The sequence below is a fragment of the Uloborus diversus genome, chromosome 4 (assembly GCF_026930045.1).
Source record: "Uloborus diversus isolate 005 chromosome 4, Udiv.v.3.1, whole genome shotgun sequence".
Classification (NCBI taxonomy): Eukaryota; Metazoa; Arthropoda; class Arachnida; order Araneae; family Uloboridae; genus Uloborus; species Uloborus diversus.
The window spans coordinates 169,947,561-170,019,649 of NC_072734.1; the positions used below are offsets into that span (position 1 = coordinate 169,947,561).

General features: G+C 32.9%; 2 protein-coding genes across 2 annotated transcripts; both read left to right on the top strand.

Annotated features, from left to right (window-relative positions):
* The first annotated feature begins 4,856 nt into the window (after positions 1–4,856).
* Positions 4,857–15,530, top strand: LOC129220470 (proton-coupled folate transporter-like). The gene is made up of 6 exons (XM_054854889.1): positions 4,857–4,907; positions 8,644–9,857; positions 11,063–11,308; positions 12,496–12,579; positions 13,492–13,648; positions 14,994–15,530. Exons 2-6 carry the CDS (start codon positions 8,897–8,899, stop codon positions 15,073–15,075), a joined length of 1,530 nt encoding a protein of 509 aa, XP_054710864.1. The 5' UTR covers positions 4,857–4,907; positions 8,644–8,896; the 3' UTR covers positions 15,076–15,530.
* Positions 15,531–27,645: 12,115 nt separating this feature from the next.
* On the top strand, positions 27,646–54,393 carry LOC129220988 (solute carrier family 46 member 3-like). Its single transcript, XM_054855424.1, has 5 exons — positions 27,646–27,674; positions 47,188–48,462; positions 50,531–50,776; positions 52,562–52,645; positions 54,230–54,393. The coding sequence occupies exons 2-5, from the start codon at positions 47,487–47,489 to the stop codon at positions 54,391–54,393; spliced, it is 1,470 nt and encodes a 489-aa protein (XP_054711399.1). The 5' UTR covers positions 27,646–27,674; positions 47,188–47,486.
* Positions 54,394–72,089: the final 17,696 nt, after the last annotated feature.

Here is a 72,089-nt window from a genome sequence, read left to right on the forward strand (position 1 = left end):
GGCACCCCTGATTTAACAATTATACTTCATACAATATCTTATTTTTCTATTGAATAGTATATTTATTGCATATTGATCTATCACTTTATAATGAAATCTCCTTATAAACAAACCAGAAAACTCTAATGTTTGAAAGATGTTTCATAGCAAAACAGCAGCAGACGAATTCTAAATATTACGTCAAGTCAAAATGTATTGCTAAAATCATTATTTTTGAATGCTTATAAAATGAAAATTACTCTTTATCGTTAGTGTTCTATCGAAATATGTATTGTTTCATGCATTAAAAAAAAGTAAGAAAGAAAGAGTAAGATTTTTTTATTTCCCAAAACTGGAAACTACATTTTCATTTTCTGTGAAATACTTCCTCATTTTGGTGCCAAGTTTCGGAAATCTGATTTCATAGCACTGCTGCAGACCTTGAGCACTAGCAAAAGCCTTAAGTTTTCCAACCAAATGGGAACAATCGAAATACCGGCAGGATAAAGTTTCGCCGCGAACAAAAACTTTTCAATCATAACTCCAGAAATATTTTTTGCGGTTGTAACATGACCTGATTTCACAGACACAATATAAACAATTATCCACTTTTCTTTTCCTTTGAAGCAGATGAATCCAAGATTTATCTTCAACAGTTTTAAATTTCGTCATTGTGTGATCTATTTTTCTTCGAGAAAATACGTAAAGAAGCCTCTCCAAATCTGAAGATCAAATGAAACAGTTCAGATAAGTACGGGTTTGTGAAATACGTAATCACAATTGCGCTTTTCGCTGATTTTCAGTTTTTAGTTATTCAGTGCGATTTATTGGAGGTTTTGGCTTAAAATAGTTTGTAAGTATATTTTCAGAAAACTAAATTGCTGGTTATATAATATTTAACGAAATATCTATTATTATACATAAATGTTATAGATTTTACTGTTTCTTAAAATTGTATGTAAATTGCTGGCTGATTTTATCCTCATTTGCTCTAAGTTGTAATTAGTTTAATTGAATAAACAATGGAAAAGAGGAATTTCACTTAGAAATTTTAAGTACGAACTCTTCATTTTCAATCATCTATAAACCTCATCAAAAAGCTCTCATAAAAAACGCTTGGAAATTTTTTTTATAGGATGCAAAAAGATTTATCGTTCGCAAAAAATAAATAAATAAAACAAGAAAAAAGCGAAAAAATCAATTAGAAGAGAAAAAACGTATTGATTGTGACGAATAAAAGAAAGCAAAACAAAAAGAGATCCAACGGGGTGCAAAATTATATACCGTCTACCAAAGGGAGAAAAATATAAGATGCGAAAAGATTTAACGTTTGGAAAAAAAAATGAGTAGTATTAAATAGCGCATTTTCATATCTTCTGTAAATTTTAACAAAATGCCTGTAAAAACCTTACCGAAGAAACAGAATTAACAGTAACACGCCCATGCAATTAAATAAACTAAAATAAAGTAAAATCAGCAATGTGTAGTATGAAATAGCGCCTTTTCCGTTCTTCTGTAAACTTCAACAAATCGCCCACAAACAACGTTTGAGAAAATAAAGAATCAAAAATAAAATGTAGAAATAATAATAATAATAATATCAATTTTCTTGATAAAATATAAAATCAATTGCATTTAATAACCCTTTTTTCAATCGTCTGTAAACTTCATTAAAATACTCACAAAAAATGCTTGTGAAAAAAAAAGAAAAGAAAAAAGAATCAACTCTAAGATGAGAAAAGAGAATTGATGAGGAGGATGTGAAAATCTGCTAAAATATTAATAACAACAATTATAATTAAAGCAAACGGAAAAAGAAAGAGAATCAATAAAGTTGAGAAAAGACTTATCGTTTGCAAAGAAAAAATGAATAAATATATACATTGCATACCCGCTTTGTAAAAACACACAGGAATGGAAATATATTTCTAAAGTCTAAAGAAACTTAAAAAGTTTCATTTGAAATCAAAATTTGACTTATTCGTTCACTGCTAAAACTTGTGCTGTTTACTGGTTAGATTTGGTCGTTTATTGGTTGGCTGAGTAACTTTTCCCTTTTCCCTTAAACACTCCAAAAACCCAGAAGCGGTACCATTTAAGTTCCCTATTTTTTCAGACATTTTTGTAAATAATATAAATGTTTTAACTATCACGAATTGATCACTATAGTAATTAAAAATGCTAGGATTTTCTAAAAATGAAATTGTGCTTGAAAGTGTGTATTACTGGTCGGTCTACACTATATTGAAATAACTTATCGTTGAACTAGTGGTCCCCTCACGGCTTTGCCCGTTGTAGAAAATTAAAAGGTCTTTTGGTTCGCCTGTGTATTTACAAATAATGTATGGTGAATTTCTCGCCAATTGGCTTTTCCATGTTACGGTTCCACGTTATGATAACTTGGTAATTTACTCGTCCATCTTATGATAATTTTGCTCGGGAAAATGTTTTTAAAATTAGAATAGAAAAGGAACAAAATTGAATTTTCGAAAAATCACTTCGAGGCGCACACCCCCATGCTGCAAACTAACTTAGTGCCAAATTTCATGAAAATCGGCCTAACGGTTTAGGCGCTATGCCCGTCACAGAGATCCAGACATCCAGACAGACAGAGATCCAGACAGACTTTCAGCTTTATTATTAGTAAAGAAGATTATACTTGCTCTTAGCCATAGTTCAAAATGATTTTAAAGCTATATTCACGTGTTTCAAAAATACTTTTAGAAAAACGGTGGACGAAAAACATATTCCCACTTTATCAAAATTGAGAACAAGAACTTTTGATTCCTTAGGGAGGGGGGGGGGGTGGCAGGGGGCATCTCTATCTCTGTTATCTCTCCTGTAAAACCGCTCTTTAAGAATAACATTAAGTCCAACATTGGTATCAATCACTTTATCATTTTGTAATGATGTAGCATGCTTGATGTCTCATAATCTTAGGTTAATCTTAGGTCCTCCTTTTTTTTTCATTCAACGAAAATTAAATCATCGAACTGATTTCTTTATGCCTTTTATTTTTGAAATAACAATCTACAGAAAATCTTAACCAAAGCACTTCTTTTGTGGGAATCAATTGTCATTTGTGGTATGTTTACTTTCTCTTCATTACTTAAAAGTTGCAAACTATAGCTGTGAAGTTTGCGGAAATAAATTTAAAGTTATTTTAAAAATCAGGTGTCAATATATAACGCAATTGCATTTAAAGTTATTCATTTGATGAAAATCATAAGACTAGGTAGTTTTCCAAATGATTTCAGTTTTTAAAAATGATTTGAACTAATTTTTATGTGATTTTTGATCAATTATTTAAAAAAATGACTTATTCTCAAAACTAAATATTAAGTTTAGTACAAATTCTAAAAATTATTCATGGATGTGTCAAAAATAAATAAATACTTTAGTTTTCCTATCATTAAAATTTCCTTAACATAAAAAGTTTTTAAAAAAAAAAAGTGTTGATTTTTATTTTGTTCTTCTTTACTAATAATAAAGCTGAAAGTCTCTCTGTCTGGATGTCCAGAGGATGTCTTGATATCTGGATCTCTGTGACGTGCATGACGCCTAGACCATTTGGCCGATTTTCATGAAATTTGGCACAAAGTTAGTTTGTAGCATGGGGGTGTGCACCTCAAAGCGATTTTTCGAAACTTCGATGTGGTTCTTTTTCTATTCCAATTTTAAGAACAAAACTATCATAAGATTTGCGAGTAAATTACGAAATTATCATAACGTGGAACCGTAACATGGGCACAAGCCAATTGGCGAGATACGAATTTATCATAACGTGGAACCGTAACATGGGTGCAAGCTAATTAGTGAGAAAATTCACCATACATTATTTGTAAATATACAGGCGAACCAAAAGACCTTTTAATTTTTGTATTACGAGCAAAGCCGTGAGAGTACCACTAGTTACATAATGAAATGTGAAATGACTCTTTGTTCCATAATTTAAAGTTAAAAGCTGCATAGTTAATTTCACTTTTGCTTTCTAAATACAAACTGCACAATAAATCCACTTTTGCTTTTTGAGAATTTTTTTTATTTAAATTTTTGAAGCAAAACAATATATTAACATTTTGTTTCTTGTATTTTTTATGCAACACAATTCTTTAACAAATTTAATATAAGCTGAAAATTAAAGTTTATAAAATCATCAAACACCTTTACAATGATCTTTTATTTTAAGGTGAAAAATTACATCCAATTACGTTTAAAATCTTCTCTTGTGTAAAACGTATGATGTTAAGTTGTGTGTATAAAATTTCGCACATTCTAGAATCCACGGGGGAGGGACAATCCTTGACCTTGTGATATCTTCCCTATTCTATAAGAGCAATACATGTAAAGATTCATTCATTATTATAAATACCACGATTTACAAATTACTATTCCTATCCTTATATTTATTTTCAATGCTCCTCCCCCAAAAAGTTTCTCCAGTTGCACTACTGTGCGACAACTTTTGAACTGTTTGACTTTTTGAAAGCAATAGTGAAATTTGAATCTAAAAATTGTAGGGCAATTAGATATGTCCAAATTTCTTAGATTTTTCAAAAAAGTAAATAAATAAATAAATAAATAACAATAATAATAATATTGAGTAAAAATTAACAAAAATAATGTACTTATTAATGTTAGTTAACTAAGTAAATTAATAATATTGACGGAGAAACCTTTCCTTTTACCGAATAAACAGATCAATAGTTATTAATAACACTGTAGAATAGAAACGTTAGTATTTTATCCTTTCTGAAGCAAGAACGCTCCGGGACTAAGTTCAATAACAGCGCTATCAACCACGTGCAGATATCTAGCGATATGATCTGACGCATTAAAAAACATCTAAATATGTAAAATAAAATGAAAAAAGTCAAAAGAAGTTGAGCAATGGCTGTCAAAAGAGAATAAGGAGTTGCAGCGGAGAGGTATGTTTTGACTTTTCTGAACAGTATTAATGCTAGTTAAGCTTCTGACTATTTGACAAATTTATATGGTTAAACAGTTTTACAAATAATACGTTAATGAATTGAACTTCCTAAAGAATGACTTTGTTGTTTTTCATACCTTCTGGAATACATTGAGAACAGTGTTGCTTCGGCAAAAGTCAAAAATTGTGACCCAATTTCTTTTTCAAAAGGTTTTTTACTAAAATCCAATTTTTATACTTTTAATTTTATTATTATTAGTTTTCAAATCTTCAGTGCTATAAACCGTTTTTAAATTAAATATTTTATAAAGAGTTTTCTGCGTCATTTTTTTGCGTTAAATAGTTAATAAATATTTTAAAGCTGCATAGTTGTAGATTTCATTTTTGTTGTTATTTTTTTATTAACTATTTTACTGAAGATGTTACAATGAAAGACCGAAATTGGAGAATGTTAACATTCATCGGTGATTCACCGGAAACATTAGGTCTTTCATTGATATCTTTACTAGGAGAATGTTGACATTCACCGACGAGTGTCTACATTTACGAAGCTTCGGCTTTTGCTAATTCCAATAGTTCTTCAGAAATGCAAGTACAAGAATGTCCGCTAACATTGTCATTTCAGGAACAGTTAGCTTACTGGTTATTATTATAATTTTTTCATAATTTAATGGTGTTTTCCAAATGCTTTGTCACAAGCTTTAATGCTAAAAAATGTACATATTTACTTATCTGTAACTTTTAGGTCTATCAAATATCTTTTTATTGGATAGATTGACTTTGGTTTAGCAGCCTTCATAAATAATTTGATAAACTTTTTTAGCAAACAAGATTTTAATTAGCGTATTTCATTGCAAATTTGTTTAACTGTGACATTCTTAAGTGAAAAAATGTATATTGTCATGCTACAAACTATTCCTAGTTCAAAATAAAGTCATACTTTTTTTTCTTCTCTTTCCTAAGTTCTAGGAATATTAGAGACACATAGTCATAGTGTTTAAGAAAAAATGGAAAAGGCAACAATGTCAACATTTTCATCTGCATTGATTAAAACATTTGTATTAAACTTTTTTTTCTTAATAAAGTAAAAACTTGTCTACAACGATACTGTTAGGGCCTAAAAAAATATTGTTATATACAGATTATCGTTATAGGCAGTTTGATTATTTATGCTAAAATTTTGCTGAGACCAAGTAAAATATCGTTATAGACAGGTTTATTGTTATAAACAGTATTATTATACACAGGTTTCACTGTACAAGTTAGAATTTTATACAGTCAAAGAGAAAGCAGAACGTTGAGCAATTGAATGCAATTACTGTTTTGCAATAATTTTGAATTCAAATGCTAACTAACATTTAAACAACTTTGTACAATTTAACATTATTCAAAACTTTTTTCAAGACAAACAAAAATCATCGTTGGCAGTATTAATGATTTTCTTACGCCTCTTAGTAATCAGAGTAATGTAAAACTGGGTAGGTTCCTTAGTCGTTAGTAACCGGTAGTAACTACATTAAGAAAGAAAAAACAGAAAGTAGCCACTTTTCTTTACTTAAAATCCTAAACGAACTATATTTTCGATTTGCTAAAATTAATAATTTTAAATAGGGTCAACTAGGATGAAAGGAAACATAATTTCAATGTTTTAACTTGAGATCCTTCCTTTCTTTTGTTAGTTAATAATCCTAAACAGGGTCAATTAGGGTAAAAAGAAACATAATTTCAATGTTTCAACTTGAGATCCTTCCGTTCTTTTGTTAATAATCCTAAACAGGGTCAATTAGGGTAAAAGGAAACACAATTTCAATGTTTCAACTGTAGATCTTTCCTTTTTTTTTTTTTTTTTTTTTGATGAACTAAGAGATACAGTTTTGTGCTCTGTGTTCAAGACTAAACTCATTGAGAGTAACTGGGCACTTAAAGTTTGACTTAATGACTGTTTGTTAGCGAACGAAATCATGTCTCCTTTTGCCTCAGCGTGTTTCCTTTTATCTCAGAGACTAGGGGGTATAGATGGTGACACGCCATTCATTTCCCATGAGGTAGATGTAGGTTGATAACGCACTATACACAATCAGTTTAGAAGCTTCAGAAGTTCTTCACCAACAGTACTCAATCTGTAGTCTCTAGGTTGCATGCGATCTGCTGAATCCTTCAAATGTGACCTGAAATCATTGTAATAAAAAATGAATGCAAAAATATAAATTATGAATCTCTTCCGAATATCATTTAAAATAACTTTAAAAGCAAAATCGCATAACATTTTTAATTACACCCTAAATTTATGCAGAATACACACAAATGTGTTATTAAATCAAAACAAAATCTTCCAAAAAAATAAGAAGACTGAAAAACTGAGTTACTTTCATTTACCTCAGAGTATAATATTTGCGGAAAAAATGGAAACACCAAAATTGCACATCAAAAATAGCCGGGAAGGTTAAATTCATAAATAAATATTTTTAGTATTCTTTCGCATGACAGATAAAAGTATTTGGAACTTTGCATTTGTAGAGCTGCTGAGGAGGAAAATGCTGGATCGCTAAACTTTAAAAAATAGCTTTTTCAGTGTCGTCTTCCAACAATCATAACGCCAGCACAACTGTTTGGAAACTCGTGGAATTCTCGGAATATCTTCTGCATGTTACCTAACTCTTCACTCATCAAGAGTTTAGTTTCGAAATTTACCACAAATGTGGCAATAGAGAGTGTTTTCATTCACCTTATCTTTTCTTTTATCCCAACTGAACTTATGTTTTTTTAAAACCTATTCAATATCCTCACATGAATAATAGTCAAATTACTGATCGAGTAACGCTCTGACGTTTCCCACAATGAAATTCGCTCCACAGCATGATAATTTGATAATATTTTTTGGCAATGTTTGACATGCAGTGAAATGCTTTATTTTGACAAGGCTGAACTGGATCCGGTAACTTAACTGTTTTACACGTAAGACTCATTTTAGGAAAGTGAGGAAACGAAAAAGGGGTCAACAAAGGGGACGCTATCTACTGGAGTTTAGGATCCACTGGAGTTAGGGTTAAAATTTCAACTATCAAAATATCACCAGGTAATTGCTTCGTTCAAATTTAGTAGCAATTTTCACCAAATACTAATCATTCCTATAAAGAATTTGTGAAAAATAATGGTATCCAAAGACAGTTTATTGAATGTTAATAAACATCGCCCGCAAGAATTTCCTCATCGACTGTGCATTAATCATTGACTATGTTTAATAATTTTTGTTATTGATGAAATTTTTCTGTTGTTTAATCACATTATAACCAAATTTTAACTGAATAGCCCCTTATTGCAAACTTTCGTCACTTATAGCACAAATAATGAAAGTATTTAACTAACCAAACACCATAATTATGGAAATACATTTGAATATAGTACCTAACAGAAAGATAAAATACGTTTTTAAAGGAATACAGTTAAAATGTTCTATCATACAATCCTTGAAATACCGACAAGCATTCGAAATATGATTCTGTGTACCAAAAGAATTTATCCTAAAAAGATAACAGAATAACATTAGTTAGTTTGGTTCTCATTGCAGATGAAGTAAATATTTTAAGCACGAAATAAATAAATTCAATGCTTTATATTTTTCGAGATCTTTATAATTTCTCACTAGGATTGAAACATTAAGTTGAACTTTTGACAATCTTTTGGAAAAAAGTGTCTATTTTTCAAAGTTTAAGTGAGATATATATTTCTTTTAGGTGTCAAATGAAAATGGTAAGAAGTCAATAATTTGCATAATTTAAGAATCAGAAGAAAGAAAAATGGAAGTTTGATTAAGGCATTTTATTTTTGATGAACTTTCTCGCGTAGTACCAGATGCATTTCTCTAGATAAGATTAGATTTAACAACAGGTTGACTGGTGCTAAATATTCAAATATTTCTGCAAAACTGTTTGTCTCTTCCTAATCTCGTTTTCTACCTATATCCTAGTAATTGAAAATAAGGCTGTGATGGATGAAACCAAAACGAAAATTCCTAAATCCAGCACTCCTCTAAAGAAAAATGACACCACCATTCAGTATGGAGGATTGTCAACTGGTGATGACGTTCCTCTTCTCACAGACGCTTTTACAACTCAAAGCAGATTTTCAAAAATTTATGAAACTGTTTGCAGTTTGACAATAGAACCCGTTATGTTCAGTTTCATGTTCGCTTTTGTCATGAACATGATCATTGTATCCAACATGATCATGGACAAAGGTTGCCTCTATTACTATAACTATTCACGGGAAGTGTGCCAGAACCTAAGCGGCCATCCTGATGTAAAAGAAACTGTAGAAATATTGGCCAACAATTATTCCGTGTATTGTAGCTTGACGAGTTTTTTAGGTGCTTTGGGAATGGTATTCATAGCACCGTGGAGTGACAAATACGGAAGAAAGCCTCCTGTCATTGTGGCAATGTTTGGTGTGCTTCTGACAGACGTCGGCATGATGCTGTGTGCCTACTATTTCGATTCGAAACTAGAGTATTTAGTACTTGCGCGTGTACCGGGAGAACTGTTTGGTGGACTTATCTGCGTCCTGACGGTTGTCTTCAGCCATGCCTCAGAAGTGTCCACAGAAAAGAACAGGACAGTGAAGTACACTTGCGTCGAAGTTGCTTTGGGTCTTGGAGTGGCTTCTGGGATGCTAACGGCGGGATTGCTCTACAAGTACTATGGCTATATATACGTGTACATTACGTCTGCGGCGTTACATTTTTTCAGTGTTCCGTGGACAATTTTCTGTGTCAAAGAAACTGTAGGTTTGGATAGCAAAGCATCTTGGAAACAGAAGATGCGAGATTTTTTCAACTTTGAAAGTCTTAGAAAGAATATTTCCGTTGCATTTAGGAAGAGGGAAGGACACACCCGCGCCCTGCTGTTCCTCAGTTTTGCTTCAATGTGCTGCTGTATATTGACTTACGAAGGTAAAAGTTTACGATTGTTTCATAGATTATTACATTTTTATTTATTTGCATTATATTATTCATACCGTTACGTAAAAAAAGATAAAAAATGAAATAACCTCATTAAAATAAACTGATCAATGCCGAAGTTTTCCGATTTTGATCTAATCTTGGCTCATATTGTACATTTATGAGTTTTTGTTAAATATTATAAATATACCAAGCCTATATGATGTCTTTTTACCAAGTCTTAAAAATTTATAAGTTAAGTTTAAGTTTGCTACCAGAAAGTTTTTTTTTTTTTTGTGACAGTTTTAAGAGGTGTTTCTAAGAAACTGTAATATAAACAACAGAGCAACAAGTTATTTTCTCCGTCCACTTTTTAGAACATTGTTTTTTAAAAGTGCATTTTTAATTATTCTTGCACTCATTCACAAATAGTTTCGTCTTCGGTCGGAAACTCGTCGCTTAGGTGGGTATAATTTAGGATTAGAAATTATGGGAGGTAGCGCTGTGCGAGAAATTTAGTCAGCTAGAATACTTCAAATATAATGCCAATACATAATAATAATTATTATTATTAATTTGAACTAAGCCAATCAAAGAAACTTTAAAACATGTGAATCAGAAAACGAAAAATGCAAAAAGATGAGTTACCTTTATCAAAGATAATTTTTTTCTTAAAACAGGGGAAAAAAAGTTACCCCCCATATAACGAAGAAAAATTCACTTTTTTGCTTGGTATAAAGAGTATAATTTTCACCAAGTTTGCGAAAGTTTTTTTTTTTTTTTTTTTGAAGCAGCATTATTGTTAGTTGAAAACCAACAAAGATAAAATCGGGTAAAACGGATTCCTTGAAAAACTCCGAATTTATTTTGTATCTTACTACGTCTCTCTCAGCCGTTTTCGTGGAGATAGTGTGACAGATACATACAAATGTGTACACGTATGGTTAAAGGGCAGTTTCAAAAAAAAGCTGTGCAAAGAAAACAAAAAAAGAAAGAAACTAAATAATAAAGACTTTTCTTCGTTGAAAGTTATGAAAAATAATAAATGAAATCACATTTATTCTGAAGATCAAATGCAATTTAAAATATGTTAGTCGTTTGCTTTACAAACATATAACACTTTGGTGTTGAATACTGTAGATAAATGTTTTTACCTTTATCGGATATTCTATTATATTTTTCAAAAACAAACCATGCTTCTCTTTGTTATTTACCAGCCTATGCAAGCATTGGGTTTATTTATGTTCATCAAATTTTCAACTGGGATCCGAGCAGATACAGCACCGTCAGCACTACCGCACAGATAGCTCAGATGGCTTGTACCCTCGCCCTCGTACCAATCTTCGTTGGATTCTTTAAAATGAGAGACAGCACCCTGGGAATCATAGGCACCGTGTCAATGCTATTGAAAAATCTTTTCTATGCATTTGCAAAAGAGGGTTATGTGTTTATTTACTATATAGGTAACATTCTTTTTACTTATAGCTATGTAAATACTTATATGTTCATTCATACATAACTGTAACTATTCGCAAATATGTAATTTAATACGAGTTGATGTGTGCCTCACATACCTTCCTTTTACTCCAATTTAATGTCATTTCCAAATTATTGGCAATTTTAATGTCATTCAATAGTTAACTCTCTAAATATCACCAACAGTGGCCAAATTGAAACCAGATTAAGAAAATAATTAAAAAAAAAAAAAACACGCCAAATTTGTTGCCAAGTTGGCGATAAAACTTGGCGACCAAAAGACTGGCGATATATCGCCAAGTGTCCGCCAAAAATAACACCACTTAAGTTTACATAGAAATTAACAATGATTCCCCCCCAAAAAAGGGGCAAAAGACCATTTTAGAAACACCCGAATTCAACCAAAAGGGAGGTACACAACTAACCCCCCTAGGAGTTTACGTACCAAATTTCAACTTTCTAGGACATACCGTTCTTCAGTTATGCGACATACATACGCACATACGTACATACGAGAATATTCATTATAATTAACTCGGGAATCGTCATTACGGATATTTCACGTGTCTATACGTTCTTAGGCACTTATCCACGTCTAAACAAGTCGAAAAAAAACTCAATATTCATTCGGGGGTGAGTAAAATGGAAATTAAGGTACATTTTTGAGTGAAAATTTTTTCGCGAATACAATACTTCCTTTTTTGTAAAAGGAAGTAAAAAACTGTAGACGATATAAATTAATAGAATCATTTAATTTCGATACAATTAATTAGCTTTAGATATCCTATATGTTTAGACATGTTATAAAAAAAAATAATACCAATGAACCAAATTAAACATACTTTAAATAGAAATTAGTTTTTTGAAGTAGCCAAAATAAAAACTTGTTACTTGTTCAATAATTTTTGACAAATAGGTATCATAAAATAATACCCTTTCGTTCTTTAAATATTCAAATTGGATAATTTTCTGCAAAAGAAAAAAAAAACATATATGTCAGTAATCAAGTCAATTCAGAGAAAACAAATTAATTTGTTTGAAACCCAATATCACTTTTTAAATGATTTGCACAAAATCTACATATTCGTTGAACATTACAGATATTTTTGTTAAAAAAAAACTTCTGCCTGAAAACTATTCCATACTTATATTTATGTCTTATTTACTTATTTAGGAATATTATCTGGTATCTTCAGTTCTCTATCCACCTTAGCAATTCGTTCCTTTATATCGAAACTTATTGATAAAGAAGAACTTGGTAAGCTTGTTACAAAGTTTGTTTTATTCACTAAGAAACATTCTGAAGCATTATCGAACGCGTATATAAATACTGAGGTGAATTCGCAAATTTTTCAATATTAGAACGCCAATGAGAAACATTGGACTCTTTACAGCCATGGAGTAACAAACTGCGGCCCCAAATTTGTAGCTTTATATCGGTGCTTTGGACTTCATTTTTTCCGATATAGATCCGCATCAAATTTACGAATCTCTCACTGGTTTTCTAAAATATTTTGAGCAACCAGTGTGAAGACATACTCCGCTTCTATATGAGGTTATTTGCTTGCAGCTCGGTTATGGCTATTACAGACTGTTGTTCTCAAAATTTGGGTGGAACTTGCAGTTTCTGAATGCTGTAGTCGAGCTGCATTGCTTTCAATTGTGTCATCTCTGGGTGTAGGGCGGTAATTTGAAATGTTGAACCCTTTGCTTTATTCTTTCACGAAGAGGGCTTGCAATTCCTTTTTATTTTCAGCATCTCCTCCAACGGTTTTGTTGCTCATTAAAGAGAATTAAAGTTTTCAAAATAGTCCCAAAGTATTGTTTTTTAACTTTAAATCATCTATCCTTTAAGCCCGTTCGCATGATGTGTGTGTGTGTGTGTGTGTGTGTGTGTTTTTTTTTTTTTTTTTTTTTTACCGGAGGAAAATTTTTTCTTTCATTATCTTTTGAAACTTGTCTCTAAACTTACCTAAACCCGTGTTAAAATTTAGCAGCGTTGTATGGCATTCTTTGATAGATATGATTAACAAGAAAAAAAATGTTTTTTTTTTTTTTCATATTTTGCGTAATTATGTAGTAGAGATTTTTGCGTAATATCTTCCACACACACATATATTTGTATTTTATGTCGCGTCAAATAATAATGCTTTTTGTCCCCAAAATACAGGTCGTGTGTTTTCATTTCTGGCAACATGTGAAGCCATTGTGCCCACACTTGGGACCATAGCAGTGACAAAAGTGTTCAATGCAACTATTGAGATTTATCCCAGTGTCAGCTATTTGATGACAGTGGGCATCCTAGCACTGCCGCTGCTGACTTTCATGTGAGTAATCAAATGTCTTTTGTTTTGCTTTTTCAAAAAAAATTAAGTAATTATGTCGACAAATTTTTTTTTGCGCCGGCGCACTGGTATAGCAGTTAGGCGTTGGCCGCTCAAAGGCGCAGGTTCGAATCTGGGTACAAGGGCGCCAATATGCAATATTTTAAGGGGGGGGGCAGATATTTTCCCCGTGGTTTAACAGGATATTTTCCCCATAGAAACCGATTTCAATACAGATTAGAGTTATTAAAATTTGACATTTTTAATAACTTATTCATTAATTGCTGGAGAAGAAATGTTTTTACATTTTTGCAAAGAAAAAAGTACTACTAAAAGCAGGGAAATTCTAATTTCAAGGGGAGGGCATTGAGCCCCCCCCCCCTTTTGAAATTCGAATTTCCTTGCAAGCAATAATTTTTTTTTATTGTTTCATCATTTTTGAGGTACTATAACCCCTTAAGTAAAATAGGGGGTGTCCTGGACTCATCTGAAAAAAAAAAAAAAAAAAAATTCTTGACCACCCTAATACTCACGCAACAAACAGACCCTTGTGGCATGTGTGTACTGTGAAAGTTGGTCTTACACCAAATTAAGGTACAGTTGAAAAAGTGAAGCAGCGCACCTCCAAATTGCTAACCTGGCTGGCACACGACAACATCACTGTAATCATTCAGTTTGTTCGTAAAATTCATTAATCATTAAAAAGTAAAACACTAAAGAGAGAATATCTCGATTTCTGTAGCAAAAATTCCAAATGTGTGTGTTTGTACTGTTTGACCATCGATTACACGGAAAGGCTAATATTCGGTTTAGAGGCGGAAATGGACGTATCTATTAGTTTACAGGGCTGTTAGTTGGTTTGCTTCAGATGTGCACTTTTGCCTCTCTATTATTTAGCCTTAGTTTTGTAAAAATGAAAATTTGCTCACAGCAGCATTTTTTAAATCTATAAAGAATATTCGATCCATATTCTCACGGCAAAAATTAATTGATTTTTTTATTCACAACAAAGTTTTGAGCTTACCATTTTGGTTTTACGTTCCTGAACGAAATTAAGATATTTTATTTTATTTTTGTTGTTTCCATGGTAACTATTTTTGTTTCCCCTTATTTTATTTTCGAGAATGCAATAAATGAATAAGGCACTAGTGACATTATAAAACGCGTGCATAAAAATCCCATCGTTATTTTCCCTTCTCCCCTGCTAGATTCATTCAGATGGAATCGTCGTTACTTGGCAGATTGCCGAATTACATACAATCCGTGGTCAAACAGTATCAGCTTCTAAAGATTCTCTCTCTCTCTCTCTCTGTCTCCCTCTCTAATTGAGTTATTCACTTATTTTCAGATTGGCATCCAAGCTTACATCGTTTTCATCAAAGCAAGATACTTTTCATGCTAGTCCTATAAACGAAAAAGGTACAAAATAATGGAGGAGAAATTTTTAAAGAGCGTTTGCAACTACTTCATTTGCATTTATAAATATGGATTTCAAAGTTGTGAACTGAAGCTTCGTCATGTGCAATGTAGAATCAGAAGAAAAAAGAAGATGATTGTTTCATAAATTATAAAAATCATCAAATATAAAATCAATGTTTATAAAATTGCACTATTATTTATGTTACATTTATTAGAACTATATTTGTAATTGAATGACTTTTTAAAAGGCTACTGATTTCATATGTTTTGGAAATAGAAGAAAATGCCATTGAATTGGTTTATGTATGTAAATACACATTTTCATTATTTTTTAATTACATATTTGTAATTCGTTCTTTACAACTGGGACGTATTTAACATTATCGAAGTTTTAGTGTTTTTTATTTTAATATTTTGTATATTTTAGTAATGTTTCATAAGAAAAATGATTGATGGTGGCAATAAAAGTTTTTAAAACCTTTTGTGGTAGTTATATTAAATACGTTTTTATTCAAAGAACTAATCTCTTATACCATGAGAGGAGACTTCCTCGGGATATAGAACTCACAATATAGTAGCAAAAAAAGACATTTTCCTTGAGCAACTTGCAGTGCTATGGCGCTGGAATAACTTGTCTGAGCGCCATTGCAAAAATTAAATTTGAAAAAAAAAAAAAAAGAAGAAAGGATCCCCGCAAAACATTGATGCATGTAATGCAATGTACTGAATGAAAAAGTACATTTTATGTATCATATAAAGTTATTTCTTGTAGAAGAAATGCTTCTTTGATTCTTTATTTATTTCTTACTATCGGAAATTACTTCTTTTGAATAATCATTCTGTAACCACAATGGGGTCGTTTCCGAAATTTTAAAAGTTTTTTTTTTTTTTTTTTTCGAAAGAGCATGTTTACAAACATGCTCTAGGAACAATAGGAACTGACCATTTTTTGAATAATTTAACAAAGTTTAGTATTTTTTAACAGCTATTTTAACCGTTGGGCAGATTCAATTTAATTTTTTACGCTTCTGCACATGACTCACAAGTGATGAAATGCCGTTTACTGATGCCATTAGCGCAGAGCGCAATATTTAATTCGCTTCTGAATTATCGTAACCTGAAAACGTGGTAGAGAGCAAGCGTAAACATTCAGCTCACCAGTGGAGTGCGCGTCTAAGTACATCACTTGGGACGGTATCAAGACCTCGCATTGTTTGAAAACTCGGACATTTAAAAAATTAGTTAAAAATTAAATGTTGGGAAAATGAAAGTATTTTCTGGATCCTTTTTTTTTTTTTTTTTGCTCATTCTGTCAACTTCAGTGACTAAAAATAGTACTTTTAACTGAAGGAAACAACCTTATTCAATAACCACTCTGATTCAACAATTTTGAAATTCTCAGCTTGTCAAACGTTTTAAAGCTAAAATTTTAAAGAAAACTTAACGATAGTATACTAAAAAAAAAAAAAAAAAATTGTACTACTAGAATTTTTAGAGCTCTGAAACAAGCATATGTAATTTCTACAGCTACAGCTCAAACCACTGTTTCCAGTCATAGCATAAAGCATTAATCAGCACTGCAAATTCCCAGCACACATTTGAAATACGTTAGACATTTTTTAATACAGAAAAAGTGTTCCAGTTGCCTGAATGTGCACTAAAATGTGTCCGTTCAATAGAAAAGTTACTGGAGCACGTTTGAGAACAGATTGGGAATGCATTCCCCAATCTGTTCCCGGCGACGGTTGTTAACTGTCCCGTGAGATTGCTGTAAAGTTAATGGCAAAAGCTGCTGGTGTAATCAAAGGAGTCTCTAAAAGGCGCGCCACAAAGTGTTCTAAAAGAAAAGGCATGGTGTCGGTCAAAAAATGTTCTCAAATGCGTCCCCGAAAGCGTTCAAAAAGTGTGCTGAACAAAATATGGGTTTCGAAAAATGTTCTCAGTTGTGTTTTAAAAACTGTCCTCAAAAAGTGTGCTTCAAAGTGCTCTAAAAAGGTTAAACGGGTCCGTGTTCAAAAAGTGTCTGAAGATTTGCAGCGAATTCATGTGCAACTAGTTCTGACATTTTTGGTGGATGGTTGCATTAATTGAAAAAAAAAAAAAAAAACACACACACACACACACACAGGTACCCCATCATACGTGGTTCGTACGGGGAGGGGATGTCAACTGTCCCTCACTTTCAAAAGTACAGGCACTTTGCCGCCCCACTTTTCAAATTTTTAAATTAACGATCAGTTAAAAAAATATAAAATTGCTCGACTTACGTGCTTAAAAAACAAAGAACTGCATCAATAAGTGTGTAACAGTAAATATCCAACGTTTTTTAGCAAAACAGACAGATGAAACGCTAAAAAACAGATGCAAGATAAGTAAACGGATAAAACGTTGGATATTTCCTTTTATTTCGTATTTTATTGCTTTTTAGTGGTACCCGCACGGCTTTGCCCGTAATAGAAAAATTAAAAGGTCTTTTGGTTCGCCTGTATATTTACAAATAATGTATGGTGAATTTTCGCTCCAATTGGCTTGTACCCATGTTACGGTTCCACGTTATGCTAATTTCGTATCTCGCCAATTGGCTTGTGCCCATGTTACGGTTCCACGTTATGATAATTTCGTAATTTACTCGTCCATCTTATGATATTTTTTTTCTTAAAATTAGAATAGAAAAAGAACCACATCGAATATCCAAAAAATCGTTTCGAGGTGCACACCTCCATGCTACAAACTATTTTTGTGCCAAATTTCATGAAAATCGGCCGAGCGGTCTAGGCGCTATGCGCGTCACAGAGATCCAGACATCCTCCGGACAGAGAGACTTTAAGCTTTATTATTAGTAAAGAATAAGTGTGTGTTTTATGTTTTTCTCAGGTTATTATTTCATAAAAATAACTATGGGTCTTTGAATTGGAAGGAAGGAGACTTACTGTGACCATCCCCACGATTTTTGTAATCGTGTCCCAAATGTTTCAAAGAAAGTCATTTAATTAGTAGTGACGTCAAAATTCGATTGCGCAATTTTATTTAACACTAGTGGTACCCGCACGGCTTCGCCCGTAATAGAAAAATTAAAAGATCTTCTGGTTTGCCTGTATATTTACAAATAATGTATGGTGAATTTTCTCACTAATTAGCTTGTACCCATGTTACGGTTCCACGTTATGATAAATTCGTATCTCGCCAATTGGCTTGTGCCCATGTTACGGTTCCACGTTATGATAATTTCGTAATTTACTCGTCCATCTTATGATATTTTTTTTCTTAAAATTGGAATAGAAAAAGAACCACATCGAATTTTCAAAAAATCGCTTCGAGGTGCACACCCCCATGCTACATACTAACTTTGTGCCAAATTTCATGAAAATCGGCCGAACGGTTTAGGCACTATGCGCGTCACAGACATCCTACAGACATCCTACAGATATCCTACAGACATCCAGACATCTAGACATCCTCCGGACAGAGACTTTCAGCTTTATTATTAGTAAAGATAAAAAAAGCCATCTCAGGGGTGCCGACCACCTAACCTGCACCGTTCGCAGCTCCTTTGACCCCCCTCCCTTTTTTTTAAGGCACAAGCCGTCTGTACTCCATATAAGAAGGTAACTTTATATTAGGAGACTTGACACAGTGCATTTCTAGACCCCTGACAGGAGATGCTCGTATGGCAAGAAATGACCGATAATGATGTAGAAATTGCATCAACAACATTGTGAAGTGTAGCTAAATTTAGTGCCGAAAATAAGGTGCTGAATGTAATATCAACTAAGCGATATTTGGCGGTACCGAAACCTATTTGTAAGCTTGTGTCGCTGCGAATTTTCGCAATTTTTAAAGTGTTGTCCTAAAATCTGCGAATTTCCGCGATTTTAAGAGCGTTTTCCTGAAATCTGCGAATTTCCGCGATTTTTAGAGCGTTTCCCTACAATCTGCGAATTTTTGCGATTTTTAAAGCGTTAATACGGTCCTAAGGTTCGATATTTTAAGAAAAACACTGGCAAGATTTGTGGAGAAATTAAAGGTACACGCGATTTCACCGTCTGCATGTTGCAGGACATCCATCTGCAAAAGCACGTGACACACACACCACACACACAGATGTCTTTGATTACTCCGAATATTTAAATTCTAGAAAATCGTCTGTCAAGGTATGACGGAGAAAAACTGCTTCTACATTTGAACCAAACAATTGAACTCCAGTAGATAGCGTTCATTGTTGACCACTTTTTCGTTTCTTCATTCTCCTAAAATGAGTCTCACCAGTAAAACAACTAAGTTACGAGATCCAGTTACGCCCTGTCAAAATAAACCTTTTCCCTTCATGTCATACATTCCCCAAAACATATATATATATATATCAAATTATAAGGCTGTGGCGCGAGTTGCATTGTTGGTGACGTCAGAGCGTTAATCGATCAGGGAATTGTCTATTATATCTTTGTTGATCTTAAATGAAGTTGATAAATCTTCCATAGTGAGGAATTTGATGCTTAAAAAGAAAATACGACCAATGAATTCAATTTTAGAAATACAAGCTAGAACGTCATCTCAAATACCACATGATCAATCCCACTTGTGTAAGTTCCAAAAATAGCGTAAATGCTGAGCGATCATTTTCTGAACATAAAAATGTATTAAGCGTTGATTGATGAAACGTAAACGAAAATAACTACAATCATGCCCAAAATTGAAGTCCCAAACATAAATCGGGACTTCAACATATTCAGACATATGCAAAATCTGAAAAACTTTTCCCTGTGTTGCCACGAAGTTAGGCACGGAAGTGTAATACAATGGGAGAAAGAACATAGAAACTAACAACTTGGGAAAGATTTTGATTGGGACTTAAGAAACAGGGACATCAAGAAGTGTTAAATTATGAATCAGACAGAAAGCCTTTACTCGTGAGAAGCGTGTCTAATATGGAGTGTGACTACCGTGCGCTGCTATAAAAGCTTCACAACTACTGTTTATGAGAGTGGTCAAAAGTGCAGCAACATTTACTACAAAAGATACTACAAATTGCCTAATCTAGTTTTACAGTAAATTTTATTTCTTAATGGATCACTGTAGTTTGCTAGTGTAAAGAAAGTTGCTAATTGTTCTAGAAAGTCTAAGCTGTGTAGTTGAGGAATTCAAAGAGAAAAATGTCGTTGTGTGTGTACTGGTATTTTTTCTTGGAATTTGATAACCTTAGAAAAGTAGGCTGTAGTCCAATAAGGCCATGATTGGCCTTATTAAAACTCGGTATCCTTATTATGATACCGAAGGACCGGATGTAGAATATGATCCTGTGTGGCATATGCAGCACATATGTGTTCGAACTGTGCACAAGGGTGACCAGGAAACAAAAATAACGACTTATCAGTACCCTGAAAGTGACGATTAATCCTTTGATTTTCCATTGAAGTAGCTATGGAATTCTCGATAATGTTTTTGAATTTATCAAATGGGGTTTTTGACTTTTTATATTCACAATAAGGACAAATTGTCTTTCTTGGTTGAAACTTCTGAAAAGTGTAATTGGAACTTTAAATTTTCATAATGAGGCCGTGAGAAGTAAAGGATGTAAGTGCCAAAAATAAAATTTTCGAGATAACCGGTACAAATAATGGGGAGACTCTCCCCAGCTTTGGGGTAAGAGATGGTACTAGTAGCTCTCTTGGATACTGCTATACAGGGTAATTTTGAAAAAAAAAAAAAAATCAATGAAAGCCTAACTACGATCAGAATTTTTATGGATTTTTTTATTTTTTAGGAGTGATGTGTCGAACGTGCAAAATTTGGAGCCAATTGAATCATAAATGAACGCGATACAGGTTATGAGAGCTTAGGGTAGCCTAATTTGGCGCACTTACCTTACCATGACCTTCATCGTACATATCGTATGTTTTACTTTGTTTGTGTTCCCACAAAATTTTAACGAGTCTCCCACGAGTTTTGGTTTGCCTTTACCGCGATACGGCGCGTTTCCAATTGAAGATCACTGTAAAACTCTCTTCCGCTTTCCTTCGCTGCTTAACAGGAATCATTCTCCAGAGAAGGGCGCATCTAGCTTCTGGCCTGGAGAAGGTCATTACCAAAATATGAGCACACAAATTGGAAGAGGGCCATGATGAAACATTCGAACACGAATGGAGGGTCTGAGATTCTCCCCCCTGTAATTTTTCAAAATTGAGTTCCCCAAAAAGGCTGCTTTAGGCTATCTTCGGTCATGTTTTAAGCAAGGCTGCGGAGTCGGAGGAAAAATGACCGACTCGGGAACCGGGAATGTTAGAGCCTTCGACTCCGATTCCAATTCCTTATCTCAAAGTAAGTCCAACTCGACAGCCCTGGTTTTAGGAAGGACGGATATGAGCCACACGATCTACCATTTGGATTTGCACTTGACTCCAGCGTAGCGACATTTTGCTCTTCGCAACGCTGCCAAATTAACAGTTAGTCTATGATTTGAGCATAATTAAATTATGAAACATTTGAATTAAAATTATAATCCATAACAGTACGAAAAAGGACGCAGTAGAATTTCGTTTATCCGGCCCACATTTATCCGGACCTCCGGTTAATCCGCATCAAATTTGTAGAGCTAAAAAATATTATATTCTCTTTTTTGATTATTTTAAATTATGACAACCAATTGTTTTTATTAATTTGTACAACTCTTCCATAGATCGTACAACAAATTTTAACAATCTAACTATAAATAATCAAGTATTTGTGAAAAACAATTTATGAATTTTTGGAAAAGAAATTTTGTTTGGCTGTTCACACTAGTCAGATCACCACATTCCACTTTTTCTTTTCAGAAAGAGTTTTAACTGTTTGTCTCTGTATTGGGCACACGTGCTTATCAGTTATTTACAAGTTTTTTTTATCAGGATTTTTGATTCGTCATTGCTCAGTATTATGTTTCTGCATATCTTTTATTGATAAACGTAGGATTTTGCAGGAATCTAATCGCTTTGTTCTTATCAAAAACATCACATTTTATCAATCATTTATGACTAGCTGCGTGCCCGGCGTTGCACGGGCTGCTTAAAAAATGAAAGAGATGTCCAATTGATGTTTTTGTATTACTCTGACATCAGTTTCTAAAGCGCTAAGGAGTAAATAAATACGCGTAATGCAAGGTTTGCAAAACACCAGTAGAGCATATTTTTGGCAGAAATCTCTTTAACGTTAATCATAGTTATCAATGACACAAGTTAAGAGTATTTTCAATTAGCACAAAAGAAGAAAATATATGCATTATCAACTATAATCTGTACTCACGTTAAAATGAATTACATCTGATAGACTAATTTATGTACAATTACAATCAGCTTTTTACATAAAATGACACACACGTTTTGGCTGATTACGTGAAACTAAAGCACCAAGACTAAATTAATACCAATAAGCATTAATTTAATACCAAGTCATCAGATTCCAATTTAACTTTAGTTAAAATCCTTAAAAACAATAACTTTTGTTCAACTCTGTTTCACTTAAAGAAATCCAAACAATCTTAATTTAACATGTTCTTTTAACGATACAAACTGTGTTTCAACAGGAAGGAAAAAGAGTTATTACAATTCGAAAACTCACCCATGTGACGGGAAAAAGTCCAACAAAATAAACATAATTAGTCACACATCCTAAATGTACCAAAATATGAGGCCGGTGAATGATAAACTTACACTACAATCAATAAACATAGCTAAAGAAACAACTTTCATATGCTTAAAATAGTCAAGAACGTTGAATTTAAAAAATAAAAAAAAAAGACAGACGATAAAATAAAAGCTATGTCCGAATAGGGCAACCAATTTTAAACTTATTTAAAATGAAATTCTAGATGTAAACGTTGCTTTAAGATTTGGACAGCAGCCAAAAAAATCTCTTTTAAAAGAATTATTAGTATTTTACTTACTCACCCATATGCAAAATGGCAACAGGAAAGAAATAAAAATTCCTGAATAACATGTTAATTAACGTTTTAATTAATATCTTCGCTAATTAAAGTCGCACAATTACGAAATTAGTCCTATTGTTTTATTTGGAAAATTTCGAATTGATTGGTATCTCGTTTGACTCTCGATTCGCAGCGGTTCTCGAGAAGATCGATCTTCAGACAGACAGACAGACGGACGCGAACAGATTTAATATTATAGTGGATTAATAATTATGATTGATTTTTTCCGACTAACCGATGCTGATCGATAGGTTTTAAAGGTAACAGATAAATGTAATTGAAAAATTCTCTAAAAGCTAAAAATAAACACGTTTATGCATGATTATGTTAACCGTTTTACGAAGATTTAGGCTTTCAAAATTATTTTTGGATTTTAGAAATCAAACGCTCGTCCTTTCTTAAAAATCTATTCTTACCGTTTCCTTTTTAGGAACTAACTTCTGATGGATAGGAAATTGAAGCTTTGGATACTTTGGATCTGAATTATTTCTATTTCAGGAACTTTCAGTAGGTGAATGTGGGGCAAAGTGAAGTGGTCAAATATTTAATCTGCTTTTAGCGCCACCTACCTGGTAATATTTTAACTATGTAGTAGCACATAAAGTCTATTTCAGTCACCAAAAAAAAAAATAAATAAATAAAATAAGTAAATAAATAAAATAAAATAAATAAATGAATAAATAAATGAATAAATAAATAAAATAAAATAAAATAAATAAATGAATAAATAAAAATAAATAAATAAAACCGCCGAAGATTGAAGCATATGATAGTACAGGCAATTTTCAAAAATTGATACTTGTAATGTAATATTTTGATGCAAGTCAAAAATTATTTTTGTTACTAGCTTTTACCCGCGGCTTCGCTCACGTTGATGTAGTTTTGTTTCAATAGATTCAAGTTAATGGTCAACACAGGGAGAGGTCAAATAGTTACCAAAAAATGGTTTCTACCCAGTTTCGCCGACATTTAAAATGGCCTCCCCCCTTTAATATATCAAAAGATATGATGAAAACTGAAAATCAAGGGAGGAGGGGAGGGGTAAATGAAATGTCGGTGAAACTCGGAAGACACCCAAACAATCACACAACATAAATCAGGAAAACGTTCAGGAGTTGTAAAGAAGTTAGTTTGGGTAATTCTCAAAAATTCCAATTCGAATGATGTCAACAATTCTTAAACTCAACCACTTCCCTTACAATCCCCACCCCCGTCAAATGGTGTCCAGCGCTACATCTGCTATCTAAATTATTGTATAGCTTCTCACCGGAGAAATCGTCCCAAAATAGGGTCAACAGTCAGTACAAATCCAGATTCTAATAATATCCCTTTAGAGTGAGAACATCAAACCTTTAAAATCCCCCACGTGAAGGAAATGAACCTGTTTCTTAACAACGTAAACAGTCCTGATTAAAATACCAAAAAAGTTCAGCGTAAAAATACCATTAAAATCAGAGTAAGCACAACATTTTTTTTTTAAAGTTCCCATTTAAATGAGAACAATAGTACAAAAAACTCATTTCGGAAAGAGAAAAATTCCCTAAAGTCTCTATTAGAATGGTGATATCAGCGTTTTCAAATAACATCTCCTTCTGAAGATCTCCTTCATGATTAATTCCAAAAATCTTCATCAGTACAGGTCCGATAGCATAAAAAACAAATTTAAAAAAAGAAAGAAAGAAAGAACAATACTCTCTATTGTCGCTATTAAAGTAAGGATATTAATTCCACAAAATCCTAATTAGCACCATTAATCCTTAAAAACACACACACACAAAAAAAGAAAAAAGAAAATTAAAAGTTTCATTAAAATTTTTAAAAATTCGCCAATGCGCTAACGTACTTGCCTGGTGAGTCTGGAGTTTTAAAAGGGATTTGGGGGATTGATTTACATTTTAATAGCAGTTTTAATGTCATTTGCGCGTGTTGTTTCCCTAATTTGGTGGATTAATTTTAACTGCAATACCCTATTTAATGATATTTTTACCAAAATTAATTCGGCGAAGTTTTTACATTTTAATGCAAAATTTTGTAATGGCTGTAGCGATAAGATTTTTGAACACTCGTCCCGACCGCGTTATCATAACTCTGCCTATCAAATAAGTTTTTAAAATGTCATTTTGTGTTTTTGCAATTAAATTCATTTTCTTCAACGAATGCAATCTAATTCATTATCTATTTTTGCAATTAAAGCAGTGTAAAAATGTAAAAATAATCCAAATGCATTATTTGGAATGAAATTTGCGGTAATCGTTTTTGGATACCTTCGATAAGTCTCCCCCTCCCTTTTTTGTAAAACTGTGTGTTACTAATTTTATCGCAGAGATAGTGTCGCCAAATACTGAGATACTTCTGGTGACCATGAAATGATGCTATCCGTAATGTTTCCAAAATAAATAGTAAAGTTTGGCAGTTGTGTTTGAAATTGTGCGCAAACTTGTGCTGTTTATGGATTTCATTAATTTAGTTGGCGCATCATTTTACATGTTAACAAATGATATAAAGAAAGAAATATTAAAGAAATGGCGATATTTTGGTTACATGGAGAAAACCGAAAAACATAACCGAAGAATTTATACGAAAATTGGGTTTTATCGCCCCTAGGGGGGTTTTGCCCCCCATAACGGGACGAAAACTACCCTATGTGTTATTCTGATGCATAAACTATATTATTGTAAAGTTTCATCAAAATCCATTCAGTAGTTTTTGCGTGAAAGAGTAACAAACATCCATACATCCATACAGACAAACTTCCGCATATATAATAGTAATAAGATTATAAAATGATAAAGTTCTTGTTATTAATATTTTAAATATTAATTTAGACCTTCTTATATTCGGTGCAGTATCTATTTAGTTAATTTTAAGTTAATTTGTATTTAAAATATCTTTTACAATTAGTCGAGTACATGCGGGGCAAAGTGGATGGGGCAAAGTGAAATATTTTATTTCGTTTACTCACTTAACCATTTACTAAATTACTTACGTTTTCATTTATTAATTAATTTATTTACAGTCCTTCATAGAGTAATAAACTTATTTATTCATTCATTCGCTTATTTTCTTATTCTTTCACTCTTTTACTAACTCATTTATTTATCTTCAAATGTTTAATTAATTAATTAATTTAGTTATTCGTTTATTGTTTCATCATCTTTTCATTTTTTCATTCAACCTTTTATTTACTGAAATTTTCACAAATATTTTTTATATTTGAAAGTAAAATATTCTATTAGAAATAACGTTTATTTTTCACTTCGCCGCATAAACAAAAAAAAAAAAAAAATTAACATTCTCCACTGAAAAGAAATTTGTCTTTTCATCCATAAGCTCTTTACTTTTTGCATTGAAAAAGGCGTTCCCTGTGACGCCGAAACACGTGTCTGCTGTAATTGGCAATTTGTACTTTTTTTACGTTATTTTTTCTTATTTTACTGTTCAGCACAAAGGTATTTATTTATCTTATTTATCTTAAGCTAACGGTTCGTTCTAACGAGGTTAATGTAATGGTTAAGATTTGTATTCTAACCAATGCCATTGATCAGAAGTCGGCAAGTGATTTTACTTGTAGTTAGAGTCCGGTTATTTCTGAAGTTTTTTTAACGAAGTCCAGAAAAAAACCCACACATTCTGCAATAACCATTAACAGTTAAATCAGTCACTCAATTGCTGCCAAAATTGTAGAAAAAGTGATAAAAGTGGCAACTAAAAATATTGTTGTCTTCATTAAAATAATATTAAACGATGTTTTTGTCTAATTTATTGTTTCAAAACATTTTTGGTGGTCCGATTCTTACCTACCGCTATCCGAACCTGGGTCGTGGAGGTTTCCAAAAGCGGTCAAAGAGGTCAAAACCAGCTGTCCGCCAGTTGCCGACTGCTGGCATAGACTATAGAGTAAACTGAAAGCAGTGGCGTACCTAACATGGGTGACTCCCGGGGCGGTAATATGTGGTGTCACCTCCTCTCTCTCCCCCCCCCCCGCCTCCCTACAGACGCAAAAAAAAAAAAAAATGTAAACATGAAGTTCGTGCAATTTTCAGAAACAACTACATTTGTGTAAATTTTACGTGGGCTAATGTACAAAACACAAATAAAAAAGGGGGGGGGGGGTCCGGGGGTTTAGCCCCCCGGAAAATTTTCAAATTTGTAGTCTTGAAAATGCAATTTTGCTTCATATTTTTCAAAAACATGCAATTATATTTATGGTGTCACTCCCAGATGGATGACACCCGGGACGAACCGCAACCGCCCGTAGTGACGCCACTACTGAAAGTGTTAATCAGATTGTTAAACCTTCATTTTATTAGTCACTTTTGTAACTTATGACCGCACAATCACCCATTTATCTCAATCCCCAAACAGCAAAACAAGCTAATTTCGAAATTACTTGATAAAAGGAAAAAATGGATGCTTTTCTTACCAGATTAAAAAAAATGCATTAAAGACAAATTGATCGAAACGTGTGCGCTTCAATTTTAACGCTTGCTAAAGCTGTCATGCATGTGGACCATGCTCATCATAACCGTTGCTATCGCCTATCCTGCGATATCAAACAATATTATCTAGCATAGAGAAACTTTATCAGATGTTAAATAGTAATTACGGTTTGAAGTATGTTTGAGAAAAAAGCATACTAATGCAGAAATAAAGGTAGGTTTTATGTGTATTCTCTGTTTAATAATAATGAAATTTATGCTTTAGACTTCTTTTCTTTTTTGATAGATGATTAAATTGCGGTTAAAATTTTAAAGTATATTTGCTAATATTCTGTAGCAAAAATTAAATTTTTTAAAGACTGCTTTGACAGCTTCTTTGAAGTTTCATCTGAAAAGCATTAAAAGTGGGAAAAATATTTTTTTAAACGGTTGTGTTATCGAAACAAATGTTATTACTATTTTTAGTTTGAAACTTTTAACGAAATTATTTTCAAGTACCTATAATTTGAAATATTACCTATTGTGATAAAGAGTAAATTAAATTTCGGTTAAGACTTAAAGCAAGAACGCTTAGAACTATTTCACAGTTTGTGAAATCCATCACTTTGGTTTAAACTATATTACAAAATAGCAGTCACAAATTCCTGCAATAGGTCAAAATAGTTAATGGAAAATTTCATTAATTTTTATAACAATAGAAGACGCTAAAACATATCGATGACATTTTTTGTTTCTTTCTGTTTTCTTGTACATGTATACAAAATAATGTTTTTTGGATTTAACTAGTAGCAAATGCTTAAACGATAAATAAATACAGTAGACCCTAATTTTACGCGGGGTTTACGTTCCTCGGAAATGCCGCATAAATCAAAACCGCGTAAATTAAGACTTAATACTAGTGTTAAAATAGGGGTTAGGTTCCGTAGATGGAAAAAATACTTCATGCTATTCTGCCGTGGACAGGTAGGTAAACGGCAGTAACTGCAGATTTTTCGATTTTCATGTTTTTTTGCATTTTTGATATCTATATTGATATAGTTTTATGGTACAAACATGTTTATTAAGCTTTATAGTGCAAACATGTTTATTTGCTTGCCGCTAAATAAGAGCATTTTTTTAATCAGTGGTGATTAGCAGTAATTGATATTATCGCTGCATTGTGCAGGTAATCAGTAGCATGTATTTACTGATCTATACCGGTCCATAACCATTGCTCAAAGAATGGAACATAAATTAATCGCTGCCAAAATTGGCATCAAGACGCAAAAACCGTTTTCACGATTTTTTTAAAACTCAACTAAGCGCAAGCAATAGCGCCCCGATTGGAGGTCATTGTGTGGCCTCTCAAAAAATTCCTTTATTCGGCAAATTTAGAGACAATATTGCATTTTTAAAAATGATTCCTAGTCGCTTCTCATCAGATGTAGATATGCGTGCCAAGTCGTATTTTATCAATCGGCAAAATGGGGAATTATCGCATCTCAAAAATTTATCTTCGGGCGTCCTTCAGCGCAAGAGAGACTTAAAACCATTACTTGAGGAAAATAACCATACTTTATTTCAAATAAAGTCGAAGAAAACGTTTTGTAATTTCACTGGCCTCAGACATTAAAAAAAAAATGTTCTTTGATTCGTCATATTCGTGTTCTAAAAACAATAAAACAAAATCAGTTCTTGCTAACACACAGTTATAAAAGCTAACATACGAGCAAACACAAGCAATACTTGGCAGACGATAAATAAACGTGTAGCAACAGAACAATTTTGTTCCATTTGTTTTGTTTTGTCGCAGACGATATTTTCCGCAATTTTTAATATTAAGCGGCTGCAATTTTAGTTGTTCGATGAGAGCCATTGTTAACATACGAAGCCTTTCTTTTGCCTAAATTTTCATAGAGATTTATTGGAACATTAAGTTATTTTTTATTTTAAAAAAAAGTGAGAGAGAGAAAAGAAAATCTACGGAAGTTTTTTAATATTCAACGTTTTATTAAAGTCAAAAAATATAAACTAGAAATCTGGCAACCAAACGGCACGAACTTGAGGGTCACAGATCTGGATGAAATTTTGGATTTAGGTCAGTTCGCACTAGATATGAACCCAGGTAAAGCGGTTTGACTGCGTAGGCCCTAGTTCGGCTGCAACGGGGGTCCAAAGTTGCTAGTTGAGCCCAGAAACGCAATGGTATTTCATTTGAAATTATATTTTGCTGTACCTTTTTCTTGCAATTGTATTACAGTAAGAGCCTACTGAATGCCTTGACAACATAGAATAAATCTCCCCCTCCCCTGCTACACTGTATTGATAAGAGATGCCGAACGTATACAGAGGGAAAATTCTATGTTAAAGTTTCAAATCTCAATGAAATCGCCATTGCAATTCTGGAGTCTTGGAACTCAGCCTGGTTCAGACGGCACAAACTTGAGGGTCATGAATCTGGATAAACTTCTGGATTTAGGTCAGATCGTACTAGATATGAGCCCATGTAAAATAATTTTAGTGCATCGGCTCTAGTTCGGTTGCAAGGAGGGGCTAAACTTGCTTGTTTGGCTCCAGAACTGCAATCGTGTTTTCCTTGGAATTTGAAGCTTTCGCACAATATTTGACCTCTTAACATCTTTCGCGTATCTTGTTAGTACAACGTAGAGGCGGGGGAATTTATTCTAGATTGTGTAAAGGCTTTCAGTTGGATGACATTGCAATTCAATAGCAAGAAAAGCGTAAACAAGTTTAATTTCAAAGGAAAAACCATTGTTTTTCTGCAGCTAAAATAACAACTTTGGACCCCCATTGCGGTCGAACTAGGGCTTATGCAGTCAAACCGCTTGACCTGGGTTCATATCTAATGCGAATTGACCTGCACCCAGAATTTCGTCCAAATCCGTGACCCTCAAGGTCGTGCCGTTTGGTAGTGAATTTGTTTAGCAAGGACTGTTTAAATAAGCAAGTGTATCTGGTATTTGGGTAGGTACGTATATGTCATTGCATTAAATTTCTATCAAATGTATGTAGGTCATTTTGTTTGAAATATATTTAAGTTATATCTTTTTTAATAATAAACCAACATATATACATAAAGGCATTTATTTTCATTTTTGTATGCAAGAAAATAAACTTTTCTTTTTATTTTCAAGTTACATTTAATTCATTTATTTTAAATTTATGTCAAGTGTATACATGGTATTTATTTATATTTTGAAACAAAATATATCATTTCCTTTGCAATGAATATACTTCGTAATAACGTATCTACTCCGTATTATGTCGAATCTAATTATTGGTCATTCAATAGCATCTTGTGCAGTTACTGCTAACTACCACTCAAAAGTGGATGAAAATTACTAGTGCGAAGAGCAGGTAAACGGCAGTATCTGCATTAATCAAAGTTTTGATTAAAAAATAAAAATGAAACAGATTACCCAAAAAAATATTTCGATATAAACATATAGAATCACCTAAAATCAAACTTTAATATTTTATTAATGTTTGTGGGAAATCAAAAACGCGTTTCTTCAAATATCTCAAAAACCCATTTTTGTTGATACTGCCGTTTATTTTCACACGGCAGTATTGATGACAACTAGTATAATAAGTTTAGTGTGTACTTATATCGATATCCTCGTAACTTTTGTCCTATTTTGTCACTCTTAAAAGGTCTTTTTCCAGTGAGTTCTGAACTAAGTGAGTTTAATAGTTTTACTTCTAGAAAGAGCTCTGGAACCAATCGCAAAAAATGTCTCCAAAGTGTCCCAAGCTCGATTATTAGCACGCCAAAATGTTTATTAAGTGCAATCTGAATTCTTTAGGAGTTTGGATTTTGAAAGCGGGGAAAATTGTATCCGTTTGCATTGTAGCATCCGCAGGGCCTGATTACCGCACAGGCCTACTAGGCCTGGGGCTCCCTCTTCCTAAGGGGCCCCAAATTACTTAAAGAATTATGCATACCATTATAACTATACAAAAAATACACACATTTTTAAAATAATAGCTTTCAGGGGGCCTCAGAATTATTGTGAGCCTTGGGCCTCACTTTTAGTTAGTCGGGCTTTGCGCATCCGCGTGAAACCGTAACTCATCCGCGTAAAATAAAATAAAGGTGTCAAATCTTAAACCGCGTATAATCGAAACCGCGTAAAATAAACCCGCGTAAAACGAGGGTCTACTGTATAGTAATAAAAATTCTGTTATTATACTTACAGGGTGTCCTGAAACAGATTGACTGTTTTCAAAAATTTCTAAAAGGAAAACGGTGAGTGATTTAAAAAAAAAAAGTCCCCCCCCCCCTGCAGAAAATTCATATGGCGGGCTGTAAATTTTTTTCCCCCAGAGTTGCAAATTTTAGTTCAAAAATTTTCCAACAGATGGCACTGCCGATAGTAATCCTTTCAATCAAATACAGATAGAAATTTACGTCATACGTTTTCGGAAAAAAAAAGTACTAAACAGATTTACATAACAATATTTTCAAATCTACGGTCGCCTACAATCACATGTCAAAATCGTTGAATTTCAATTCTTCCTTTTTGATTTGCGGGCTTACTATCCGAAGCGCTATCTGTTGAAAAAATTATGAACTAAAATTTGGAACTCATGAGAAAAAAAAAAAAAATACGGCCCATCACATGACTTTTCTGCAAGAATTTGTTTTTTTATCATTAACCGTTTCCCCGTTATAAATTTCTGAAAACAGTCAGTCTATAACGTCATTATCACATTTTAAAGACACGTAAATTAAGTTGTATACATGTGTTTCAAGGTTACAAGGAGCTGCCTCGTCAGTATGAAAAAACTTGAGCTCTAGGGATGTAAGTTAATAGTAACAACGTTATATCGTGCGAAGTTAAAAAACAAATTGTCTACATTTGGCAAGGTATTTTTTATACTAGTTTTTAAAATGCAATGTTTACATGTGATGTTTAACTTTGGTATTTGTTAAACTTGTCATGATCATTAGTATTTCACTCTTTAGAAAGAAATGTTATTTGGCAGGTTGTTGGAGGAATAACTTTTATTAAATTCAACAAATGAGTTGAAGGAATAACTTGATTATAACCCCAGCGTCTTTTTAATGATGAATAGGAAAATAATTCATAAAATAATGCGAAATTGAAGACTTAAAGAAAGTATGCAACAAAACTAATGACAAGCAGACTCATTTATTTTAGGAAGATTTGAGTTTCAGAGCGAGTTGGGATCAGGGGCGCCAAGATGGGAGGTCACTGTGACTTGTCAGAAATTTCCTTATTCGAAAAATTTGGAGATGTTATTGCAATATTGATTTTTTTTAAACGACGCCAAATGTATATTTTTATTAGATGTAGTTATGTGCGCAATGTGATTGTTCGTTTTCCATCATTCGATAAAATTCGGCGTTTAATTCGGTTGATTGAGAATCCTCCCCCCTCCCTAAAAATTTTAGATCTGGGCGTCCCAGGTTGGAACATAGATATTTCAAACGGTACCAGGGGTGCCCCCAGGGGAAGGGGGTCATGGCGCAGACTGAGCCATTAAAATTTTTAGGAGGGGGGGGGGTGTTTTGAGGGGTATTTTTTACTATTTTTAGGGGGCTCTTGCTTTTGGGGGAGGGAGGGTTCTTCGCGAAATTTAGAGAAGTGCACCCTCGCTCTTAGGGCCCCTTTGAATGGTACTACGCTGCATCTAATTTTATGAGTTTTATTTATTCTAATTAGGGGTTTGGTAGACATTGCCAGTCCGAAAGAGATAGTGTTACAGGCACACAGACAGGCACATACAGAAATTAATAGTACAGATAACCCACAGTGTGATGTTATGATTTGCAAATGAAATTAATAATTCAAAGTGAATAGCGTTTCCATAGAAGATCTAAAAAGTCGTTTAGCAAATAACTAGCTGCGTTGCCCGGCTTTGCCCGGTCTACCTTAAAAATAAAAATTGTGTCAAGTGATATATATATATTCAACAATTAGGCTTAAATAAAAGAGAAAAAAACATCATGCAAAATTTCCCTTCGAAACAATGACGACAGGTATTCGCAACTCCAATAAATTATAGATGGCGCTGCAGCCACTGTCTAATGGCGGATGAAAAAGGTAAATAGGCGTCAGTTCTCTCGCAACTTCTGGTTGTGTTGGTGAGCTTTTTGCACTGATGAAGAGGCTCCATTGTAGCCTTGAAATAGCTATATGCTGTATTTTCTTCACAATTTGTGCTTTATTTACGTTGCTTTTTCACTTTAATCAACTTATAACTTGCTTTGACGCTTAGTGAATGACAGTAATTTTTCATCGTGTTTGTGGGAAGCTTTCTTTCCTATTCTTCTGAAATTACATTACAGCATAACCTGTCTGAAGCTTGTAATTTACCCCAAGGAAAGCATGTGGAATGGAATGTTTTACCTTTTTCTTTAGTATTGTTAATCATCGCAAGGTAGCGTATTCGAGCTCTGGAGTTGCGAATTAAAATAATTTTAAGAAATTAAAATGAGAAAGATCGACTTAAAAAACGTAACCATGGAAACACAAAATGAAATAAGTTTTAAAAGGAGAAAGATGGAGAGAAACATTGGATTCAAAAAGCGTAACCATGGAAAAGCGAAAATAAAGTGGTGAAAAACTTGAATGGAGATGAGATTTTATCTGTACGTTTGAAAAGTCGTTTTCATATTCTAGTAATATGTTTTGCTCTTTAGCTCGGGGCTTGAATTGAGTTGAGCCTAAGATTTTCCGTCAAAATCGAAACCCTTAAAATTGTGAATAAGAAAGAAGAAACAAACGAATCGAAAAGACGTAACTATGGCAACGCCAAATAAAACATCGAAAATTTGAATGGAAATGATATTTTTCGAACTTGATAAAAACTGCTTGTAACTTGTTTTTTCTTCGGAGATAGAAGCTTAGTTTTTCGACCAGAGGCAAGATAGGTCTGGAGTAAAAAATGTCGCTTTTTCCAATGGTGTCAAAAAGAAAAACTGGGACAATTCCTTCAATTTTTATTGATATATTTAATGAAGAAAGCAGTGCCTAAATTTTAGCTAAGCTTAAAAAAATGGAGTTAAAAACGCGAATAACTCCCGCCGTAATTAAGTTAGAACATTGAAACAAATTGCGTAGAAAGCGGAAAATTCTACTCTTCCCAACGACATGTAATATTAATATATGCAAAAAAAAATTTCACCCCCATATTTGGGAATTTATGTGAAAATTGGGCCTAAATTGGAATAAAAAACGAACTATTCATCGATTTTTTTCGAACTGGTCTGCAAACCTTTTCAGGACTTGAAGGAACAAACTGAAAATTTCAGCGAAATCGGCCGGGTAGTTCTAAAGTTTTGCGAGCTCAAACACACAGACGCTTTTTGGAGACTTCATTTTATACTATGTAGAGATATAGAACTCATCAATCTGGACCAGTAGGGTACAAGTGGTAATCGTGTGCACAAAGGGAAGTCCGAATTAAGGGGTCTCAATAGTGTTACCATGCTAATGCGCGTAGAAAGAGAGCTCGATTTAAAAAAAATCTGTACCTCCTAAGAAAAACAATTCAGTAATTTGGTTTTTTTATGATTGTAAATGCATATATCAGTAAACAATTTAGTATACTTAGATTAGTTTTAAATAAAAAATTATTATCTTTAAAATAGGAAAATCTGAATGCCTTTTTCCGAAATCGTGAAAACTGAACGTTTCACTCCATGCATTATGCTGAGCTAAGTAATAGGCTAACGTTTGCAAAAAAGGTTTTAAATTGCACAAATATATCATAATCAAGTACTATACACCCTTTTTTCAAAAAAATTTAAAAAGTTAAATATTTTTTAACTTATAAAACCTAAAATTTCTCAAAAAACTGAGATTTGAGGGTAAAAATTGTCATAAAATATTTTTTTCACATATTTTAAGTCAAAAATTGCTGTATACGTTTTAAAATAAGTTACAAGAAACATTCACAGAAAATTTCAAAGCAATAGAACAGCAAGTTTTTGAAATGTAATGCGCGAAACTCCAAATTTTACGTTTTGAGAAAAATGCGTTTAAAGTCGGCTTGGCTGTATACTGTCAAACGTAAATTCCGAATATATTTTATTTAATATCTCGGGAAGTTTTTCTCGTATCGATAAAAACTTGGTACTAAAATGTTCAGAATAAATGGCAGTACAACATATTGTTTTTTTTTTTTTCAAAAAATCGATTTTTGTTTAAGTTTAACACTACTTAGACCCCTTAATAAATGTATGGATTAAGCAAAATTGCCTATAAATTGAGCCAAGGTACATAAACAAGCAATTTTTCAAAGCAAAAAATGTATTTTGAATTCAAGGGAATGAAATATAAAACAGCATAAGAGAAAATTACCAAAATACAAAATACGTCCCTCAAAGATACATTATTGCGCTAACTCGCCTTTTATTTAACAGTATGTACAGCTAAATGGCAGTCCGGATGAAGCGAAGTCCGGTTTAATCAAGTCCGAATTAATGAGGGTTCCCTGTATCGTCTATTATGCATGTCTCCGCACCAGTGGTAATCGTTCGCGCATTTGATTCAAGGTCTGGCGTTACCTTTTGGCCTTGAGAAGCGGGAAAATGGGATGGTGACTGAAACGAAAGCGCTTTAATAGGCTGTTTCTTAAAACGATGTTCACTCCACTTTTTTTTTCGCACTCGGTATGTTGTCGAAGTTTTCCTTCCCTTTATCCTGATGACATATTCTTCTTGAATGTGGCTCTTCCACTGTTTTTTGGAGAGGTGAATATGAACAGCTATGGAGAAGAGGATTATTGAAAGACAATTTAGAAAATTTTCTATGCCGCCGTGTGGAAATGGTTGGTAAATATTAGTACAAACATTTTTGCTGTTAAAAATTTAAAATAATAATTATAGCTAAACGTTTGACTCCAGAGGCGCCCCAAAGGGAGATCAAGGGAGGTCACTGTGACCTCCCAAGAATTTCCTTATTCTGCAAAATATTGTGTGACGATTCGGAAAAATCATCATCATTCGGCAAAATTTGGAGTTGCATTCGGGAAAACTATTTATCATTAGACGTAATTTGGAATTCTATTCTGGAAAACTATTTATCATTAGACGAAATTTGGAATTCTATTCGGGAAAACTATTTATCATTAGGGGAAATTTGGAGTTCCATTCGGGAAAACTATTATCATTAGGCGAAACTTGGAGTTCTATTCGACAAAATTATCATCGCTCGGCGAAAACTGGAGTTCCATTCTTTGAATTGAGAATTTCCGCCCACCCAAAAATTTAAGTTCAAAGCGCCCTTAACTCTCTCACGTTTTCTTTATTTTTACAAATTTATTCATTTAAAAACTATTTTCCTGCTATATTTTGAGAATGAATTTTGGTAGAATAAAAATATTCGAATGATAATGGGGTCGTTTCTAAAATTTTAAAAGTATTTTTTCTGAAAAAATGCTTAAAAACATAGGATCTGACCATTTTTTAAATAATTTGTTTAAGTTCAATATAAAAAAAAAATACTTAAATGGGTGCGCTTTCATTGTTTACGTTTCTGTCCGATGACATCATAAATGATGAAATGTCATTCAGTGTCGCCATTCACAGACTGCAATATTTAATTCGCATCTTTACTCACATGTAGTGATGTAAAGTACCTGGGTATATTTTTAGGGGTAAATACCCAGGGTATATACCCGGGTAAATACCCAAAATGGGTATTTACCCGGGTATTTATTTCAAAAATTTATATTCAACTAAAAATCTTTTCTGTCTGTATTCCACTATGTATATATACATAATCAACCATATACAAAACAATAAATTTTTGCCCAAAAATTGTATTTTGATCACATATTTAAAGAATTATTGTGTGAAACACCTTAGCAATCTAATATGACATTCACATTAAATGTGTTGGATATGCCTAATCACTGTCCCCATCTTTCTTTTTTGCTTTTCACTTTTCAAAGCAAAATTTAAAGTTTTACCAATACAAATACAAAGTGAGTGACAAACTAACGCCTCCTAAATACTAAATGCCTATCGCGTTCTCCCTTTTAACATAGAGCAAAATGATCCCAGTAAGCATAATTTCGGTCTTCTGGCTACTGCCAACTATCGAAGGTCGAAAGCATTAGAAATTAAAAGCGGAGAAAACAATTGGTTAACTTCTAAATTTAAATTTTAAAATTAACCAATTAGCGATTTGAGTTGAATTGTTTGGATCCATCTTCAAAGCAACACCATCCATGTATTGCCATCAGGTAGTAGCGTTATTTGTGAACTGGCGGAGGATCCATTTAAAGCAAATGTGATAGGCATTTAGTATTTAGGAAGCTATGGACAAACTGATTGCAACTCAAAGCCAAAACTAACTAGTAGCATGATATTATGAAAAATCAAAGATAAAAAGTTGTGCTAGCGCCATCTATGTCACAAAATTAAACTTAAACCCCTTTGTTTTACCCCATAAAAAATTAAATTATCCTGCCATCCTATTTAAGTTTTAGAATAGTTCATTCTAAATTCTGACGTTTCTTTTGAGTAAGATTTAATTACGCCTTTAATTAAAGAAATTATAATATATAATTTTTTATATTTTTAGTCTTTCATTTTACAGTTTATGTTTTAAAAAGAAAATCATCACCATTTGATACCACCTAAAGTTTTTTTTGGCAAAATGCGCACTTACTATGGGATTTACCCTGCCTTCGGATAAATACCCAAAAGAATATTTACCTTATCACCCGACATCGCTAATTGCGTGTATTAAAAATAGTTCAAATAAATTTTCATCATGAAGTTCCGGGGAGCAAATGAGCAAGGCAACAGAAAACAATATTTTGATTTTTTTTTTTTTTTTTTGCTTATTAATGTGAAAACTGTTTCTATATTTGCCACGTTATCACTTAAACAGCAATAAAATAAATAAATAGATAACATCATAGTCTTAATAACTTCTCAGTAAATTCTTCCAAGCATCCCTCATGCTTCCTTTTTTTTTTCATTTTGGATATGACTAACCTAGATTGTGATTTTGAAATCCTGAAGTTCATCATTAAAATGCTTATACTTGTCCAATTATGAAATTGAAAAGAAAGATTCTGTGGTTCACGATATGTTTCTTTCATAATTTCATCAAGTCTTCCAATAAAAAATATTATAAACTGTGTAATACATATGTATGTATCAGTTTTACCAATTATTTCATATTTAGATTTTAAAAAAATCCGACTCACTTTTTGCATTTTTTTGTAAAATACCCAGGTTTTGGGTATTTACCCAGGCCCTGGGTAAATACCCAAAAAATATTTACCTACCCACTGGGTATTTACCCGATCCACATCACTACTCACATGTATTCTGCCGTGTGCAGGTAAACGGCAGTATCTACAAAAATGAGTTTTTGAGATATTTGAAGAAACGCGTTTTTGATTTCCCACAAACATCAACAAAATATTGAAATTTGATATTAGGCTATTCTATATATTTATATCGAAGTATTTTTTGGGCAATTTGTTTCATTTTGATTTTGCAATCACAATTTTAATTAAAGCAGATACTGCCGTTTACCTGCTCTTCGCAGTAGTAATTTTCATACACTTTTACTGGTAATCAGCAGTAACTGCACAATGTACTATTGAATGAACAATAATTACAAATTCAACATAATACGGAGTAGATATGTCATTACGAAGTATATTTATTGCAATGTGAATAATATATTTTATTTTAAAAAATAAATAAATACCGTGCATACACTTGACATAAATTTAACATAAATAAAGGAAATGTAATTTGAAAATAAAGTAAAAAAAATATTTTTTACACAAATGATTTTGTGCTAATATAAGAATAAATTAATAAATATACATGTATATATATATATATATATATATATATATATATATATATATATATATATATATATATATATATATATATTAGGGTGGTCCTTATTTTCGAAAGTTCATATTTTTTCAAAATTATTTGTAATTTTGTTCAGTTACACCAAAACATTAAAAATACAAAATTTCAGCTCAATCCGATAATATTAACACGTGCCGCATTGGCCTTGAAGTTTCATGCATCTGACTGTCTAACATGCTACGACGAGTCGGCGCCAAGTGCGTTCGAATTCGCTACAAGCGCGACTACAAGTCTCGACAAGTCAATTTTGTTTTTACATATTATTTGTTCAATGCTACATTCGTTTTAGTTTCGTACTTGAAGTGCATAAGAAAAGACGTGCTATATAAGTAATTGATAAAAGTGCTGAAATGTCCACTTTGCGGAACAATATTTATCTAGTTGGAGTGATGAAAAATCAAATCTGCGGTAGTAAATTACCATGTAAACGAGATGTTTTGAGTGTACTTTTTTATAACATGAGAGTGGTAAATTTAAATCTTAATGACAGCAGTGCTTTAGTTATTGATGAAGTGGTCGTTTTTTGGAAAAAAAGCAAGAATCCCAGTTCAAAACCGTTCAAACTGTATTTCGAAATTAAAATCTTTGTACGATAATGTCAGAAATTTAGAAAAATCTAAAAATAGAGATACTGAACGGCAGAGAGAAAAAGAAAATGATTTTAAAGAAGCTTTAGACAACCTTTTCGATATTGCCACCTTAAATGCGTTAAATGAGATTAAAATCGCCGAAGATAGAGAATTTTTAATTAAGCAAAGGGAGAAAGGTAGAGTAGGTTGTATGTTGGGAGTAGATATCAAATTATTACGTAAGGAAAAGCGGAAAGAAGAACGCACAGCTGCAGAGTTGAAAAGAAAAGAAGATTTGTTGGAAAATTCTAGTTGTTCGATTGGACATTTTGAAATGGAAGATAAAGAACACGAAGAGTCACAGAAAAAAGTGATAAATCAAGACAACAGTGAAGATGACATATATTTCATATCGGAATCTCAACAGGGTCCATCTTCAAACAAGAGAGGACGAAAGACGTTAATGACACCTCGCCTGGCCGCTGCCTTGGACAAATGTAAAGTGAGTGACAGGGATGCAATGCATATTATTTCTGCCGTCCTAGAAGCTCTTAATATAGATATCACCGAGTTTGTTCTCAATAGATCGTCTATCAAAAGAAATAGAGAGATTTTGCGGAAAATAAAATATTCATCAATAAAATCGGTAGGAAATGATGCAAATTTTATTGAAGTGCATTGGGATTCCAAATTATTGCCTGATATCACAAAAAATGAGAAAATTGATCGGCTTCCTGTGATCGCGGTTGGTTTAGATTTTGAACAATTATTAGGAGTACCTGGAATTGCATCATCAGGAGGATCGGAAGTTTGCTCTGCTGTGTTCCATATCACTGATGAATGGAATTTAACCGAAAAAATTCAAGCCTTTTGTTTTGATACTACAGCATCAAACACTGGACGTATAAAAGGAGCTGCAGTTCTGCTTCAACAAAGGTTAGGGCGAGATATTTTGTGGCTTCCATGTATTTGAGGTCGTTTTGGCTGGTGTATTCACGAGGACAAAAGCAATTGTAACATCCGGCCCTGAAATTGCTCAATTCAAAGCACTTAAAGAAAACTGGAAGAATATTGATAAAATGAAATTTTTAGATTATACCAGCGATGAAGCCGTTTATAATGCACTGAAAGATGTAGCGCCCGAAATTATTTATTTTGTGAAACAGAAACTTGCAGAAGAGCAACCACGTGATGACTACAAAGAGTTTTTGCAATTGACGCTCATTTTTTTGGGAGATAAAACAAATGTGAGTTTTAGGGCCCCCGGTGCATATCATTTAGCGAGATGGATGTCTAAAGCGATTTATTGTTTAAAACTTTTTTTATTTCGCGATCAAATGAAAATGAGATAGGATAATTCCAAACTGAATGCAGAAATTTGCGTTTTCGTTGTATACTGTTATGTAGAGGCCTGGTTTTCAGCAACGAATACTACAGGAGCTCCCCTAAATGATATATATTTTTTGAGAAAATTGGTTAAATTTAAAAATATTAATGAAAACATTGCAACCATTGCAATAACAAAATTTTTAAACCATTTATGGTATCTAAGTGAAGAGTGTGCTGCCATGGCAATATTTGACGATAGAATTGAGAGAGTTGAAAAAATTAGAATGGCTCAAAAAATTATGGAATGTGCAAGTAAAAACATAGAAACTGTGAATGAAAAAGAAGAAGAAAATGAAGAGACAGAAGTCATTGAGAAAAAACTATCGTTGCAAATCCGAGATGTCCAAAATTTTGTTCAAAAAGATCTACCAACTGAATTATTGTCCGCCAATTCACTTCAGTTATTTAAACGATTCGGTATTTGTGTTGAATTTCTTCAGGACGATCCGCTGAATTGGGAAAACAGAGAGGATTATCGCACAGGAAAAAATATCATTTCAACCTTAAAATGTACAAATGATATTGCAGAAAGAGGAGTCAAGTTGATTGAGGATTACAATGAAAAAATGACGAAAAATGAACATCAAAAACAATTTTTGATACAGGTATGTATAAACAAATTTAATTTTTTGTTATTTTTTTCTTGAACACATTATATAGGCTAGGTTTAGAAAACACATTCAATATTATTTTTTTTTTATTCAGGTTGTTCAGGAGTACCGGAGAGAGTTCCCAGTCGCCACAAAAGGAGGCTTACTTAAATCCAAAATATGTATCTGAAGTGGATGTATCATTTCAATAAATAAAAAATATAGTATTAGGATAAACTATATCTTTATTTTACGTTTTCATTTTAATTAGTATGTTTTTATACTAAAATTTAAAAAAAAATGCGTAATTTTATGTTTACAGTCGAGCGTACATTGTCGTTCTTATAGGTAATAACTGCCTTACATTGAATCTCACAACTTCAGCGTCGATGCGGCACGTGTTAATATTAACCGATTGAGCTGAAATTTGTTATATTTTCATGTCTTATATAAAGGTACATTCTGGCAAATAATTTCTAAAAAATTCGAAAAAAAATTTTTTTCCTTATAAATAAGGACCACCCTAATATATATATATATATATACATATGTTGGTTATAAATTTATTATTAAAGAGGACATAATTTAAATAGGGTATCGACCTACATCCACTTGATATAAATTTAATCCAAAACACATTTACGTACCTCCTCAGATACCAGATATACTTGCTGATTTAAACAGTCCTTGCTACAACGAACTAATTTTTGTGTTTTACCTTTTTAAACACTGAATAAAAAAAAAAAACTTCAGTAGATTTTTTTTTTTTTTTTGCGCATCTACTAAATTTTCTGTCATGTTTCTTCTTAATTGGAATTCCTCAAAATCGCGGACGAAGGGGGGGGGGGGTGCAGACATAGAAGTCTTCAGATGAAAATATTTTTTAGAAAATCAAATTCCTTGAAACTGATTAACTTCATGATCCACTTTGTAAAAGAGATTCCGGAACCTCGGCGAAACTCAACTTTGACGATGTCCTCTATTAACGGTCTTGACATGGATTTCAGTTTCCACTGAGATTGTCTTGCAGGGAAACCACGGAAGTCATCTGTAGTCATGCTGATGACAGTCAATGTGTTGTTGTTGGAAGAAGCCACAACATGTTCAAAATCGTGGAAATCAAATACATTTACTCAAAATTCAAATACTGATAACAAATAGTCGACAAGGCATATGTTTTGATTGCTTACGGTCGAAAACTCTTTAATCTTCCTACGCTGTCACTTGGCAACTGGAAGATTCTTTAGGCATTTTAAAAACTACCGACAAATCGCTTAATGTTCCGCGCTTTGCAATAAAGCAATAAATATCCATGAAACTTGAGGCGAAAGAAATGCTTCGTGTTTTAACAATGGCTCTCATCGAACTACTAAAAGTGCAGCAGCAAGTATATATAAAAAATTGTGAAAAATATCGTCTGCGACAGAACAAAACAAATGGAACAGAATCGTTCTGTTGCTACACGTTTATTTATCGTCTGCCAAACATTACTTGTGTTTACTCGTATGTTATCTTCTATAACTGTACATTAGCAAAAAATAATTTTGTTTTATTGTTTTTAGAACACGGATGTGAAGAATCAAAGATTTTTTTTTTTTAATGTTTGAGGGCTGTGAAATTAAAAAACGTTTTCTTCGACTTTATTTGAAATAAAGTATGATTATTTTCCCCAAGTATCTCTTTCGCTCAAGGACGAGAGATGGTAATTCGCAAATTTTGCCGAAAGATAAAATACGACCTGGCACGCATACCTACATCTAATGAGAAGCGACTAGGAATCATTTTAAAAAATGCAATATTTTCTCTAAATTTGCCAAATCAAGGAAATTTTTGAGAGGTCATACAATGACCTCCCATCGGGCCGTTACTGCTTGCGCTTAGTTGAGCTAAAAAGAAATCGCGAAAACCGTTTATGCGTCTTGGTTCAAGTTTTGGCGCCGATTCATTTATGTTCCATTCTTCGGACAATGGTTATGGGCAGGTATAGAGCAGTAAGTACATACTGCTGATTACCTGCATAAGGGGCATTCCAAGGTATTTTTAAAATTATGTAGAGTCCGTAACGTGACCTTTTTTTGCCATAACTTTTTAATTTACCGTTTGATTTGCAAATTATATTAATTTGAGCTGGTGTGTTGGTAGGAAAAGATCAAAATAAAATAATATGCTAATCAAACAGTAAACTAAAAAGTTATGGCAAAAAAGGTCACGTTACGGACTCTACATAAATGTCAAAAATACCTTGGAATGCCCCATAATGTAGCAATAATATCAGTTACTGCTAATCACCACTGATAAAAAAAATGCTTTTATTTAGCGCTAACCAAACAAACACGTTTGTACCATAAAACTTAAGAAACATAGATTTGAAAAATTCTAAAAAAAAGGAAGAAATTGCAGTTCTGCCATTTACCCTCCCACGGCAGAACAATCATGGGCAAAAAAATTTCATGAAAATCAAAAAATTTGCAGTTACTGCCGTTTGCCTGCCTACGGGAGAAAATTTCCGTTCTTCCGTGTGCAGGTAAAGAGCAGTAAGTGCATTCTGCCAATTACCTGCAAAATGTAGCGACAAAAGCAGTTACTGCCGTTTACCAGACCACGGGAGAAAGTTTTCGTTCTTCCATGGGCAGGCAAAGAGCAGTAAGTACATACTGCCGACTTCCCGCAAAATGTTGCTAAAAAAGCAGTTACTGCTAATTACCACTGATAAAAAAGTGCTTTTTTTTTCTGCGGCAGCCAAATAAAAATGTTTGTACCATAAAACTACAGTAATGAAAATCGAAAAATCTGCAGTTACTGCCGTTTACCTGCACACGGCAGTATTGGCAACGACATGGTTGATAGCAAGCGTAGAGCGCAATTTTAGTTCGCTTCTTGATTATCATAACATGGAAATGCAGTACAAAGATGTGCCAAAGAGCATCATTTGTGACGTCAAGACCACTCCTTGTTTGAAAAATCGGACATTTTAAAAAATTAATTAAAAAATAATTGTTGGGAAAATGAAAGTATTTTCTGGGTCCGTGTTATTATTATTATTTTATTTTATTTATTTATTTATTATTTTTTTTTGCTTATTCTATCAATTTCAGTGACAAAAAGTACTACTTTTGACTGAAGGAAACAACCCCATTAAAACCGTTGAGTAAATGAAGCACTGTCATTGGAAATAATGGTTGATTTGAAAAATGCAATAGAAGTTGCATAAAAAATTAATTCTCAACACTAAACACGCCCAAACGTGTTTTGTTTTTTTTTTTTTTTTTTTTTTTGTGCGGTATATATGAAAATTTCAATCAGATTGGGACTCAACTGTCAAAGTTATTCATGAAACGAGTGCGAGGTAGTATCTTCAAGTGACGACAAAGACACCCCAATGGGAGGTCACTGTAACCTCCCCAATTTTAATTTTTTTTTGAGAAATATTGGGTGACGATGTGGCAAAATTATTGTGGCACTTGGTTTATTTTGATTTCGTTTAAAGATAGTTATTTCGTAAGGTTTTAGGTTATTTTCTACGTGAGACTTTTTTAATGAGGTCCCTATCCACCGCATTAAAAAAGTATTTTTGAATTGTGTTGTAATTTTTTATAGTTACTCGTAAAGTTTTGGGCGATGTTTTTTTTTTTTTTTTTTTTTTTTGTGCGATTTTTTTAATACGGTCCCTATCTACCGCACAAAAGCAGGTTTGGTTGTAGTCGACAGAAATCGTGTCCTTAGTTCTTTACTAGAGTTTGAGCAATAGGAGTATAGACTCGTTTCTGGACTACACCACTTAAACAATAATATATGTGCAGCTGTAGGGGAACAGTATTAACAAATGCCTCTCCGTGCAGAAGGTTATCAATCGACGCAGGTAATTTGTGGCGTCAATTCTCTTCATCCCCCTCCTCCAAAGAGCCCCCCATTTAATATTTTATGTGAACATGATGATTCTTAAATTGTGTTCCACGGAACCCCAGAGTTCCATGAAGATCACTCAAAAGTTCCACAAAACATGCACTTTTTTTTTTTTTTTTCAAAATGTTCAAATTAGTTAAAAAATAAGGTTTGAGTAATGAGTACTTCTTAATGAAAGACTGAGAAAATATCAATAGTGGATTATAAAGCCATTTTTTGTCAATGTATGGCCTTTAGTTTTGTCAACTCTATAATACGACTCTTATATTGAAATGGCATTTGATCCTTTCTTGCACCAGAAATTTAAAATGGTGCCATTCAGTGAAATTTCGATGCAATTTAAAAGATGAATGTTCTCAATATTCACAAAGTTGCTTGTAGGCACTTTTATTATTTGCAACTAAATTTATGTTCTCAACTTATCAATCGACAAAAACTAAATATTACCACTTAGTGCTGAACCTGATCTGAGAAGCAGCTTTCATAGTACACATGATAAGGATGTATTTGCCATAGTAAAAACAGTTATTACTCGTAGCATTAAAATTAAAACTTCAAAAATAAATAAATACATAAATAAATCGAGTGCTAGTATTTTGGGGAAATTTGTGTTACTTTTAAAATTACTTTTTTTTAAGTCTTAGAATATTCTTTAAAAACAAAATACGTGCTTTTATTTGAAAATGATAAATCATTCCTAGAATTTTCAGTAAGTTACCGCCCTATAGCCAGGGCTAATGCAGAAATACATGAAATTTACATTTTATGAGTGAAATTTGTAAAGGATGTCCATGTAATACTTGTGATGTTAGAAACATTTTGTAGAGTTTTCAGCTTTCAATAACTCAAGGGCTCACAATAGAGAATGCATAAGTTGAAAAAATATCCGCCTCAAGGCTAGTGAAAAACGCTGAATAATAAACACTTTTAACAGCTTAGTAATAGTCGAAATTTGTTTTTCATTTTCCTTTAAAAATTATATTTACGTCAAGCATTCTAAAATTTGATGTCATTGTTAATGCAACGAGTCGAAATATATTAGAAACGTTAATTCAGGAAAGTAAATTAATGACAGTCAAATTAATTTTTTTCTTACTTTAAAGCAGTTAAAATGTTTGAATATGACATTTTTAATGCTTGATAGGAATTCTTAGGCATGAAAATTATGATTGCACGGATGTGCATTATGATTTTTCATTATCTCTACTCCGCACTTTTTCCCAATTAAAAAACTAAAAGTTTAGAGGTTGTTTGCCTTATTTGTCGTTTTTGGATTCATCTGTGCTTTAAATAATATTTTAATTTTATAACAAAGAATTTTTTTTTTTTTTTTTGAAATTCTTTCATTTATTTGTTAATGCAACCAGTATGTAGATGTTTTAATTTCAGGTACGAATAGAAAGTAAAGAACACATTGATGCAACATAAACAGAGGATGCAGTGAAGAAAATGTGCAGTGAATAACTACTACAATGAACTAGTTTTAACATTATTGTGATTATTGCAGTTTACTCCACTGCAAAAGAAATGCAGTGAATTACTACAATGAACTAATTTCCATATTACTGTGATTATTGCATTTTATTCAACTACAAAAAAGATGCAATATCCTACAAATCGCTTCTTCTGAAATCATTTGTTCTCTAGTCATTCATTGAAGTTTTCTGAAAAAATCATTCATTTTAACCATGTCGGGTTCAAAGAATGAAATCGAAACAAAAGAACAGATTTTGAAACCCAGCACTCCTCTGAAGAAAAATGACAACAGTATTCAATATGGAGGAATGTCAGGTGATGACGTTCCTCTGCTTACAGACGCTTTCCCAAAACGCAGCAAATTTTCGAAATTTTGGGAACTCGTTTGCAGCCTGACAATAGAGCCTGTCATATTCAGCTTTCTTTTTGCGTTTGTCATGAACGCTACGGTCTTATCAAACATGATTATGGACAAAGGCTGTCTGTACTACTTCAACTACTCCCGGGAAATATGTCAGAATTTAAGTGGCCACCCCACTGAGAAAGACAATGTCGAAATATTAGCCAATAACTACTCTCTTTACAACAGTCTGACGGGCCTCATTGGTGCTTTTGCAATGATATTCATAGCGCCGTACAGTGACAAATACGGAAGGAAGACCCCTTTGATTTTGGCTGTCCTTGGTGTCCTCGTATCCGACATTGGTTACATGCTGTGTACTTACCACTACGAATCACCCCTAGAGTATTTGATAATTGCTCGCATTCCTGGTGAAATGTTTGGAGGATTCATCTGCATCTTGACCGAAGTTTTCAGCCATGCTTCAGAAGTGTCAACCGAAGAGACCAGAACGCTCAAGTACACTTGCATCGAAATAGCTCTCGGTTTGGGACTAGCTTTTGGAAGCCTGGCTGGTGGTCTTCTGTATCAGTACTATGGTTATTTTTACGTCTATATTGCATCGGCGGCAATGCACCTTTTCTGTGCTCCGTGGACGCTTTTCATGGTTCAAGAAACGACTGGTTTGGGGATCAACGCATCGGTGAAGGAGAAGTTTCGAGATTTTTTCAAATGTGAGAGAATCATGAGTAGTGTTTCAGCTGTGTTCAAAAAACGAAAAGGGCACGACCGGGCTTTGCTGCTGATGATATTAGCTACCATGTGCTGCTATGTTATCACTATGGAAGGTAAGTACTACATTTTCCCTTCCTTGTTTATTCTTTTTAATTTTCCCTTTCCTGTGTCACAAATCATCCGTAAATCAAAATGCGTAGACAAAACATAAAGAAATTTTTCCCAGAATGCAACACAGTGCTTTCTTTCTTAGATTTCATGGCATAAGGACCTCATACACACACTCATTGAACTTCCATTTTCGGCATCTGCCGCGAAAATGTTTAAATCCAATTTTTCAAATTAAAGTAACTTACACACTATATGTACCAAATTTTCAACACAGCAATTTCAACTCTACAAAAGCAAACTTGAGGTCTCCAATAATGGTATAAAAATTATTGTTTTGATGCGAGAATACAGATAAAATGAAGCTCATTTATTTCACTAAAGGTGCTGTTAAAATATATCCATCAAACATTCATTTGTTCGTCGAATGGATACTTTATTCCACAAATGTTAAATATCTCGGCATAACACTTGCTTATAAACTAAATTTACAATTGCACATTGCACTACAGGGTCTGTCACACCTACCGCTAGACTTGATTCAACCGGTTGAATGGGGTCCTGAAGACAACTCTTTTTTTATCCATACCAGAAGTCGAGTTATTCCTGATCCAGCACCTCTGATTCTGCACTCATTGATTCGGAGGATTTTGTAATCACGACACTTTCAACGTGCTCCAATCACCATTAGCGTGCACGGAGGATCTTTGACTGGCTTGCATCAAGCATGCGACTCAAGTTATGAGTACAACGCATAACAATCAGGCTACCATAACAGCATCAAATAATGCAATGAAAAAATGAAACTATTTATCCTTTTTTGTTTAATCAGGAACTTAATTTATAAAACAAGCGTGTAATATACCTTTAAAAAATCGTAAGCAAATTACTCCGCGCAGTTAAAACTTGAGGCTATGCACAGTGCTGGATTTACCTGCAAGCTAAACAATACATAGCTCAGGCCTTCTGCTTTGTTGGGCTTTCAACTCCCCAAAAAATGTATGATTCGATCCTGAAAAATGAAATGAATAATTGTATATATTTTTAGTGACTTTATACAAGGTGTTCCGTTTTAACCTGCAAGACCTTTATTTTCGCAAACCGTTAGTCCTGGATGCATACTTCCAATTACAAAAATTCAAAATCAGATGCAGGTTTAAGATATTGAAAGTTTGAAGTGAAAATAAAAATGAGTCAAAAAATACAAAATTTAACTTTTTATATACGGGCCCCAGGTCCCCTAACTTATAGTAAGTAAAATAATCTCCATTGAAAAACATTTCCAACACAGAAAGTTTGAAGTTAGTACGATCAATATTCACCGAGATATGAAACGCAGCGTTTTGTGACTTATACCACTTTTCACTCGCCGTCAATAACACCTTTTGGGGGAAAATATAGTGGTTAACAAGAGTTTAAAATTACATGTGTGCATAGAGTGTGATTTTTCAAACTATTAGAGGTTTTGTAGTGTGTTTTTGCGTATTTCGGAATAACATTTGCATTTATTTTTGAATAGCAATGAAAAATATAAATACCTTGTTTTTCTTACTTTGACGACTGTCATTCTTCTGAAAGAGCGATTAGTTCCAATCTCATCTTCTGTATGGTCCCTTAAAACTTTAAAGTGGAATATCTCCTTGAGTTTTGGTCGCACAAATGTCCAGTTTTTTGTGTTAGTAATAGTTTTCAATGGAGATTATTTCCCTAAATATTAGTTAGGGGACCGAGGGCCCGTATAGTAAGTTACATTTGTATATTTTGTTCTATTTTCATTTTTACTTCAAACTTTCAATATCTTATATAACTCTGCATCTGATTTTGAACACTTTTGCAATTGGAAGTATACATCTAGGACTAACGGTTGCGAAAATAAAGGTCTTGCAGGTTAAAACAGATCATCCTGTATATAGTTATTTTATGAAAAAGCTAGTAATTCTATGAAATAACGGGTTTCACACTGCAGTTAAAACAGATTACCCAAAGCATCCTTCGCAATTTGTATGCATTTTTTTCCCTTTTAATTGCTCTTCACAAGATCTCTAAGATGCCTTGTTTCTATTTTTCTCACAGCATACTCAAGCATTGGATATGTATATGTACATCATATATTTAACTGGGACCCGAGTATATACAGTAAAGTGAACACAATAGCTACTCTTTGTAACCTGGCATTCACTATTCTTTGTGTTCCAATTCTTGTCGGAGTCTTCAAGGCAAAAGATAGTGTTCTTGGAATCATTGGAACCGTGTCCATGATGTTGAAGAATCTCTTCACCGCATTTGCACGAGAGGGTCATGTGTACATTTATTACATAGGTAACTTTCATATTATAAAAATGTAGCGTTCTGTTTGAGTCAATATTTACTGTTCGGGAAATTGTAATTTATGTTCAAAAAACTTCGTCCACGTATTGCTTCTAAAAATTGTTTACTCAAGTTTTCTTTGTATTCAGTCCCCGAAGCACCAGACATAAAACACGTTCAAAATAATTTCAGAGTCGTCTAAGTGTAAAAATGGAGAATTTCACAAGCAGGATCGATAATGTTTGACTTTTTTTGTTGATAGTTGGCAATTTCAGGAGCAATTTGGTTTTCTTCTTGTTTAGTTTTCAACTTTTTGAAAAACATCGTGTGACATCGTTTATGGACAGCCCTTACGTAGATATTGGTATAGCAGTGAAAGTCGCCAATGCTCCTAATATGTGGCGATTGTACCATGGGCCGCCCGCCCTGTCTAGTGGTCAGAGGGGTCTGACTGCGATGGGGTGGTCCCGGGATCGAATCCTGGCTCGGGCATGGATGTACTTCCTCTCTCCTGTCCTTGTCCTTCATTTGTGTGAATGTGTTGTGCTGTGAATGATTGCCTACCCTATAAACGGGTCCTTATGACAAGTGTGTACTGTGGAAGTCGGACTTAAAATTACGATATAGGTGGAAAAGTGAAGCGCCACACCTCAAATTGCCAGCCTAGCTTGCCCACGACAAAAGCAAACTTGGAACCATGGATTACACTAGAGTTTCTCAAAGTAAGGTTCGCGAGTCCATATACCAGGGGCCCATGGTACCAGCCTGCTGAAAATTACACCAGGGTGGCTAACCATATTTTAGTACAAAGAGGCAGTACTTAATAAACACCATATAAGCGTATTTTGAAGAAAAAGAAAATGTAACTATGCTACGGGGAGAGATAGCGGATGAACTCTCATCGAACATACCTACTACAAAATGACAAAATGAAGTGTTTCGTTTCCACTTTCAATTCATCCGCCATCTGTCCGTGGTCAAGCTTTACCGGTTTAAGTACCAGTAAGAAGCAAAGGGATGCAAGTGGACATTTTCAAGTTTTGAGTAAAACGCATCTAAAGATTACTTCTTAGGTAGACTTTCAGTAAATTTGTTTTCTAAATCATGCTGTACAGCAGCACCTACCAGGGCTGCTAGTACTTTAATTTTGCCAGTTGCATACCTTTACTTCTCACTACCTCATATGGGAACTAAAGTGTACGTAACATGGGCTCTGGAGTTCAAAGCCCTTGGTTTTAATACATATTGCAAATTCTGTACACATCCTTGTTTATTTCAGCAGTTATTTAAAATCCTTATACACAACTTGTATGAAGAATGATCTCCCTTAAAACATGGCTTGGTTTATTTTGCCCACGAATTCCTATAAATTCGTAATAACTAGCAAACTTGTAAAGAAATAATTAGATAACATTTTCCCTAAACATTGATATTTTTATTTAGCTTTTATTACCACAGCGCAAATAATATAAGGTTGAGTGACGAAAAGTAGACAGTAGTTCTAAAAAAATTGTAGAAAAATGAATAAATATTCAGACCAATACGATAGGGAATAAGATTAAAACGTATCACGCAAATTTTTTTCTATTTTTTTTGGGAGGGGGAGGAAGGGGGCAAAGTTGCACTTGCTGCAAAGTTGGCACGTTTTCGATGGGGGTCCTCAATGACATGGGCTTTAAGAACATCTGGATTATATCATTTAGGGAGAAAATGCGACTATATATTTTGAAAATTTTGCAAGTAGAGTTTATTTATTTAAAAATGCTTACAATTAATTCAAATCTCTCCCATTTTTAGGTCTACTTTCTGGGTTCTTGCTAACACTTCCATCTTTATCAATGCGCTCTTTGATATCTAAAGTTGTTGGTAAAGATGAACTAGGTAAGTGGCTTTACTTTCTTACTCACTGAAAAATATTTTATATATTTTTTTACTTTATTCATTTATTTATTTATTTTTTGCTGTAAACCTCCTCATTTTTTCTGTTAATTATTTGATATACATGTAAAGAAAAAAATAAACGAAATTGATTGTACAGCAAAATGTACCAGTTAAGAATAAATTTAACACTTGCGTTAGACTGGCATAGGGGTTCTCAACCTCTCTAACTCTGCGCCCCCATTGGAACAACAGGTCACGCATTGATGCATGGGCATATGGGGCACGGGCACAGGCACCAAAATTTGAGGGGAAACAAATCTATAGCTAAAGTTGCATAGCTATAGCAAAACATAAACATTAAACATAGAAAAAGATATTTCGGATATTAATAAACACTATGTTTATCCTATTACGTTTGAAATTTATATGATAGCTACTTTTGATATTTATGTCTTTTTGAAACCAGACAAAGTTTTACAAAATCATACATTATGATAAATATTTAATACACACATCATTTCTTATATTATTGCAATTAGTATAATATATATGATAATATATGGCAAAGCTAAACTTGTCACAACGCTAAATCTGTGACCAATGTCCTCAGAAGCCATAGTCGGGCCTTGATCATATGTGTTTTCTAAGAGAATAAACGGTGTCACTGAGCAAAAAAAATAAAATAAATAAATAATAATAATAATGAAAAGTGTTGTAGTTACTTATGCCACTCGGGGAATCCGAGCCCGAGTAGCAATGCTACTCGATTTTAAGGCAGAGAGGTAAGGCGTCCGTTTAATCGAGCGCCTATTTTAGGTGATGGAAGTCGGATTTGGCTCAGACAACACGATAGATGGCAGCACCATCTATGGACAGTTCGATAATTTAGAACCAAACCAGAAACCGAATAACTTCTGGCCTAGTACCCGCAAAGGTATCGTTTCACTTGGAGGACTTCGTGACCACGAGCATAATTAACGTCCCCCAGTCACCCATAATGAAGGCGGTGGATCTTCGAACGGCTAGGATCGAACCAAGGACACTCCGGTCACGAGTCCGATGCCTCACCGATCAGGCCACCACGGCCTTCATAATGAAAAGTAATTCTGCGGATTGTGGATGTTCTGAAACAAAAAATGTCGCCTTTGAAGTAGGAGTCTCACATGAGATTCTGGGTGACGAGTGGGTGAAATTGCTCAACATCATTTTGCAACGTATATTCAAACGGTTCATGATTCTATAGCGGTTAAATGCGGATTATGCTGAAGCTCTTTTATTTTGGAACATTGACGATGTATAAATGTTCGCAGTGAGAATTTTTAATTTGTCCATTCTTTAGGCGCAAACTAAACAGTGCAAATAATACATGAAATACACCGCCAGCTCAGTCATTCCAGCCGAGGGCTGCAGTTTTGTGAGCTCAGTCACTTCCTATGCCGGGCAGATGACTGCTAATAAGCACGAAACTGCAGTCCTCAGTTGGAATGACTGAGCTGGCGGTGTATTTCATGTATTTCTGCCTCAGCCCGGCTATAGGGTTATAACTTACTGAATAGTGCAAATAATATTCCCTTTTATTTTCAGGTCAAGTGTTTGCATTCCTTGCGACTTGCGAATCTGTTGTTCCTACTCTGGGTACTACAGCTATTACAAAAATATTCAATGCAACCATGGATGTTTATCCCAGTGTCAGCTATTTGACGGCAGTGGGCCTCATGTTTGTGCCATTACTGACTTTATGTGAGTGATAAATAAATTTCTTTTATGTGAATTGGAAAGTTTTTATCCAAGTGTAAAGTTAAATGTGAAGCCAAAACTAAAATGCTTTATAACACGGTTCTCAAACTTTTTCGGTTCGCGGTACCCTTTGAAGAATTTGAATTTTCTCGCTGCACCCTAGCCTACCTCTGTTATATTTTATGTATTGATACTGTGGACGTTACACGGCACCCCTAGCCTCTTTCTGCAGCACCCAGTTTGAGAACCCCTGATTTATAAGTTACAAGCGTGAGCTTTTATAAAACTACAAACTGTAAGAATGGGGTCGTTTCCGAAATTTTAAACGCATTTTTTTCTGAAAGAACATGCTTAAAAACATAGGATCTGACGATTTTTTAAAACTTTGACTAAATTTGAAATTTTTAAAAAATATTTTTAGTCGGTGCGATTGTATTGTTCACGCTTCAACCGATGACATCACAAATGATGAAATACCATTCACTGATGCCTTTCACAGAGCAAAATATTTAATACGCTTCTTTACTCACATGTGTTGACACGATATAGTTGACAGCAAGCGTAGAGTGCATTATTTAATTCGCTTCTTGATTATCACAACGTGGATTCGCGGTAGACAGATGCGCCAAAGTAAATCATTTGTGACATCATAAAGATCACGCCTTACTTTCAAAATCGGAAATTTTAAAAAATTATTAAAAATAAAGCGTTGGGGAAATTTTTCTCGCTCCATACTATTTTTGTTGCTTGTTCCATCATTTTCGGTGACTAAAAGTAGAACTTTTGATTGAAAGAAACAACCCCATTAATTACTCCCATTCCCTGTATGGGGATAACTAATGGGGTTATGGGGATGTACCAAATTGAATGGGGATATACCAATCTAAAACTATTTTAAGAAACTAAGAAATAATCGCTCTTAGACCAAGGAAATCATTGTTTCAGGAAAGAGAGGCTAGTTCATTCTCAATATTAATAAAAAGAAAAAAAAAAGTTGACGCATTTCCGTGTCTTAGGAATTGTTGAGAATGGTTTTTTGAGCAATCACGATTGCTTATTGTTCTCACTTGACTGTTTTTGATGTTACGCTGATTTTATTTTCCCGCCAGCACCCTCTGCAGCATCACCCGTCGACCGGTCACCTCATGATGCTGCTCCTCTTGCGAAAACCGTCCCCAGGTTGCGTCCATATCCTACACACACAACACGCATACACACACACACCTACACATACACACTCATGCCTGCACACAGACACAAACACACATGCCTACATGCACACGCGCGAACGCCTACACACACACACGAACGCCTACACGCACACACGCGTACACGCATAGCACTGCATACACAACACTCACACACATGCATACATACACTCACACACACATGCACCCATATACATGCGTCTACACAAACACACACACATGCGCCTACACAAACACACACGCGCATACATACACACACACGCTCGTGATTGCGAAACACATAATTTGAATTCAAGATGCCAAAAATTCAAATTAATATATATATATATATATTTTTTTTTTTTTTCTTTTTTCTTTTTTTTTGCGGGTCTCCCGCGAAACAGAAAACTTGTACAACAATAGTTAATGAGCTTTTAAAGATAAGAAGGATTTCAGAAAGGAAACATTTTTTTCCCATACATAAAATATTGGGTATGTTATAGTTTTTCTGCTGGGGCATTTTCAAGCAAACTTTTTGTTACCATCCTGCAACATGTAAACTCATAACATTTGTTTTCATAACAAGTTTTTTTTCATATATATATATATATATATATATATACTAGCATTCCCGTACCCGGCATTGCTCGGGTAATGGAATTAGCAGGGGTTAACAGTGCTTGGTGCACAATCCCCTATAATAATTACTTATTACCTATAATTTTTTCTAATTTTGGGAGGATCCCGGGGCCCCTAAACTCCTTATATATATGCCCTTGTCCTTAACCGATCTTTAACTGTTATTAACGATCCTTTTAAAGTACTGATTATCTTTGCAAACACAGGCCATCCACATTTTATTGTTATACCTATGTTTAAGCAAGAACTTCTTTGTATACAACATTTTTAGTTTCTTTCTGGTGCTAAAATTATTAAGCTGCTTGATGAACTGACTTTGGAGCAAGCTACATAAAATTGGCCGTGTTGAAAAAAAGTCTTCTCTTAAATCGATCCCTGCTACTTTTAATCTCTGTCCTTGAGACTTATTAACGGTTATTGCAAAGCAAACTTTTACAGGAAACTGACTCTTCTAAATTCAAAAGGATAGTCCTCTTGTGATGATGTTCTTAAAAATTTCGTTTCTAGTTTTGAAAAAATGAAAGCAAAAGACAGAAACATTATTATTTGACTTGAGAAAAGCCTCGAAGAATCACGTGAGAAACAAAAACAATATCAAATTTAAAATTCGCTATCGACTAAAAGTTGAGATGAAGTACTGAATAATGATTTGAATGGAGGAAAGCCTCCGAAAATAAGGGATTTAAATTTCAACGACAGGTTTTAATTTCACAGAAATTAAGGGGTTTTAATTAATTTCTCCTAAACTAATTGATATTTCGAAAAATCCTTTCTTAGTGAATACTTTCGTAATCATGTGGACATGCCTGTCAAATTTCAAATCTGAGGCTTCAGCGGTATTGGCTGTGCGTTGATATATATATATATATATATATATATATATATATATATATATATATATATATATATATATATATATATATATATATATATATATATATATATATATATATATATATATATATATATATATATTATATATATATATATACTATATATGTTATCTCAGGACATTGATTTTTATATATTAAGATATATATATAATAAAAGATGTATAATTGAGTATTTTTTCACAGCAAACGTTTTTAATGACACATACTTAAAGTAAAACTTTTATTAATTTATCACTTAAGCATTTGATTGTATTTTGCCATACCAATATAAAAATGCACAATTTTTTGGGAGTCTCTCCTTTTTTGTTGCTTTACTTTTTCACCAATCAAATCAAAGTAGTCGGTGATTCGTAGGTTTGATATGTTCTAGTGCATGTTTGATTTTATACGTATGCATAGAAAAGTTTCCGGCTCTTTCTACAATCCGCATGAGTTTTCTTTCTTTTTCAGATGGGTTTCCAGAATTGAGAAAACCAGTTCTGCTTTGAAACGAGATATTGAAACATATAGTCCTATAAATGAGAAAACCTGAAGTAATCAAGATGATGAAACTTGTTTCATAGTACAATACTGCTTTGTAGATAAGCTTATGCCAAAAAATTTTATGTATTCATAACTCTGACCTTATTTCATTGTAAGAAAACATGGGATGGTGATCATGCAATAAAAACTATTTAATCTAAATCAATTAGAACTCGAAATGATTCCAATTACAAATTTTTCAAAGTATCAAACGATAGATTGTAAAAATTAATCTTACTTATGGTGCTAAAACTGGTAAGTATATTTATTAGGTGCTGTAATAAGGATTTCGAAAGAAGTATTAAGCTTTCCCCCCCCCTACTTTAAGTATCTTCTCTTAACAGAACTTTTTTTTTACCAAGTCTGAGAACAACTTACCGGTAAAAATATTCTTTATTAGTAAGTATCCATAAACGAGCAATTACATATCGCTCGTTTGGAGAAGAGTGCCACAATACGAAATTTTAAATTTTCTTTTTTTTTTTTTTTTTTCGCTCAAAATGCTTTTAAAGGACGTTATCTTCTTTGAAAAATAATGAGATTTTTTGTTCGAATATTAATCACTGGAAACTTACGCTTCCTAATGCAAATTGCCTGAAGCGTTCAACTTCAAACGCTTCTACTGTAAAATTTCATTTCTTCGTATTGTGGCACTCTTCTTCCAAATGAACGACATGAAGTTTATGTTTTTGACGCCATTTTTGTTGTTTTATAAAAAATTTCATTTTAAAGAATCAGCACAGTATTTTGAAGAGACGAAATATTACCTTTTCCCTGTCAATAGGCTAAATTTCATTTTAGAAGGTTTTGTGAATTATTTGATCGTGTTTTATTATTATTATTATTATTATTTATCTGTAGAAACGCTCTTTTTTAGTTAGTATTGATTAATTTATTTGTTTTTTGTGCGTGCAAAAATTGCATCAGTGATACATGTTTTGCTTTAAAAAGACTTATTTACTTGTTTATTGGTTTGTTTAGTTCTTTTATTGCTTACTTGTTGATTGTTCTGCGATTTATGCCATCCTCTTTTGTTTAGGCTCATTGCTTAAATAATTTACCAGAGACTTTCCTCTCGAATTTGGAAAAAAAAAAAAAAAAAAAAAAAAAAACCATAAGCACCAGGATTTTGTTTTTAAATTTACCATAATGTTACAGTAAATTTTAAATGCTAAAAAACGTTCCTGCCAGGATTGTTTTATTGTAAACATAATTAATTCTTAGCATCTAGAAATTTAAAATTTCCAGAAATGCCAGTTAGAAGAAATTCTAACTTATGCTGTTCTAAGTTTTCTCTGCCACACTTTTTCTACATGTCAAAACGCTTCTGTTGAATATATTTTGTTTGTTTCCCGAAACAAGGTTCTACACGACTTTTCACAAACGCTAATAAGAGATTTTAACTTCTGGTCCATAATTTCAGGGGCGATTTTCATATGTTACCATTGCAGGAAAAATATTTTCAGAAATACATTTGGGATTTGAACACCTTTAAATTCACTCACTGTTATAAATTTTCGTGATTATTGTTTAATTTTTGGAGTACCCTGAAATAAAATTTTTGAAAGAAATTTCTAGAAATTATTTTCCTGATATATTTTGAGAACAGAAGCGTTTTATCATAACAATTGGGATGCAGTAATTTTAAGGTGTGGGGAATGTGAGTGAAATAGTTAAAATAACTTATTTTTTTCAAAATGAACAAGTTGGAAAATTGTTGTGATAACTACTTTACATAAAGAAAGAACGAAATATTTTATGATAAAACTTGCATTGAAACATTATTTTTAATTTTTGACAATAATTTTGACCTTCAAAAAAAGGGTGGAAATTTTTTATTTCTTTTTTTTTATGGGGCTAAGTGAAAAATAAATTTTTTTTCTAATGAACTATTTTCTATTCGATGGTTAAAGATCTTTTTGATAAAAAAAATGAGTAAATAAATGAATGAAGAACAAGATGAAAAAGAAATGAAACAATATGCAAATACATAAATAATAAATTGGTTAATAAATGAAAAAAAAAAGTAAATGTATGAATAAAATAGCGAATCAATATGAAAATAAGTGAATGAATGAATAAATAAAGGAATAACTAAATGAAGGAATGTAAATGAAATAATTAATAAATGATTGCGTAAGTTATTTGATAAAGGATTGTATAAGCAAATGAAATAAGCTATTTCGCTTCGCCCCATCCTCTCTGCGCCGCATGCACTTGACTAACTGTACAAAGCATTTAAATTACTAACAAGCTTAATATTGATCAAATAAATACTGCACCGAATATAAAAAGATCTCAATCAATATTTAAAATGTAAATAACAGGAACTTTATCATTTAATAATGACAAAAATAATTTTGGACATACAACAAAATATTACAATACGAGTTTTTTTTTTTTTTGAAAATGTTTTGTATTTTCATATTCTTTGATTTTCAGGGGTAATTTTTTCTTGACAGGTTTAGACTACATGTGTTACTACATAGTTAAAATATTACTAGGTAGGTGGCGCCAAAAGCAGAGTAAATATTTGACCACTTCACTTTACCCCGCTATTTCACTTTGCCCCACATTCTCCTACTTAAAACGCAAAATGCTTACTTTTTTACTGGACAATACTCAATCGTCCTAGTATATCTTTCATGATAGATAGATGCAAAGTGAACAGCATTCTTTTAAGTTCTTTTAAATACTTTCTATTTTTTAGATAGAGAATATGTATGATTATTTTCAAAAACTGAATGTATATATGGGTTACATATTTCAAAAATTTGTCTCATCAGCTAAAATAAAATATCATTAACCAAATAAAATGGTTGAGCTGTATTGGAAGTAAATATAATAAAACCCATTTTCAAAGTTTTAAATTATTCGTGTACTATAGCGCTTTTCCTTGAAAACTACGCAGTTGCCAAATGAGAAAGCTTCTTTCTGCATACAGTAGATAACTTTGAGCCAAACGAAAATTATAAATTTTACGGCTATTTTTCTTTGTTAAAAGTTCTATTTTTGTTCCTTATCATGTTTCATTTGAAAAAAAAAAAATGTGCTTACTTCTCAGAATCATCATATATATATAATAGCCAATGATCGAATAACGCGCGTGTTTCAACGATGAAACTCGCGCCACAGCATGATGATTTGATAATGTGTTTTGGTAATGTTTGATATGCTGGGAAAGGCTTTATTGAGACAAGGCTGAACTCGATCCGGTCACTTAACTGTGCTACTGGTAAGACTCATTTTAGGAAAATGAAGAAACGAAAAAGCGGTCAACTATGAACGCTACCTACTGGAGTTTAGGGTTAATCCACTGGAGTTAGGGTTAAAATTTCAACTATCGAAATATCACCAAACACGTAGGCTTGACAGATCTCTGAAATGTTCAACCGGGACACAGGAATCTCTCCCCCCCCCCCCCCATCGCGAGTATTCAAAAGGGAACCAGGATGATAGTGGGCTCAAGAAAAATTTCCTGAAGACGGCATGAAATTTTCAGAAACTATGAGGAAGCTCGCCACCCCCCCTCCCCCCCCCCCGTAAAAACTCTTGAAATATGCAAACAAAAATTATTGAAAATGAACATTTTAAAAGTTCAATTAATTTTTTTAATAATTTTTCAGCTTTAAAATGTGATGTCAGCCCAAAATTTTTGCAATTTTCAGATCTCAAACACCCTAGAAGGGAACACACCCCTTGCTGGATTTTAGCATGTTTTAGATTAGAGGGTAGTTCATTCTCAATGCTTTGAATACATACTAATTATGACTAATTATGAGCCTAAACCGGGGTTATTAATAAATGACACAAGCAGATAAATTTAAACATTTCGTTTCTTACATGATAATATGTATTAGTTACTTTTGTAATAAGAAATGCGTACTTTGAATGATTAATAAAAACTTTAACAATATTTACATTTATTTTTCATCTTATGTTTCAAATGACAAAGTAATTATCCAAAATATCCCTTCACAATTAATTATTTTTAGACTTTTTCGGTCATCTAATCAAATTTATCTTTTTCCTTAAACCGGTCGAGACAAAGAGATTTTGCCTGAAAACCGGAACTGTACCGGTCAAACCAGGACGTCTGGCATGCCTACCAAACAGGCAACTGCTTTGTTAAAATGTAGAAGAAGAGAAGCAATTTTCACCCGTCATACCTTGACGGGAGACTTTCTAGTTAATAAGAAAAAGCAAAAAGCTTTGAACATGAAAAGTAATTTTTTCCATCGATTGTACAGAAAAGGTAATTAACAATAAAAAAGATAGACAGTCCACCATTTTTTCCAGAGAAATATAAAACTGAAATAAAAATTGCAAGATTAACTTTTCGTAGTATTTCATGTTTTCTAGAGCAATTTATTAATTGTTTACAAAATTTTTAGTTCTCTTTTTAGATAACTTAAGCTTAACAACTGTAAGTCTGCATAGTGTATTTTTAGTTTTAAAATTTTGATAATATTGATAAAATCTGCTAGTCTTCAAAATAGTTCTCATTTCATATTATTTTGTGCGCAATTGATTTTGTTTTTAAAACTGCTAAGCTAAGATTAAAGTAAAATAAATACCTTTGTGTTTGAAAAGTAAAATAAGAAAAAACAACGCATAATAGCACAAAATTCAAATTGCTTCAGACACGTGTTTCGGGGTTAAAAGGAACTCCCTTCTCAATGCAAAATATGTAAGGTTATGGATGGGGAAAGTCTTTACTTTTTCAGCTGTTTGCTTATCTGACTCTTTGCTTCTGTCGGATGTATCCACAAGCTCACTTATTTTGCATTTAAACGAGCTGATGTGTACATCACATGACTTCCTTTTACTCCAATTAAATGATAAGGGGTCTCGGAGTAAGCAAAGAAACACTTTAAATATTTTCATCCCAAGTTTGTTGCGAGCAGAAGCAAAGAAAACGTTTTATACAGATAAATGTTCCCAATATTGGCAGTTTTAATATGATTCCATAGGAAACTCACTAAATAAGGCGAAATTAAAACCAGATTATATTTAAAAAAAACGCCAAATTTGTCACCAAGTTGGCGACAAAACCTTGGCGACCAAAAGCTTGGCAATATAATGCCAAGTGTTTGCCAAATTATAACACCACTTGAGTTTGCATTGAAATTAACAATGATTCTACCCAAAAAAAAAGTGCAAAAGACCCCCTTTTGGAACATCCAAATGCAATTAAAAGGGAAGGTGCACAACTAGACCCCACTAGGAGTCTACGTACCAAATTTCAACTTTCAATGACATATCGTTTTTGAATTATGCGAGATACATACGCACATACATACATACATACATACGGACGTCACGAGAAAACTCGTGTAATTAACTCGGGGATCGTCAAAATGAATACTTCGGATGTCTATACGTTCTTAGGCTGGTGTGATCGGGTTGAAAAAAAAAAAAAAAATCAATATTCTTTTGGGAGCGAGAAAAATGGAAATTGAGGCTGATTTTTGAGTGAAAGTTTTTTCGCGAATACAATACTTCCTTTTTTGTACAAAGAAGAAAAAAGGTTCCTAGTAACTCCGAAACACGTGTGTGCCGTAATCTGCATTTTTGTGTCATTATATGTTGTTATTTCTTTTTTTTTTCATTGTTTTACAGCTTTAGTTTTGGTTTCGTTTAAACGTCGACAAAGTTATCTTTAAAAAATTGTTTATTGCAATAACTGTATTCCTACAATTTTATGTAACGCTAAACCTTGATCACAAATTTTTTTGCTTGTTTTAATCTAAAGAAAACTAGGTAATTCTGTAATAATGTTGCATTAGTTATTTGCTTCCTTCAAACTGATTGCATAGATTCGTAAATCCTTATATACATAATAGCAAATTCGATAATAGCAAATCGAGTAACGCTCCTGGCGTCACCAACAATGAAACTCGCGCCACATTTTTCAAAAAGAGATTTTGAAAAATGTTAGACAAATGAACTGAAAACAATTTAGAGGCTAAGTTTTTGCATTATTAACGATTTCATAAAACACTTCTCAGTTATATAGAATTTTTGGTTTTTATCTTTAAACATGTAAGTTTTCCAATTTCTCGTACTCTATATGCAGTTTAATTTGTTTTCACAATTCTTCTTCTTCTACTTGAAAAACTTATCTTTCTTTCTGCACATGGTTACATAAAACAAAATCTTAATTTTCAGTGTCTCCCCCAATTTCGCCCCCCCCCCCCCCCGAATTCCCTTCCCTGTTCCACGATTCAATCATACCTACTGATACATTTAAGGGGAGGAAATTTTAAATGTCTTTGAAACTGGGTATAAACCTAATTTTCGAACCCAGAATTAAACAAAATACTTGTTTAAATTAAGGTAAATAAGGTATTAGGATGTGTTACAAATGAATTATTTTTCAAAATGTGTGCATTTTTGGTCCAGTTTCTCTTTGAGAAACTTTTTAAAAAGCACATCTTTATGCATATTGGTCATTGATGCAAAAGAAACGACTGTTTTATAAGATTGCAAATATCATGCACAACATTAGCAATACAACATTTACAAGCGAAACCTTTGCAAAACACATACTTTTTCTTGCATGAACGATTAATATGCATGAAGATATTATGCCCTTCAAGGCAATAAAAACTGAGACTCCATCAGACGACTGGCCCTGCCGAAAGTGACAGCACCGGGATGTGTGAGGAAATCGCAGAAACACAAACTTCGACAGAAATCAAAACGTGCACTTTCTCGGAAAACGGAATTAAAGTTAAACGAAACATTTTACAGAATCAATAGCCGCTCCCCGGTAAAGATCCGAAGATATTGCTGACTTGAACAGTCGCCCCCCTCGACGCGCGTGCAAGCCATTGTTTACCGAGCCCGGGGTCCTCGCTCTGCCGCCCCTTTTTTCAGGGTCGCGACCCCATGGAACCCCGGGGATGTCGAGAGGAAAAAAAAAGTTCTAATAAGAGGGAGGGCCGGAGGCGTCCGTCGTCTGTCTCCCGATCCGCGGGCTCGGAGTCTAGACTCGGCGTCGGCTCTCCTCTCTCTCCCCGGAATATCATCTTCATCTTTAGCATCTTCTGGGACTGCATCCGAAGCGGGAGAGCAGCTCCTCTCCGAATCCCTTCTCTCTCCCTCACTTCTCTCGCTCTTTCTCTCTCTTTCGCTCCTGGAGGAAAAGTTTTAGGCGGAGGTAAGTTACTGGACTTCTTTGCTTTGGTTGCGTCTATCTGCAATTCTATTCTTTTGCGTTTGAAATTCCTCGTTCCTCATATGAACTGTTTCTGTTGTTGCCAGCTTTGGAGGCCAAAATTTTTATCACATTATAATTGCCTATAAATTTTGCAGCGCTTTACAATTACAATAAATCAAGTTGAACAAATATAGGGGGAGGTGGGATACGTTGGACCGGTCTCAATTATTTTAATACTATTGATGTTTTTTATTTTATTTTATGACCAACAAATATCACCAATGGTCCCACAAATCCTATAATGAAATCACATGGTTCAGTTATACTGAACAAATTTTATTCCAGAAAGTGTTACTTCAGTAGTCCTAGGTAATTTTCAGAAAACTGTAACTTTATTTTTTTTTAATGGTTTTCATCAAGCTTGCGGGAAAAAATTGAACTCCTTTCTTAAAGTAAGTTCCTTTAGTTCATAATAATTGGAAATGTTTTCATTTTTTGTCAAAAAAAAAAAAAAAATACGACAGCACTTTTTCAGACCAAGAAGGTAGGGTAGGTTGGTCCACTCTTTGTGGGGCACGTTGGACCGGACCAACCTACCCCAAATAATTTTAAAACTTTTTTTTTCTCTTAAATCTCAATAATTATAACAATTACTCTCACCGTTTGTATATTATACATTCATTTCATTTCATATTACACATGTTTTGGAATAATAATAAGAAGAAGAACTTAGAACAAAAAAAGCAAAGATATATTTTATAATTATTTAACAAAAATTACAATAAATTAATTTTACCAAAAGATTTATTTCATATCTGCACTGTTTTACTATTTATATTTTTGAATATACTTTTAAATTTTTGCAGACAAATTGTTTTCTAAGCGTAAAATATGCAATACATGCTATCACAAAGTTCCTGCAATAAACAAATTTTTTTTTGCTAAACAAGAATTCTACATAGAAACAGAATAAAACAAATAATTGATCAAAGGAATACAAAAATATAGTTTTACTTAAGATTATCTAATTTTGATTTTAGAACACAAAGATATCTAACTTAAAGCTGTTAATTTTCTTGTACTTTTACTTCGAAATATATGGTATTAGTATAAGAGGATTTTTTTCTTTTTTGTAATTGTTTCATGCAATGCGATGAAGAAAAAAGGAGCTCCCCCCCCCCCATAGTAAATATTGATGTAACTTTGCATAAAAGTGACATATGGGCAGTTTCTCAAAAGGTGGGAACAAACACAGACCTCAACTTTGAAGCTTCAACACCAAATAACTTTCATTTTAATTAACTCAAAATTTTTTGAGTTAAACTATAATACTGTATAGAGACAAGAATTGACATAAATTATGGAAAAAATGCTCTTCAAATGCCCTTAAAAAATATTTTCTTTGCTAAAAGGCACAATTTTGGACATACCAAAACGTTAACTGAGCAAATGTACCATTAAAAAAAAATTTTTTTAATTATTTCCATACGTTTCAAAAAAAAATTAAAGGTATGAATCTTACACTGAATAACTTTTTGTTATTATTTTACACAGATAACAAAAGTAAAGATAGATTATTTACTTTGTAAACGATTTAAAAAAAACGTAACTTTGAAATTTGATGTATGTCCAAAAGTTGCGATCTTTAAAATGCTATTATTTGAGAACTAAGTATATGATGTTTTCGTTTTAAAGGTATTTATCGATCCTCAGAATCAATTTTTAATTGTTTAAAAGTGTTTTCATAAGCTTTTATGCAGTATCTTAGAAGAAAAATGATTTTTCTTAAACATACATGTGAGATGTCCAAATGGCGTTACGATCTTGACGCCGATAATTCTGTCCGTTTATTTATAATTTTTTTATAATCCACTGTCTTCTAACATCAATAAAATAGATTATTATGATGTTATCTTCTTTAATCCATAGGTATTTTGCATAATTAATACGTTACACATTGAACAATACATAAATTACAGTAGAAACATGGCTGTTTATGATCGAACGAAAGCCATTTTGCGCGAAAATCGCCAAGCAAACCTCCGTTGGCGACAACACAGTATACGATAAGCTAAAGGTTACCAGAGGGGGATTCCAGTTTGACAAATGTAGTTAATCGTCAGCTGCACCAGTTTTGGCGACTTTATCACCTGCACTAGCAAATTTTTTTTCCCGCCGCTTTTATTATTTTAGAATTTTTTTTCTCTTCTTTCTTTTGGAAACATAATTTAACGATCTCCAAATAGAAATACGAATTTCTTTTTTCAATAATTTTTTTTAGACATCGTTTTAATTCTTATGACATTAGAAAATATATTCATTATTAAAACTGATGTCACTTTTTACATTCTTTCTTAAAGCATATTTTGTTTATTTTTCCTTTAAAAATATATATGTCGTATTTATTTGTCTCTATTTTTATTCCTTATTTGTCCGAAAAAATCAAACTACAAGTTTGTATAATTATTTCCATGAAGCTTTTTTCTACCTTTCATCAACTTCTTCAAAATCATTCCAAAACTTTATTATATGTAAAGAGCAGTATGTATAGCCATTCAAGTGCTTCATTACTATCCTCTTTATCATTAAATTGCAAAATTCAAAAGGTAGTAAATAAAATTTTCATTGGAAAAGTTAAAAATCAGATTATCAGTTGTCAAAAATGGTGAAACTTACATTATGATGATGTCCAAAATCCGTTACCTACAGGACAACAATGTCCAAAATCTGTTACCTACAGATTGCTGATTTAATTTGCTAATTAACAATTTTTACAAATACCTGCTGTCTTTTCATGTTCATATATTGTGTTCTAGGTATGCATACTATAGAATAAAAACAAAATTGATATCAAATTCGAAAATTTTTGAAATTGCTCAAAGTTAACTTTTTTGTTCCCACCTTTTGAGAACTGCCCATATGACTTATCCTTCCAAAACCCAGTCCAATAAAAGTGCTACTTCCAAAGCTCAAGTAGCACTTTTACATTTTCAGATATCATTTAATGCATCTTTAGTTAACTTTAACCTGCATTAATTGTCTCATAGGCCTAAATATTCAATAATTGATTTTTCTTTTGAATTAAAAAAAAAATATATGTTCTAATGGTGAATACTTATTGCTGTTTTTAAATAAAGATGAATTATCAATTGAAATCAATTTAATATGGTATATAGATCTTTAAACACCATATTTTTTACTCTACACACAAAAAAGAATAAGGTAGTTACAAAGTTTGATAATATTTATCACTAAAATTGTAACTAAAGTTGTTAGAGTTATGCGGTCCAAGCGCCCCACCAGGCGGACCAACGTACCCCACCCATGGGGGCACGTTGGTCCACTTTTCGAGGTTACGTTAAAAAATTAATGTAAAAATGTTTATCAATTCAACACTTCCAAAAAAAAAAAAACAACCTGTGGTGTTGAGAAGTGCTTAGTGAAACTTACTGTAGAAAATCGAACTGCTCATTAAATTTTTTTGAGGAGATAAAAAATGATGCGTATAAAAAAGCGGACCAACGTGCCCCACCTCCCCTTACCTTTGTTCTTTTAAAGTAAAATAAAAAAGAGCAAAATATAATAGCACAACAGTAATCTGAAGTTTCTGGTATTATGCGTTGTTGCTCTTTATTTTACGATAAATCAATTTAAAATATTTCAATACCGTTTTCAGATGCTGCATTTAAGATTTTTAAAACTCCCATTAGGCGTTCGTATCATTATTTTTCGTAATTCATATCTGGAATTTAGTTGTAACATGTAATTAAAACCTTTTCGTGTCGCAAAAGTTTTCCTCATTTTCAGTTTCTTTGCATTCGTTACTTTTGGACCACATAGCATGATTAATACTTTCGAAATTTCATATTTGCATAAAATTTGCATTCTCAGAACATGCAATATAATTTAAACTACAGCACACTGTTATCCATTACGCCACAAACATTAGAAACAACATGTTCTTCTAAATAAAGTAAGAAATAACAACGTTAGAAAGCGCAAATTGCAGATTACTGCAATTGTGATACTGCAAAATTGCAGATTTTGCGGTAATCTGCAATTTGTGCTTTCTGACGTTGTTATTTCTTACTTACTTTTCAGCACAAAGTTATTTATTTATCTTAACATGTTCTTCTATTCACTTCAGGAAATTCAAGAACGAATATATAATTCTGCACTGCAATAAATACAGCAAATTCTTACCTTTTCTTTTTCATATAAAAGAAGACTTTTAATTGCATAATTATGTTCTTGGCCAACCTAGGATGAGAAGAAAACCGCATTCACAATTCCATCACAATAACTAAACTGTTCTGTAACATGTTTTTAGCTGCTGCCATTGCAAAAAACAATACAAAGTGCAGACGACAAATAAAAAAAGATAGTAAGAAGAATTTTATCTATCGCCGACAATAATTCGCTACTCTAATAAACTTTTGGGGGCGCTGCAGCCACTTTCTAATGGCGGTTAAAAAGGGTAAAATTCGTGAATGACATAAATTTTTGTTCGTATGTATGATTTTCCTTCGTTTTTATTCTTTTGATATGATTTTTTAAAAGTCTTGAGGATATTCTAAGCCATGTAGAAAGAGATGAGAAATCAAGAAATATTTCTAAAGTTAGAAATTAATGCAAATCACATGGTAAATTGTTCCATTGCAGTCATTTTCACAATATTGTATTCGATATTCATAAATTTTTGGTTTACTTCGAACGACATTTTCATTAAGTACTGTTTTTTCTGTAAATTGGTACTTTTTATGTCTTCATTTCAGTTCAAATTCACTAAGAATTAAGAAAAAGTTTACTCACAGTTTTTCAACAGAGATTTATGACATTGCAGATGATGATTCGAATGTTGAATCACGTAAATAAAACACTGTTTATGTGCACAACATGCCTATGTTTTACTCCAAAGGAGACACGTAGAACGCAATGTTCTACCCTTTTCTGTAATTTTGTAAATCACCGCGAGGTAGCGTATTCGAGCTCTGGAGTTGCGAATTCGCAACTCTAATAAACTATAGGGGGCGCTGCAGCCAATGTCTAATGGCGAATGAAAAAGGTAAAACAAACAAATGCCGTAACTTATAACTTGCTTTGATGCGAAATGAACGTCAGTAATTTTTCATCGTGCTTGTGGGATGCTTTCTTTTCTATTCTTCTGAAATTACATCACACCATAAACTGTTTGAAGCCTGTAATTTACCCCAAAGAAAATACGTGAAACGGTATGTTTTACCTTTTTTGGCAATATTGTTAATCACTGTAAGGTAGCGTACTCGAGCTCTGGAGTTGCGAATTCGCAACTCCAATAAACTATAGGGGGCGCTGCTGCCACTGTCTAATGGAGGATGAAAAAGGTAAACAAACTCAGGCCATAACTTATAACTTGATTTGACGCTCAGTGAATGACAGTAATTTTTCATCGTGTTTATGGGAAGCTTTCTTTTCTATTCTTCTGAAATTACATTACATCATAAACTATCTGAAGCCTGCAATTTACACCAAAAAAAAAAAAAAAAAAAAACACGGGAAAGGAATGGAATGTTTTACCTTTTTCTTTCGTATTGTTAATCACCGCAAGGAAGCGTATTCGAGCTCTGGAGCTGCGAATTAAAAACAAAACTAAATTCAAAGCACAAAGGCGATAAATTAAAAAAAAGCCGTAACCACAACATAAAATAGCTTCACAGTCAGTGTTTTCGAAAATTAAGACATCTTTAAAGGTATCGTTAACGAATACAATTCAAAACAGGAGAGTCAAACTAAGATATCGAAAATATACATTTGCAAAGTCCAGAGTTGCATTCATCACTGCAATTTACTTAAGATTAACTTTTTCCAAAGCTGAGAAAAATTGAGTCACCTTTGGAAAAATTGGCAAAACTGACAGCCATCTGAAATAGATTAGTCAATTTTGAAATGGAAGCAAAGGTCTAGAAACATTATATTATTGTACGTTATTAATTTTCTTTAAATTAGTAATGAAAAAGAGATTTCCTCCATTTTCCCCTCTATCCATTATCGTTTTATTTCTTTTCTCAATTTTTCAACAGAAATATTTTTGCACTGACATTTTAATCTTCAATAACCCACATGAGACCAAAATGACACTGGAAATATCTATCTGCAATCATTTATTGAAATAAAGCAGTAGTAACTGAGTTTACCTATGTCATTTCATGCAAAGACGTTCTTGATACCTGAAATAATTTTTCAACAGCAGTGGACAGAATGCTGATACTTGCTACTTTTCTGCCGCAATCATTTTCCCATCTTCCAGAAATACTAAGATTTGTTTACATTTTTTAAATGGTTACATTTTTGAAAGTATTTTGATTTTCGTTTTAATGCAGGAAGAATTTACAAATAAATAAATAAATGAAGGTTGATTTTATATTACACTATTACATTCTCAATGAGTACATGGGCAATTCTCAAGAAAACTGTTACTTTGCATTCCAAATGTTTTCAACTTTTCACAAGGGGTGCAGTCTGGCATTTTTTTTTAGAGACAAGAAATGTATTTTTGTTAAACTGAAAAAGTTCATAAAACATCTTCAATTATTTCAGAGATATTGAAGGTTAAACATTTATATTTGACAAAAAGTGTCATTATGCAATTTTTCAATTAATTTTGATTCAAAAACCCATTGATTGATTAATACTTCATTAAGTTTATCTTCTAAAATTAAAATTACTGTACTCAAAGTGCTGAAGAATTGATTTTTTTAAAAATACTCATCAATTAGTTTTTGTCGTGGGTTTTAATTAAAATCATAGAAAAATCCGCCAAAGTTAAAAAAAAATTACAGTTCAAAAAATTAAGCATCTAAAATATTAAGAAATAATTTACGTAGCATCACTTTATCTCTAGTTTATTATTACTATCCATATGTTTATAACTTTTGAGCTGGATGGTAGTGGCATGATAGTAATGACATAATTTTCTATATTTAAAACAAAGTTAAAGTAAACGTCAAACGAAAAAAAATTGCCCAATAGTGTTAAAAAGTAACTCATTATGAGTTAGGATAATAGTGGTAGTCGTATTATTATTTTTGTTTTCATTGCTTCGGTATTAAATACACCTAATTAAAAAGCATAGAAATGTCTACCAATAAAATTCTCATTTCATTATCAAAGTTATGATGGGTGCTACTAAATCTGAAAGTTATTTGAACTGCAATTGCACCTAGTGGTCATAAAAGCCTGTAACAACTCTTGGATGGTATTGACATCAAGTGCTGGGGACAAATTTCAACTATGCAACAAACATATTAATGTATACATTTGAG

Excerpts from the sequence above, each read along its gene's own strand:
- LOC129220988 (XM_054855424.1), top strand. The coding sequence starts at position 47,487 with ATGTCGGGTTCAAAGAATGAAATCGAAACAAAAGAACAGATTTTGAAA. Across the intron at positions 48,463-50,530 it reads CTATGTTATCACTATGGAAG|CATACTCAAGCATTGGATAT; the intron begins GTAAGTACTACA and ends TTTTTCTCACAG. Across the intron at positions 50,777-52,561 it reads TGTGTACATTTATTACATAG|GTCTACTTTCTGGGTTCTTG; the intron begins GTAACTTTCATA and ends TCCCATTTTTAG.
- LOC129220470 (XM_054854889.1), top strand. The coding sequence starts at position 8,897 with ATGGATGAAACCAAAACGAAAATTCCTAAATCCAGCACTCCTCTAAAG. Across the intron at positions 9,858-11,062 it reads CTGTATATTGACTTACGAAG|CCTATGCAAGCATTGGGTTT; the intron begins GTAAAAGTTTAC and ends GTTATTTACCAG. Across the intron at positions 13,649-14,993 it reads CTGCCGCTGCTGACTTTCAT|ATTGGCATCCAAGCTTACAT; the intron begins GTGAGTAATCAA and ends ACTTATTTTCAG.